The sequence below is a fragment of the Apodemus sylvaticus genome, assembly GCF_947179515.1.
Source record: "Apodemus sylvaticus chromosome 15 unlocalized genomic scaffold, mApoSyl1.1 SUPER_15_unloc_1, whole genome shotgun sequence".
Lineage (NCBI taxonomy): Eukaryota > Metazoa > Chordata > Mammalia > Rodentia > Muridae > Apodemus > Apodemus sylvaticus.
In genome coordinates, this window is record NW_026262994.1 from 1,377,448 (window position 1) to 1,449,536 (window position 72,089).

A 72,089-nucleotide genomic window follows, 5' to 3' on the forward strand; every position below is an offset into this window, starting at 1 on the left:
TTGTGTTTCCTCTTTCATGACTTCTGCCTGTTGACTCAAGTTCTCCTGCATTTCTTTAAGTTTTTTTTTTTCTTTTGCCTTTCTTCTTTATTGGCTTCTATCTCTTGGGCCTTATTCTCCTGCATTTCTTTAAGTGTTTTTTGTGTTTCCATTATACGGGTTTCTAGCTTATTCATGATCCTCTGCATTTCTTTAAGAGATTCATTCATGTCCTTTTTGTATTCTTCTAGCAACATCATGAACAGTGATTTTAAATCCAAATCTTGTTTCTCTGGTGTGTTGGCATAACCAGGACTTGTTGATGTTGGAGAGTTTGGTTCAGATGCTGCCATATTGCCTAGATTTCTGTTAGTAGCGTTCCTGCGTTTGCCCTTTGCCATCTTGTTCTCTGGAGCTAATTGGTCTTGTCTCTGGCTGGTGTTTCAGCCTCCTGAGAGGCTCTAGGGCTATTTCTGCACCACTGGAGGGCAGGGTTTCCCCTGTTGCAGATTGCTAATGTGCTTTCCTCCTCTTGGGTGCCCTTGCAGCCCTAGTGTTCTTTGCCCCAGATTGTGTCTGTGAGCCAGAAGGTGCCCGTTTGCTCCTTCAGGGAGTGCTGAGGCTGTATGCTGTAGGGACCTTTTCTGTGTGCTGATCTCTCTGCTGGGCAGCGGAACTCCCAACCGGGTTGGTGCACACAAGGCTAGCCTAGCTGCTCAGGCCCTGAGTCTAGGCAAAAGCCTGTCAGGCCAATATCTGAGCAAAGTTCCCCTCAGCTGTGAGTGTTAATTGGGTCTGTCAGGTGGCTAGGATGGTGGCGTGTGCGCGCTCCCTGAGAGTGCTGGGAGAGTCTGCTGGGCTAACAACCTCCTGGCCGGGTCAGCACACAGATGGCCCACCGAGCAGCCCAGGGCCTGGGGGCAGTCCAGGGCCTGACAGTTTGAGACCCCTGCTATGTCTGCCTCGGGCTATGCCTGTTAGCTGGTTTGGTTTTGCCTGCTAGGTCTCTCTGGCTTTCTGTAGGCCAAATGGCGGTGGTGCGCAAACCGGCCCGGATAAACAACCTCTTGGCCGGGTCAGCACACAGATGGCCCACCGAGTAGCCCAGGGCCTGGGGGCAGTCCAGGGCCTGACCGTCTGAGACCCCTGCTATGTCCGCCTCGGGCTATGCCTGTTAGATGGTTTGGTTTTGCCTGCTAGGTCTCTCTGGCTTCCAGCAGGCAAAATGGCGGTGGTGCGCAAACCGGCCCAGATAAACAACCTCCTGGCTGGGTCGGCACACAGATGGCCCACTGAGCAATCCAGGACCTGGGGGCAGTCCAGGGCCTGACCGTCTGAGACCCCTGCTATGTCCGCCTCGGGCTATGCCTGTTAGCTGGTTTGGTTTTGCCTGCTAGGTCTCTCTGACTTCCCTTAGGCAAAATGGCGGTGGTGCGCGTGCACCGTTGGGGGGAGGGGGGAACCTCCTGGCCAGGTTTGCACCCTGGTGGCCCCCCGATCAGTCCAGGGCCTGGGTGCAGGCCAACGCCCGTCGGGCTTAGACCCCCACGATGTTGGTCTCGGGTTATATTTGCGTACCTCAGTCTGATTTCTCTGGCGACCGAGAACCAATATGGAGGCCTCGTATCTGACTGGCAGGAGGCAGAGTTCTGGTGTGGCTTCTGTGTGGTGAAAGGCGCCGTAAATCCTCCGCTGCTCGCAGCCTGGCTGGCCAGCGATGGCCAGTGGTCGTGGGCGCAGGGTCTGCCTGGACCCTGTCCGCTTGGTTCTACTGCTGATGGCCCTTCCTCTGGACCAACCGCTACTGCTGCTGCTGCTGCTGCCACTGCGCCCTCTTTTTCACTCCATCTCTCTTGTTTTTCTTAAACAACATGTTGTAACTTGAAAAGTTTTGGTGTTCCGTCTATGTCTAAGTGTGTAGCCTCAAAGGAGAACGCACAGGAGAGATTTCTCTCGAAAGAATATGTAAGAATACCACGTTATAAGGAAATACAGTGTTGCAGAGTAAAGATAAATACATATGTATTAGAAATACTTAAACTCTACGAGAAGAAATAATGCATCGTAAAAATTATCTTGTATATCCTTAACAACACGTTATAACTAGAAAAGATTTGGTGTTGTGTGTATGTGTAAATGTGTAGCCTCAAAAGAGAACCCACAGGAGAATTTTCTCTCGAAAAAATATGTCAGAATACCACGTTTTAAAGAAATCCTGCATCATGCGAAATTATCTTGTTTTTCCTAAAAAACATGTTGTAACTCGAAAAGCTTTGGTATTGCGTGTATGTCTAAGCATGTAGCCTCAAAAGAGAACGCACAGGAGAGTTTTCTATCGAAAAAGTATGTCAGAATACCACGTTTTAAGAAAATCCCGTATCGTGAGAAATTATCTTGTTTTTCCTAAACAACTTGTTGTAACTCGAAAAGCTTTGGTGTTGCGTTTTTGTCTAAGCGTGCAGCCTCAAAAGAGAACGCACAGGAGAGTTTTCTCTCGAAAGAATATGTAAGTCTACGACATTATAAGGAAATACAGTGTTGCAGAGTAAAGACAAATACGTACATATTGGAAATACTTAAACTTTACAAGAAGAAAGAACGCATCCTGCAAAATTATCTAGTTTTTCCTAAATATCATGTTGTAACTCTAAAAGATTTGGTGTTGCGTGTATGTCTAAGCTTTTAGCCTCAAAAGAGAATGCACAGGAGTGTTTGATCTCGAAAAAAATATGTCAGAATACCACGTTTTAAGGAAATCCCGGATTGTGCGAAGTTATCTTGTTTTTCCTAAACAACACGTTGTAACTCGAAAAGCTTTGGTGTTGCGTGTATGTCTAAGCATGTAGCCTCAAAAGAGAAGGCACAGGGGAGTTTTCTCTCGAAAGAATATGTAAGAATGCCACGTTATAAGGAAATACAGTGTTGCAGAGTAAAGACAAATACGTACGTATTAGAAATACTTAAACTTTACAAGAAGAAATAACGCATCGTAAAAAATTATCTTGTATTTCCTAAACAACACGTTGTAACTCGAAAAGATTTGGTGTTGAGTGTATGTCTAAACGTGTAGCCTCAAAAGAGAACCCACAGGAGTATTTTCTCTCGAAAAAATATGTCAGAATGCCACGTTTTAAGGAAATCCTGCATCGTGCATAATTATCTTGTTTTTCCTAAACAACATGTTTTAACTAGAAAAGCTTTGGTGTTGCGTGTTTGTCTAAGGGTGTAGCCTCAAAAGAGAATGCACAGGAAAGTTTTCTCTCGCAAGAATATATAAGAATATCATGTTACAAGGAAATAGAGTTTTACAGAGTAAAGACACATACGTACAACTTAGAAATACTTAAACTTTACGAGAAGAAATAATGCATCGTACAAAATTATCTAGTATTTCTTAAACAACAGGTTGTAACTCGAAAAGATTCGGTATTGTGTGTATGTCTAAACGTGTAGCCTCAAAAGAGAACCCACAGGAGAAATTTCTCTCGAAAAAATATGTCAGAATACCACGTTTTAAGGAAGTCCTGCATCGTGAGAAATTATCTTGTTTTTCCTAAACAACATGTTGTAACTCGAAAAGATTTTGTGTTACGTGTATGTCTAAGCTTGTAGCCTCAAAAGAGAATGCAAAGAAGAGTTTTCTCTCGAAAAACTATGTCAGAATATCACGTTTTAAGGAAATCTTGCATCGTGCGAAATTATCTTGTTTTTCTTAAAGAACACGTTGTAACTCGAAAAGCTTTGGTGTTGTGTTTATGCCTAAGCGTGTAGCCTCAAAAGAGAATGCACAGGAGAGTTTTCTCTCGAAAGAATATGTAAGAATACCACATTATAAGGAAATACAGTGTTGCAGAGTAAAGACAAATATGTACTTATTAGAAAAACTTAAACTTTACTAGAAGAAATAACACATCGTCAAAATTATCTTGTTTTTCCTAAACAACACGTTTTAACTTGAAAAGATTTGGTGTTGCGTGTATGTCTAAGCGTGTAACCTCGATAGAGAATGCACAGGAGAGTTTTCCCTCGAAAGAATATGTAAGAATACCACGTTATAAGGAAATACAGTGTTGCAAAATAAAGACAAATACGTACGTATTAGATATACTTAAAGTTTACGAGAATAACGCATTATGCAAAATTATCTTGTTTTCCTAAACAACACGTTGTAACACGAAAAGATTTGGTGTTGCGTGTATGTCTAAACATGTAGCCTCAAAAGAGAACCCACAGGAGTAATTTCTCTTGAAAAAATATGTCACAATACCACGTTTTGAAGAAATCCTGCATCGTGCGTAATTATCTAGTTTTTCCAAACAACATGTTTTAACTCAAAAACCTTTGGTGTTTTGTGTATGTCGAAGTGTGTAGCCTCAAAAGAGAATGCACAGGAAAGTTTTCTCTCGCAAGAATATATAAGAATACCACTTTACAAGGAAATGCAGTTTTACAGAGTAAAGAAAAATATGTATATTTTAGAAATACTTAAACTTTACAAGAAGAAATAAATCATCGTAAAAAATTATCTAGTATTTCCTAAACAACCAGTTTTAACTCGAAAAGCTTTGGTGTTGCGTGCATGTCTAAGTGTGTAGCCCCAGAAGAGAACGCACAGGAGAGTTTTCTCTCAAAAGAATATGTAAGAATACCTCGTTGCAAGGAAATACAGTGTTGCAGAATAAAGACAAATAAGTACGTATTAGAAATACTTAAACTTTACGAGAAGAAATAAAGCATCATACAAAATTATCTTGTATTTCCTAAACAACATGTTGTAACTCGGAAAGATTTGGTGTTGCGTGTATGTCTAAGCATGTAGACGCAAATGAGAATACACAGGAGAGATTTCTCTCAAAAAAATATGTCAGAATACCATGTTTTAAGGAATTCCCGCATCTTGCGAAATTAACTTGTTTTCCTTAATAACACATTGTAACTCGAATAGCTTTGGTGTTGTTTGTATGTCTAAGCGTGCAGCCTCAAAAGAGAATGAACAGGAGAATATGTAAGAATACCATGTTATAAGGAAATACAGTGTTGCAGAGTAAAGACAAATACGTTCATGTTAGAAATACTTAAACTTTACGAGAAGAAATAATGAATCCTGCAAAATTATCTTGTTTTTCCTAAACAACACATTGTACTCGAAAAGCTTTGGTATTGCGTGTATGACTACGCATGTAGCCTCAAAAGAAAATGCACAGGAGAGTTTTCTCTCGAATGAATGCGTCAGAATACCACATTTTAAGGAAATCCCGCATCGTGAGAAATTAACTTGTTTTTACCTAAACAACAAGTTTTAAATCGAAAAGCTTTGGTGTTGCCTATATGTCTAAGTGTGTAGCTTCAGAAGAGAATGCACAGGAGAGTGTTCTCTCGAAAGAATATGTAAAAATACCCCGTTACAAGGAAACACAGTGTTGCAGAGTAAAGACAAATACGTACATATTAGAAATACTTACACTTTATGAGAAGAAATAACGCAGCACACAAAATTATCTTGTATTTCGTAAAGAACACGTTGTAACTCGAAAAGATATGGTGTTGCGTGTATGTCTAAATGTGTAGGCTCAAAAGAGAACACACAGAAGAATTTTCTCTCGAAAAAATATGTCAGAATACCACATTTTAAGGAAATACCGCATCATGCGAAATTATCTTGTTTTTCCTAAACAACACGTTGTAACTCGAAAAGCTTTGGTATTGCGTGTATGTCTAAGCATGTACCCTCAAAAGAGAACGCAGAGGAGAGTTTTCTCTCGAAAGAATATGTAAGAATACCATGTCATAAGGATACAGTGTTGCAGAGTAAAGACAAATACAGACATATTCGAAATACTTAAACTTTACGAGAAGAAATAACACATCGTAAAAAAATTATCTTGTATTTCCTAAACATCACGTTGTAACTCGAAAAGACTTGGTGTTGTGTGTATGAGTAAGCGTGCAGCCTCAAAAGAGAATGCACAGGAGAATTATCTCTCGAAAGAATATGTAAGAATACCACGTTATAATGAAATACAGTGTTGCAGAGTAAAGACAAATATGTACATATTGGAAATACTTAAACTTTACGAGAAAAAATAAAGCATCATTCAAAATTATCTTGTTTTTCCTAAACAACACCTTGTAACTCGAAAAGATTTGCTGCTGCATGTATGACTAAGCATGTAGCCTCAAAACAGAACGCACAGGAGTGTTTTCTCTCGAAAAAATATGTCAGAATACCACGTTTTAAGGAAATCCAGCATTGTGCGAAATTACCTTGTTTTTCCTAAACAACACGTTTTAACTCGAAAAGCTTTGTGTTGCATGTATGTCTAAGTGTGTAGCCTCAGAAGAGAATGCACAGGAGAGTTTTCTCTCGAAACAATATATCAGAAAACCATGTTACAAGAAAATACAGTGTTGCAGAGTAAAGACAAATACGTACGTATTAGAAATTGTTAAAGTTTACGAAAAGCAATAACGCTCCATACAAATTTATCTTGTATTTCCTAAACAACAAGTTGAAATACGAAAAGATTTGGAGTTGCGTGTATGTCTAAACTTGTAGCCACAAAAGAGTATGCACTGGAGAGTTTTCTTTCGAAAAATATGTAAGAAGACCACGTTATAAGGAAATCCCGCATCTTGCGAAATTATCTTGTTATTCCTTAACAACACGTTGTAACTCGAAAATCTTTGGTGTTGCGTGTATGTCTAAGCGTGCAGCCTCAAAAGAGAACACACAGGAGAATTTTCTCTCGAAAGAATATGTAAGAATACCACGTTATAAGGAAATACAGTGTTGCAGAGTAAAGACAAATACATACGTATTAGAAATACTTAAGCTTTACGAGAAGAAATAACGCATCGTGCAAAATTATCTTGTTTTTCCTAAACAACACGTTGTAACTCGAAAAAGATTTGGTGTTACATGTATGTCTAAGCTGGTAGCCTCAAAAGAGATCGCACAGGAATGTTTTCTGTCGAAAAAATATGTCAGAATACGACGTTATAAGGAAATCCTGCATAGTGCGAAATTATCTTGTTTTTCCTAAACCACATGTTGTAACTCGAAAAGCTTTGGTGTTGCGTGTATGGCTAAGTGTGTAGCCTCAAAAGAGAACGCACAGGAGAGTTTTCTCTCCAAAGAATATGTAAGAATACCACGTTACAAGGAAATACAGTGTTGCAGTTAAAGACAAATACTTACGTATTAGAAATACTTAAACTTTACCAGAAGAAATAACACATCATACAATATTATCTTGTATTTCCTAAGCAACACGTTGTAACTCGAAAAGATTTGGTGTTGCGAGTATGTCTAAGCCTGTCGCCTCAAAAGAGAATGCTCAGGAGAGTTTTCTCTCAAAAAAATATGTCAGAATACCACGTTTTTAGGAAATCCCACATCGTTCGGAATTATCTTGTTTTTCCTAAATGTTGTAACTCGAAATGATTTTGTGTTGCGAGTATGTCTAAGCTTCTAGACTCAAAAGAGAATGTACAGGAGAGTTTTTTCTCGAAAAAACATGTCAGAATACCCCGTTTTAAGGAAATCAGTCATCGGCGAAATTATCTTGTTTTTCCTAAACAACACGTTGTAACTTGAAAAGCTTTGGTGTTGCATGTATGTCTAAGCGTGTAGCCTCAAAAGAGAATGCACAGGAGTGTTTTCTCTCCAAAGAATATATAAGAATACCACGTTATAAGCAAATACAGTGTTGCAGAGTAAAGACAAATACGTACGTATTAGAAATACTTAAACTTTACAAGAAGAAATAACGCATCGTACAAAATTATCTTGTACATCCTAAACAACACATTGTAACCTGGAAAGATTTGGTGTTGCTTGTAAGTATAAATGTGTACCCTCAAAAGAGAACACACAGGAGAATTTTCTCTCGGAAAAATATGTCAGAATACCACGTTTTAAGGAAATCCCGCACCATGCGAAATTATCTTGTTTTTCCTAAACAACACGTTGTGACTCGAAAAGCTTTGGTGTTGCGTGTATATCTAAGCATGCAGCTTCAAAACAGATCGAAGAGGAGAGTTTTCTCTCAAATGAAAATATAATAATAACACGTTATAAGGAAATACAGTGTTGCAGAGTAAAGACAAATACGTACGTATTAGAAATACTTAAAATTTGCGAGAAGAAATAAAGCATCATGCAAAATTATCTTGTTTTTCCTAAACAACACTTTGTAACTCGAAAAGATTTGGTGTTGTGTGTATGTCTAAATTTGTAGCCTCTAAAGAGAACCCACAGGAGAATTTTCTCTCGAAAATATATGTCAGAGTTCTACGTTTTAAGGAAATACTGCATCATGCGAAATTATCTTGTTTTTCCTAAACAACAGGTTGTAACTCGAAAATCTTTGGTGTTGCGTTTATGTCTAAGCATGTAGCTTCAAAGGAGAACGCACAGGAGAGTTTTCTCTCGAAAGAATATGTAAGAATTCCAAGTTATAACGGAATACAGTGTTGCAGAGTAAAAACAAATAAGTACGTATTAGAAATACTTAAACTTTATGAGAAGAAATAACGCATCATTCAAAATTATCTTGTTTTTCCTAAACAACACGTTTTACCTCGAAAAGATTTGGTGTTGCGTGTATGATTAAGCGTGTAGCCTCAAAAGAGAACGCCCAGGAGAGTTTTCTCTCGAAAAAATATGTCAGAATACCACGTTTTAAGGAAATCCCGCATTGTGCGAAATTATCTTGTTTTTCCTAAACAACACGTTTTAACTCGAAAAACTTTGGTGTTGCTTCAGAAGAGAACGCACAGGAGAGTTTTCTCTCGAAAGAATATGTAAGAATACTACGTTAAGGGGAAATACAGTGTTGCAGAGTAAAGATAAAAAAGTATGTATTAGAAATACTTAAAATTTACGAGAAGAAATAATGCATCGTGCAAAATTATCTGGTTTTTTCTAAACAACACGTTTTAACTCGAAAAGATTTGGTGTTGCGAGTATGTCTAAGCGTGTAGCCTCAAAAGAGAAGGCACATGAGAGTTTTCTCTCGAAAAAATATGTCAGAATACCATGTTTTAAGGAAATTCCGCATCGTGCGAAATTATCTTGTTTCTCCTAAACAACACGTTGTAACTCGAAAAGCTTTGGGGATGCGTGTATGCCTAAGTATGCAGACTCAAAAGAGAACGCACAGGAGAGTTTTCTCTCGAAAGAATATGTAAGAATACCACGTTATAAGGAAATACAGTGTTGCAGAGTAAAGACAAATACGTACATATTAGAAATACTTTAACTTTGCAAGAGGAAATAACGCATCGTACAAAATTATCTTGTATTTCCTAAACAACACATTGTAACTCGAAAAGATTTGGTGTTGTGTGTATGTCTAAACGTGTAGCCCCAAAGAGCACCCACAGGAGAATTATCCCTCGAAAAAATATGTCAGAATACCAACTTTTAAGGAAATCCTGCAACATGCGAAATTATCTTGTTTTTCCTAAACAACACGTTGTAACTCGAAAACCTTTGGTGTTGCTTATATGTCTCCGCGTATAGCCTCAAAAGAGAACGTACGGGAGAGTTTTCTCTCCAAAAAATATGTCACAATACCATGTTTTAAGGAAATCCTGCATCATGAGAAATTATCTTTTTTTTCCTAAACAACATGTTTTAAAACGAAAAGCTTTGGTGTTGCGTGTAGGTCTAAGTGTGTAGCCTCAAAAGAAAATGCACAGAAGAGTTTTCTCTCGCAAGAATATGTAAGAATACCACGTTACAAGGAAATACAGTTTTGCAGAGTAAAGACAAATACGTACATATTAGAAATACTTAAACTTACGAGAAGAAATAACGCATCGTAAAAAATTATCTTGTATTTCCTATACAACACGTTGTAACTCGAAAAGATTGGTGTGGCGTATATGTCTATGCGTGTAGCCTCAAAAGAGAAGGCACAGGAGAGTTTTCTCTCGAAAAAATATGTCAGAATACCACGTTTTAAGGAAATCCCGCATCGTGCGAAATTATCTTGTGTTTCCTAAAAAACAGGCTGTAACTCGAAAAGATTTGGTGTTGCGTGTATATCTAAGCATGTAGCCTCAAAAGAGAACGCAGAGGAGAATTTTCTCTCGTAAAAATATGTCAGAATGCCACGTTTTAAGGAAATCCAGCATCGTGAGAAATTGTTTTCTTTTTACTAAACAACACGTTGTAACTCGAAAATCTTTGGTGTTGCGTGTATGTTTAAGCGTGCAGCTTCAAAAGAGAATGAAGAGGAGAGATTTCTCTTGAAAGAATATGTAAGAATACCACGTTATAAGGAAATACAGTGTTGCAGAGTAAAGACAAATAAGTACGTATTAGAAATACTTAAACTTTACGAGAAGAAATAACACATCATGCAAAATTATCTTGTTTTTCCTAAACAACACATTGTAACTCGAAAAGATTTGGTGTTGTGTGTATGTCTAAACGTGTAGCCTCAAAAGAGAAGGCACAGGAGTGTTTTCTCTCAAAAAATATGTCAGAATACCACGTTTTAAGGAAATCCTGCATCGTGCGAAATTATCTTGTTTTTTCTATACAACACGCTGTAACTCGAAAAGCTTTGGTGTTCCGTGTATGTATCAGTGTGTATCCTCAAAAGAGAACGCACAGATTTTTACTTCGAAAGAATACGTAAGAAAACCACGTTATAAGGAAATACAGTGTTGCAGAGTAAAGATAAATATGTGCTTATTAGAAATACTCAAACTCTACGAGAAGAAATAACGCATCATACAAAATTATCTTGTATTTCCTAAACAACACGTTGTAACTCAAAAAGATTTGTTGTTGCGTGTATGTCTAAGCTTGTAGCCTCAAAAGAGAACGCACAGGAGAGTTTTCTCTCGAAAAAATATGTCAGAATACCACGTTTTAGGAAAATACCACATCATGCAAAATTATCTTGTTTTTTCTAAACAACAAGTTGTAACTCGAAAAGCTTTGGTGTTGCGTGTGTGTCTAAGCATGTAGCCTCAAAAGAAAACAAATAAGAAAGTTTTCTCTCGAAAGAATATGTAAGAATTCCACGTTATAACGGAATACAGTGTTGCAGAGTAAAGACATATATGTACGTATTAGAAATACTTAAACTTTACGAGAAGAAATAACGCATCATGCAAAATTATCTGGTTTTTTTTTAAACAACACATTGTAACTCGAAAAGATTTGGTGTTGAGTGTATGACTCAGCGTGTAGCCTCAAAAGAGAACGCACAGGAGAGTTTTCTCTCCAAAAATATGTCAGAATACCACGTTTTAAGGAAATCCAGTATTGTGCGATATTATCTTTTTTTTCCTAAACAACACGTTTTAACTCGAAAAGCTTTGGTGCTGTGTGTATGCCTAAGTGTGTAGCCTCAGAAGAGAATGCACAGGAGAGTTTTCTCTCGAAAGAATATATCAGAATACCACGTTACAAGGAAATACAGTGTTGCAGAGTAAAGACAATTGCGTACGTATTAGAAATACTTAAACTTTATGAGAAGAAATAACACTCCATACAAAATTATCTTGTATTTCCAAACACCTAGTTGATATTCATAAAGATTTGGTGGTGAGTGTATGTCTAAGCATGTAGCCGGAAAGGAGAATGCACAGGAGAGTTTTCTCTCAAAAAATATGTCAGAATAGCACGTTTTAAGGAAATCCAGCATCATGCGAAAATATCTTGTTTTTCCTACACAACACGTTGTAACTCGAAAAGCTTTGGTGTTGCGTGTATGTCTAAGCCTGTAGCCTCAAAAGAGAATGCACAGGAGAGTTTTCACTCGAAAGAATATGTAAGAATACCACATTACCAGGAAATACAGTGTTGCAGAGTAAGACAAATACGTACCTATTAGAAATACTTAAACTTTACAAGAAGAAATAACACATCGTGAAAAATTATCTTGTATTTCCTAAACAACAAGTTGTAACTCGAAAAGATTTGGTGTTGCGTGTATGTCTAAGCTTGTAGCATCAAAAGAGAACGCACAGGAGAGTTTTCTCTCGAAAAAATATGTCAGAATACCATGTTTTAAGGAAATCCAGCATCATGCGAAAATACCTTGTTTTTCCTACACACAACACGTTGTAACTAGAAAAGCTTTGGTGTTGCGTGTATGTCTAAACGTGTAGCCTCAAAAGAGAATGCACAGGAGAGTTTTCTCTTGAAAGAATATGTAAGAATACCACGTTATAAGGAAATACAGTGTTGCAGAGTAAAGACAACTATGCATGTACTAGAAATACTTAAACTTTCCTCGAAGAAATAACGCATCATACAAAATTATCTTGTATTTCCTAAACAACACGTTGTAACTCGAAAAGATTTGGTGTTGCGTGTATGTCTAAGTGTGTAGCCTCAAAATAGAATGCACAGGAGAATTTTCTCTCGTAAAAATATGTCAGAATACCACGTTTTAAGAAGTTAGACTCCAGAAAACCAAACAACCCTATTAAAAAATGGGGGTACAGAGTTAAAAAGGGAATTCTCACCTGAAGAACTTCGGATGGCGGAGAAGCATCTTAAAAAATGCTCAACTTCATTAGTCATTAGGGAAATGCAAATCAAAACAACCCTGAGATTTCACGTTACACCGGTCAGAATGGCTAAGATTAAAAATTCAGGAGACAACAGGTGTTGGAGAGGATGTGGAGAAAGAGGAACACTCCTCCACTGCTGGTGGGGTTGCAAATTGGTACAACCACTCTGGAAATCAGTCTGGCGGTTCCTCCGAAAACTGGGCACCTCACTTCCAGAAGATCCTGCTATACCACTCCTGGGCATATACCCAGAGGATTCCCCACCGTGTAATAAGGATACATGCTCTACTATGTTCATAGCTGCTCTATTTATAATTGCCAGATGCTGGAAAGAACCCAGGTATCCCTCAACAGAAGAGTGGATGCAAAAAATGTGGTATATCTACACAATGGAGTACTATTCAGCCATTAGAAACAATGAATTCATGAAATTCTTAGGCAAATGGATGGAGCTAGAAAACACCATACTAAGTGAGGTAACCCAGACTCAAAAGGTGACTCATGGTATGCACTCACTAATAAGTGGATATTAACCTAGAAAACTGGAATACCCCAAACATAATCCATACATCAAATGAGGTACAAGAAGAAAGGAGCAGTGGCCCCTTGTTCTAGAAAGACTCAGTGAAGAAGTATAGGGCAAAACCAGAACGGGGAAGTGGGAAGGGGTGGGTGGGAGGACAGGGGGAGAAAAGGGGGCTTATGGGACTTTCGGGGAGTGGGGGGCTAGAAAAGGGGAAATCATTTGAAATGTAAATAAAAAATATATCGAATAAAAAAAATCTGCTTACATTGATAAAAAAAAAGAAGAATACCTCATTACATGGAAATACAGTGTTGCAGAGTAAAGACAAATACGTAAATATTAGAAATACTTAAACTTTACGAGAAGAAATAACGCACGGTTCAAAATTATCTTGTATTTCCTAAACAACACGTTGTAACTCAAAAAGATTTGTTGTTGTGTGTATGTCTAAGCGTGTATCCTCAAAAGAGAACCCACAGGAGAATTTTCTCTCGAAAAAAAATATGTCAGAATACCACGTTTTAAGAAAATCCCGCATCGTGAGAAATTGTGTTGTTTTACCTAAACAACAAGTTTTAACACAAAAAGCTTTGGTGTTACGTGTATATCTAAGTGTGTAGCCTCAAAAGAGAATGCACAGGAGAGTTTTCTCTTGAAAAAATATGTCAGAATACCACGTTTTAAAGAAATCACGCATCGTGCGAAATTATCTTGTTTTTCCTAAACAACATGTTTTAACTCAAAAAGCTTTGGTGTTACCTGTATGTCTAAGTGTGTAGCCTCAAAAGAGAACGCACAGGAGAGTTTTCTCTCGAAAGATTATGTAAGAATACCACGTTATAAGGAAATACAGGGTTGCAGAGTAAAGACAACTATGTATGTATTAGAAATACTTAAACTTTACGAGAAGAAATAACGCATCGTACAAAATTATCTTGGGTTTCCTATACAACACGTTGTAACTCGAAAGGATTTGGTGTTGCGTGTATATCTAAGCGTGTAGCTTCAATGGAGAACGCACAGGAGAGTTTTCTCTCGAAAAAAATATGTCAGAATACCACATTTTAAGGAAATCATGCATCGTGGGAAATTATCTTGTTTTTTCTTAACAACATATTTTAACTCGAAAAGCTTTGGTGTTGCGTGTATGTCTATGCGTGTAGTCTCAATAGAGAATGCACAGGAGAGTTTTCACTCTAAAGAATATGTAAGAATACCACGCAATAAGGAAATACAGAGTAGCATATTAAAGAGAAATACGTACATATAGGAAATACTTAAACTTTATGAGAAGAAATAACGCATCGTGAAAAATTATCTTGTTTTTCCTAAATAATACGTTGTAACTCGAAAAGATTTGGTGTTGCGTGTATGTCTGAGCTTCTAGCATCAAAAGAGAATGCACAGGAGAGTTTTCTCTCGAAAAAACATGTCAGAATACAGCGTTATAAGGAAATAGCACATCGTGCGAAATTATCTTGTTTTTCCTAAACAACACGTTGTAACTCAAAACACTTTGGTGTTGCGTGTATGTCTAAGCGTGCAGCCTCAAAAGAGAACGCGCAGGAGAGTTTTCTCTCGAAAGAATATGTAAGAATACGATGTTATAAGGAAATATAGTGTTGCAGAGTAAAGACAAATGCGTCCGTATTGGAAATACTTAAACTTAACGAGAAGAAATATCACATTGTGCAAAATTATCTTGTTTTTCCTACACAACACTTTGTAACTCGAAAAGATTTGGTGTTGCGTGTATGTTTAAGCTTTTAGCCCCAAAAGAGAAGGCACAGGAGAGTTTTCTCTCGAAAAAAAATATGTCTGAATACTACGTTTTTAGGAAATCCAGCATTGTGCGATGTTATCTTTTTTTTCCTAAACAACACGTTTTAACTCGAAAAGCTTTGGTGTGGTGTGTATGCCTAACTGTGAGCCTCAAAAGAGAATGCACAGGAGAGTTTTTTCACGAAGGAATATTTAAGAATACTACGGTATAAGGAAATACAGTGTTGCAGATTAAAGACAAATACATACGTATTCGAAATACTTAAACTTTACGAGAAGAAATAAAGCATCGTGCAAAATTATCTTGTTTCTCGTAAACAACACATTTTAACTCAAAAAGATTTGTTGTTGCATGTATGTCTAAACGTGTATCCTCAAAGGGAACCCACAGGAGAATTTTCTCTCGAAAAAATATGTCAGAATACCAGGTTTTAAGGAAATCCCGCACAGCGCGAAATTATGTTGTTTTTCCTAAATAACATTTTGTAACTCGAAAAGATATGGTGTTACGTGTATGTCTAAGTGTGTAGCCTCAAAAGAGAACGCACAGGAGACTTTTCTCTCGAAAAAATATGTCGGAATACCACGTTTTAAGGAAATCCCGCATTGTGCGAAATTATCTTGTTTTTCCTAAACAACATGTTTTAACTCGAAAAGCTTTCGTGTTACGTGTATGTCTAAGTGTGTAGCATCAAAAGAGAACGTACAAGAGAGTTTTCTCTTGAAAGATTATGTAAGAATACCACGTTATAAGGAAATACAGTGTTGCAGAGTAAAGACAACTAACTATGTACGTATTAGAAATACTTAAACTTAACGAGAAGAAATAACGCATCTTACAAAATTATCTTGTATTTCCTAAACAACACGTTGTAACTCGAAAGGATTTGGTGTTGCATGTATGTCTAAGCGTGTAGCCTCAAAGGAGAACGCACAGGAGAGTTTTCTCTTGGAAAAATATGTCAGAATACCACGTTTTAAGGAAATCACGCATCGTGGGAAATTATCTTGTTTTTCTTTAACAACATATTTTAACTCGAAAAGCTTTGGTGTTGCGTGTATATCTAAGCGTGTAGCCTCAATAGAGAACGCACAGGAGAGTTTTCACTCGAAAGAATATGTAAGAATAAAACGTTATAAGGAACTACAGAGTTGCATATTAAAGGCAAATACGTACATATTGGAAAAACTTAAACTTTATGAGAAGAAACAACGCATCGTGAAAAATTATCTTTTTTTTCCCTAAATATCACGATGTAACTCGAAAAGTTTTGGTGTTGCGTGTATGTCTAAGCTTCGAGCCTCAAAAGGGAATGCACAGGAGAGTTTTCTCTCAAAAAAACCATGTCAGAATACCCTGTTATAAGGAAATCGCACATCGTGCGAAATTATCTTGTTTTTCCTAAACAACACGTTGTAACTCGAAAAGCTTTGGTGTTCGTTTTTCTCTAAGCTTGCAGCCTCAAAAGAGAATGCACAGGAGAGTTTTCTCTCGACAGAATATGTAAGAATACCACGTTATAAAGAAATACAGTGTTGCAGAGTAAAGACAAATACGTACGTATTAGAAATACTTAAAATTTACGGGAAGAAATACTGCATCATGCAAAATTAACTTGGTTTTCCTAAACAACACATTGTAACTCGAAAAGAACTGGTGTTGTGTGTTTGTCTAAACGTGTAGCCTCAAAAGAGAACCCACAGGAGAATTTTCTCTCGAAAAAATACGTCAAAATACCACGATTTAAGGGAATCCTGCATCGTGCGAAATTATCTTGTTTTTCCTAAACAACACGTTGGAACTCGAAAAACTTTGGTGTTGCATGTATGTCTAAGCGTGTAGCCGCAAAAGAGAACGCACAGGAGAGTTTTCTCTCGAAAAAATATGTAAGTATACCACGTTATAAGGAAATACAGTGTTGCAGAGTAAAGACAAATACGTACATATTAGAAATACTTAAAATTTACGAGAAGAAATAACGCATCGTGCAAAATTATCTTGTATTTCCTAAACAAAATATTGTAACTCGAAAAGATTTTGTGTTGCGTGTATGGTAAAGCATGTAGTCTCAAAAGAGAACACACAGGAGAATTTTCTCTCGAAAAAATATTTCAGAATACCACTTTTTAAGGTAATCCAGCATCGTGCGAAATTATCTTGTTTTTCCTAAACAACACGTTGTAACTCGAAAAGCTTTGGTGTTGCGTGTATGTCTAAGCAGGTAGCCTCAAAAGAGAAAGCACAGGAGAGTTTTCACACAAAAGAATATGTAAGAATACCACATTATAAGTAAATACAGTGTTGCAGAGTAAAGACAAATACGTACATATTAGAAATACTTAAACTTTACTAGAAGAAATATTGCATCATAAAAATTATCTTGTATTTCCTAAACAACATGTTGTAACTCGAAAACATTTGTTGTTGCGTGTATGTCTAAACGTGGATCCTCAAAAGAGAACCCACAGAATTCTCTCTAGAAAAAAATGTCAGAATACCATGTTTTAAGGAAATCCCGCATCATGCGAAATTATGTTATTTTTCCTAAAAAACATGTTGTTACTCGAAAAACTTTGGTGTTGCGTGTATGTCTAAGCTTGTAGCCTCAAAAGAGAACGCAAAGAAGAGATTTCTCTCGAAAGAATATGTAAGAATACCACGTTATAGGGAAATACAGTGTTGCAGAGTAAAGACAACAATGTACGTATTAGAATTACTTAAACTTTACGAGAAGAAGTAACACATCGTACAAAATTATCTTGTATTTCCTAAACAACACGTTGTAATTCAAAAGCTTTTTGTGTTGGGTGTTTGTCTAAGCTTCTAGCCTCAAAAGAGAACGCACAGGAGAGTTTTCTCTCAGAAAAAACATGTCAGAATACCCTGTTATAAGGAAATCGCACATCGTGCGAAATTATCTTGTTTTTCCTAAACAACACCTTGTAACTTGAAAAGCTTTGGTGTTGCGGGTATGTCTAAGCGTGTAGCCTCAAAAGAGAATGCACAGGAGAGTTTTCTCACGAAAAAAATATGTCAGAATACAACGTTTTAAGAAAATCCTGCATCGTGCGAAATTATCTTTTTTTTCCCATACAACTTGTTGTAACTCGAATAGCTTTGGTGTTGCGTTTTTCTCTAAGCGTGCAGCCTCAAAAGAGAATACACAGGAGAGTTTTCTCTCGAAAGAATATATACGAATACCACGTTATAAAGAAATACAGTGTTGCAGAATAAAGACAAATACGTTCATATTAGAAATACTTAAAATTTACGAGAAGAAATAACGCATCATGCAAAATTATCTTGTTTTTCCTAAACAACACGTTGTAACTCGAAAAGAATGGGTGTTGCGTGTATGTCGAAACGTGTAGCCTCAAAAGACAACCCACAGGAGAATTTTCTCTCGAAAAAATACGTCATAATACCACGTTTTAAGGAAATCCTGCATCATGCGAAATTATCTTGTTTTTCCTAAACAACATGTTGGAACTCGAAAAACTTTGGTGTTGCGTGTATGTCTAAGCGTGTAGCTGCAAAAGAGAACGCACAGGAGAGTTTTCTCTCGAAAAAATATGTAAGAATACCACGTTATAAGGAAATATAGTGTTGCAGAGTAAAGACAAATACGTACGTATTAGAAATATTTAAAATTTACGAGAAGAAATAACGCATCGTGCAAAATTATCTTGTATTTCCTAAACAACACGTTGTAACTCGAAAAGATTTTGTGTTGCACGTATGGTAAAGCTTGTAGTCTCAAAAGAGAACACAGAAGAATTTTCTCTCGAAAAAATATTTCAGAATACCACTTTTTAAGGAAATCCAGCATCGTGCGCAATTATCTTGTTTTTCCTAAATAACACGTTGTAACTCGACAAGCTTTGGTGTTGCGTGTATGTCTAAGTGGGTAGCCTCAAAAGAGAATGCACAGGAGAGTTTTCTCTCGAACGAATATGTAAGACTACCACGTTATAAGGAAATACAGTGTTGCAGAGTAAGGACAAATACGTACATATTAGAAATACTTAAACTTTATGAGAAGAAATAACGCATCGTACATAATTATCTTGTATTTCCTAAACAACACGTTGTAACTCGAAAAGATTTTGTGTTGCATGTATGGTAAAGCTTGTAGTCTCAAAAGAGAACACAGAAGAATTTTCTCTCGAAAAAATATTTCAGAATACCACTTTTTAAGGAAATCCAGCATCGTGCGAATTTATCTTGTTTTTCCTAAATAACACGTTGTAACTCGACAAGCTTTGGTGTTGCGTGTATGTCTAAGCGGGTAGCCTCAAAAGAGAACGCACAGGAGAGTTTTCTCTCGAACGAATATGTAAGACTACCACGTTATAAGGAAATACAGTGTTGCAGAGTAAGGACAAATACGTACATATTAGAAATACTTAAACTTTATGAGAAGAAATAAAGCATCGTACATAATTATCTTGTATTACCTAAACAACACGTTGTAACTCGAAAATATTTGGTGTTACGTGTATGTCTAAGCGTGTAGCCTCAAAGGACAACGCACAGGAGAGTTTTCTCTCAAAAAAATATGTCAGAATACCACGTTTTAAGGAAATCACGCATCGTGCGGTATTATCTTGTTTTTCCTAAACAACATGTTTTAACTCGAAAAGCTTTGGTGTTACGTGAATGTCTAAGTGTGTAGCCTCAAAAGAGAACGCACAGGAGAGTTTTCTCTCGAAAGATTATGTAAGAATACCATGTTATAAGGAAATACAGTGTTGCAGAGTAAGGACAACTATGTACGTATTAGAAATACTTAAACGTTACGAGAAGAAATAAGGCATCGTACAAAATTATCTTATATTTCCGAAACAACACGTTGTAACTCAAAAGGATTTGGTGTTGCGTGTTTGTCTAAGTGTGTAGCCTCAAAGGACAACACACAAGAGAGTTTTCTCTTGAAAAAATATGTCAGAATACCACGTTTTAAGGAAATCACACATCGTGGGAAATTATCTTGTTTTTCCTTAACAACATATTTTAACTCGAAAAGCTTTGGTGTTGCGTGTATGGCTAAGCGTGTAGCCTCAATAGAGAATGCACAGGAGAGTTTTCACTCGAAAGAATATGTAAGAATAAAACGTTATAAGGAAATACAGAATAGCATATTAAAGACAAGTACGTACATATTGGAAATACTTAAACTTTATGAGAAGAAATAACGCATCGTGCAAAATTATCTTGTTTTTCCTAAATAACACGTTGTAACTCGAAATGATTTGGTGTTGCGTGTATGTCTAAGCTTCTAGCCTCAAAAGAGAACACACAGGTGTGTTTTCTCTCGGAAAAACATGTCAGAATTCCCCGTTATAAGGAAATCGCACATCGTGTGAAATTATCTTGTTTTTCCTAAACAAAACGTTGTAACTTGAAAAGCTTTGGTGTTGCGTGTATGTCTAAGCATGTAGCCTCAAAAGAGAATGCACAGGAGAGTTTTCTCACGAAAAAATATGTCAGAATACAACGTTTTAAGGAAATCCTGCATCATGCGAAATTATTTTTTTTTTTCCTAAACAACTTGTTGTAACTCGAAAAGCTTTGGTGTTGCGTTTATCTCTAAGCATGCAGCCTTAAAAGAGAACGCACAGGAGAGTTTTCTCTCGAAAGAATATGTAAGAATACCACGTTATAAAGAAATACAGTGTTGCAGAATAAAGACAAATACATACCTATTAGAAATACTTAAACTTTACGAGAAGAAATAACGCAGCGTACAAAATTATCTTGTATTTCCTAAACAAGACGTTGTAACTCGAAAAGATTTGGTGTTGCATGTATGAGTAAGCTTGCAGCCTCAAAAGAGAAAGCAAAGGAGAGTTTTCTCTCGAAAAAATGTGTCAGAATACCAGGTTTTAGGGAAATACCGTATCATGCGATATTATCTTTTTTTCCCTAAACAACACGTTGTAACTCGAAAAGCTTTGGTGTTTTGTTTATGTCTAAGCATGTAGCCTCAAAAGAGAACGCACAGGAGAGTTTTCTCTCGAAAGAATATGTAAGAATTCCACGTTATAACGGAATACAGTGTTGCATAGTAAAGACAAGTATGTACGTATTAGAAATACTTAACCTTTACGAGAAGAAATAACACATCATGCAAAATTATCTAGTTTTTCCTAAACAACACGTTGTAACTCGAAAAGATTTGGTGTTGTGTTTATGACTAATCATGTAGCCTCCAAAGAGAACACACAGGAGTGTTTACTCTCGAAAAAATATGTCAGAATACCACGTTTTAACGAAATCCAGCATTGTGCGAAATTATTTTGTTTTTTCTAAACAACACGTGGTAGCTCGAAAAGCTTTGGTGTTGCGTGTATGTCTAACCGTGTAGCCTCAAAAGAGAACGCACAGGACAGTTTTCTCTCGAAAGAATATGTAAGAATGCCAGGTTATAAGGAAATACAGTGTTGCATGGTAAAGACAATACATACGTATTAGAAATAAATAAACTTTAGGAGAAGAAATAACGCATCATGCAAAATTATCTTGTTTTTCCCAAACAACACGTTGTAACTCGAAAGGATTTGATGTTGTGTGTATGACTAAGCGTGTATCCTCAAAAGAGAACGCACAGGAGACTTTTCTCTCTAAATAATACGTCATAATTCCACGTTTTAAGGAAGTCCTGCATCGTGCAAAATTATCTTGTTTTTCCTAAACAACACGTTGTAACTCGAAAACATATGGTGTTGCATGTATGACTAGGGGTGCAGCCTCAAAGGAGAACGCACAGGAGAGTTTTCTCTCAAAAAAAATATGTCACAATACCATGTTTTATGGAAATCCTGCATCGCATGAAATTATCTTGTTTTTCGTAAACAACGTGTTTTAACTCGAAAACCTTTGGTGTTGCGTGTATGTCTAAGCGTGTAGCCGCAAAAGAGAACGCATAGGAGAGATTTCTCTCGAAAGAATATGTAAGAATACCACGTTATAAGGAAATACAGTGTTGCAGAGTAAAGACAAATACGTACGTATTAGAAATACTTAAACTTTACGAGAAGAAATAACGCATCGTAAAAAATTATCTTGAATTTCCTAAACAACACGTTGTAACTCGAAAGGATTTGGTGTTGCGTGTATGCCTAAGCATGTAGCCTCAAAGGAGAACACACAGGAGAGTTTTCTCTCGAAAAAATATGTCAGAATACCACGTTTTAAGGAAATCACGCATCGTGGAAAATTATCTTGTTTTTCCTTAACATTATATTTTAACTCGAAAAGCTTTAGTGTTGCGTGTATGTCGAAGCGTGTAGCCTCAATAGAGAAAGCACAGGAGAGTTTTCACTCGAAAGAATATGTAAGAATAAAATGTTATAAGGAAATACAGAGTAGCATATTAAAGACAAATACGTGCATATTGGAAATACTTAAACTTTATGAGAAGAAATAACGCATCGTGCAAAATTATGTTTTTTTTTTCCTAAATAACATGTTGTAACTCGAAATGATTTGGTGTTGCGTGTGTGTCTAAGCTTCTAGCCTCAAAAGAGAACGTACAGGAGTGTTTTCGCTCGAAAAAACATGTCGGAATACCCCGTTATAAGGAAATCGCACATCGTGCGAAATTATCTTGTTTTTCCTAAACAACACGTTTTAACTCGAAAACCTTTGGTGTTCCGTGTATGTCTAAGCGTGTAGCCGCAAAAGAGAATGCACAGGAGAGTTTGCTCTCGAAAAATATGTAAGAATACCACGTTAAAAGGAAATACAGTGTTGCAGAGTAAAGACAAATACGTACATATTAGAAATACTTAAACTTTACTAGAAGAAATAACGCATCGTGCAATATTATCTTGTATTTCCTAAACAACAGGTTGTAACTCGAAAAGATTTGGTGTTGAGTGTATGACTAAGCATGTAGCCTCAAAGGAAAATGCACAGGAGAGTTTTCTCTCGAAAAAATATGTCAGAATACCACATTTTAAGGATATCCAGCATTGTGCGAAATTATCTTGTTTTTTCTAAACAACACATTGTAGCTCGAAAAACTTAGTTGTTGCGTGTATGTCTAAGCGTGTAGACTCAAAGGAGAACGCACAGGACAGTTTTCTCTCGAAAGAATATGTAAGAATACCATGTTATAAGGAAATACAATGTTGCAGGGTAAAGCCAATATGTACGTATTAGAAATACTTAAACTTTACGAGAAGAAATAACGCATCATGGAAAATTATCTTGTTTTTCCTAAACAACACGTTGTAACTCGAAAATATATGGTGTTGAGTGTATGACAAAGGGTGGAGCCTCAAATGAGAACGCACAGGAGTGTTTTCTCTCGAAAAAATATGTCAGAATACCACGTTTTAAGGAAATCCTGCATCGTGCGTAATTATCTTGTTTTTCCTAAACAACATGTTGTAACTCGAAAAGCTTTGGTGTTGCGTGTATGTCTAAGTGTGTATCCTCAAAAGAGAACGCACAGGAGCGTTTTCTCTCGAAAGAATATGTAAGAATACCACATTACAAGCAAATACAGTGTTGCAGATTAAAGACAAATACGTACGTATTAGAAATACTTAAACTTTATGAGAAGAAATAACGCATCGTACAAACTTATCTTGTATATCCTAAACAACACATTGTAACCTGAAAAGATTTGGTGTTGCTTGTAAGTATAAATGTGTAGCCTCAAAAGAGAACTAACAGGAGAATGTTCTCTCGAAAAAATATGTCAGAATATCACGTTTTTTGGAAATCCAGCATTGTGTGAAATTATCTTGTTTTTCCTAAACAACACGTTGTTACTCGAAAAGCTTTGGTGTTGTGTGTATGTCTAAGCGTGTAGCTTCAAAAGAGAACGAAGAGGAGAGTTTTCTCTCGAAAGAATATGTAAGAATACCACGTTATAAGGAAATACAGTGTTGCAGAGTAAAGACAAATACGTACGTATTAGAAATACTTAAAATTTAAGAGAAGAAATAATGCATCGTGCAAAATTATCTTGTTTTTCCTAAACAACACCTTGTAACTAGAAAGGATTTTGTGTTGCGTGTATGTCTAAATATGTAGCCTCAAAAGAGAACCCACAGGAGAATTTTCTCTCAAAAAATATGTCAGAATACCACATTTTAAGGAAATACCGCATCATGCGAAATTATCTTGTTTTTCCTAAACAACACGTTGTAACTGGAAAATCTTTGGTGTTGCGTTTATGTCTAAGCATGTAGCCTCAAAAGAGAATGCACAGGAGAGTTTTATCTCGAAAGAATATGCAAGAATTCCACGTTATAACAGAATAGAGTGTTGCAGAGTAAAAACAAATAAGTACGTATTAGAAATACTTAAACTTTACGAGAAGAAATAACGCATCATGCAAAATTATCTTGTTTTTCTTAAATAACACGTTGTAACTCGAAAAGACTTGGTGTTGCATGTATGTCTAAGCTTCTAGCCTCAAAAGAGAACGCACAGGAGAGTTTTCTCTCGATAAAAATATGTCAGAATACTACGTTTTAAGGAAATCCTGCATCGTGCGAAATTATATAGTTTTTCTTAAACAACACGTTGTAACTCGAAAAGCTTTGGTGTTGTGTGTATGTCTAAGCGTGTAGCCTCAAAAGACAACGCACAGGAGCGTTTTCTCTCGAAAGAATATGTAAGAATACCATATTACAAGCAAATACAGTGTTGCAGAGTAAAGACAAATATGTACGTATTAGAAATACTTAAACTTTACGAGAAGAAATAACGCATCGTACAAACTTATCTTTTATATCCTAAACAACACATTGTAACCTGAAAAGATTTGGTGTTACGTGAATGTCTAATCTGGTAGCCTCAAATAGAACACACAGGAGTGTGTTCTCTCGAAAAAATATGTCAGAATACCACGTTATAAGGAAATCCCGCATCGTGCGAAATTATCTTGTTTTTCCTAAACAACATGTTGTAACTCGAAAAGCTTTGGTGTTGCCTGTATGTCTAAGTGAGTAGCCTCAAAAGAGAATGCACAGGAGAGTTTTCTCTCCAAAGAATATGTAAGAATACCACGTTACAAGGAAATACAGCGTTGCAGGTAAAGACAAATACGTACATATTAGAAATACTTAAATTTTACCAGAAGAAATAACGCATCATACAATATTATCTTGTTCTTCCCAAACAACACATTGTAACTCGAAAAGATTTGGTGTTGCGTGTATGTCTAAGCCTGTAGCCTCAAAAGGGAATGCACAGGAGAGTTTTCTCTCGGAAAAAATATGTCAGAATACCCGTTTTTAGGAAATCCCGCATCGTGCGGAATTATCTTGTTTTTCCTAAACGTTGTAACTCGAAAAGATTTGGTGTTGCTTGTATGTCTAAACTTTTAGCCTCAAAAGAGAACGCACAGGAGAGTTTTCTCTTCAAAGAATATGTAAGAATACCATGTTACAAGGAAATACAGTGATGCAGGTAAAGACAAATACGTACGTATTAGAAATACTTAAACTTTACCCGAAGAAATAATGCTTCATACAATATTACCTTGTATTTCCTAAACAACACTTTGTAAGTCGAAAAGATTTGATGATGTGTGTATGCCTAAGCCTGTAGCCTCAAAAGAGAACGCACAGGAGAATTTTCTCTCGAAAAAATATGTCAGAATACCACGTATTTAGGAAATCCCGCATCGTGCGGAATTATGTTGTTTTTCCTAAACGTTGTACTCGAAAAGATTTGGTGTTGTGTGTATATCTAACCTTCTAGCCTCAAAAGAGAACACACAGGAGAGTTTTCTCTCAAAACAATATGTCAGAATACCATGTTACAAGGAAATACAGTGTTGCAGAGTAAAGACAAATACGTACGTATTAGAAATAGTTAAACTTTACAAGAAGAAATATTGCTCCTTACAAAATTATCTTGTATTTCCTAAACAACAAGTTGAAATTGGAAAAGATTTGGAGTTGCGTGTATGTCTAAACTTGTAGCCGCAAAAGAGAACGCACAGGAGAGTTTTCTCTCAAAAAATATGTCAGAATACCACGTTATAAGGAAATACAGTGTTGCAGAGTAAAGACAAATATATACGTATTGGAAATTCTTAAACTTTACAAGAAGAAATAACGCATCGTGCAAAGTTATCTTGTTTTTCCTAAACAACACGTTGTAACTCGAAAGGATTTGGTGTTACGTGTATGTCTAAGCTGGAAGCCTCAAAAGAGAATGCACAGGAGTGTTTTCTCTCGAAAGAATATGTAAGAATACCACGTTATAAGGAAATCCTGCATCGTGCGAAATTATCTTGTTTTTCCTAAACGTTGTAACTCGAAAAGATTTGGTGTTGTGTGTATGTCTAAGCTTTTAGCCTCAAAAGAGAACGCACAGGAGAGTTTTCTCTCGAAAAAACATGTCAGAATATCCCGTTTTAAGGAAATCGCTCATCGTGCGAAATTATCTTGTTTTTCCTAAACAACACGGTATAACTTGAAAAGCTTTGGTGTTGCGTGTATGTCTAAGTGTGTATCCTCAGACGAGAACGCACAGGAGAGTTTTCTCTCGAAAGAATATGTTAAGAATACACCGTTACAAGGAAATACAGTGTTGCATATTAAAGACATATACATACATATTGGAAATACTTAAACTTTATGAGAAGAAATAACGCATCGTGCAAAATTATCTTTTTTTTTCCTAAATAAAATGTTGTAACTCAAAATGATTTTGTGTTGCTTGTATGTCTAAGCTTCTAGCCTCAAAAGAGAACGCACAGGAGAGCTTTCTCTCGAAAAAACATGTCAGAATACCCCGTTTTAAGGAAATCGCTCATTGTGCGAAATTATCTTGTTTTTCCTAAACAACAAGTTTTAACTCGAAAAGCTTTGGTATTGCGTGTATGTCTAAGCGTGTAGCCTCAAAAGAGAACGCACAGGAGCGTTTTCTCTCGAAAGAATATGTAAGAATACCACGTTATAAGCAAATACACTGTTGCAGAGTAAAGACAAACACGTACGTATTAGAAATACTTAAACTTTACGAGAAGAAATAATGCATCGTAAAAATTATCTTGTATATCATAAACAACACATTGTAACCTGAAAAGATTTGGTGTTGCTTGTAAGTCTAAATGTGTAGCCTCAAAAGAGAGCCCACAGGAGAATTTTCTCTCGAAAAAAATATGTCAGAATACCACCTTTTAAGGAAATCCCGCATCGTGTGAAATTATCTTGTTTTTCCTAAACAACACATTGTAACTCGAAAAGCTTTGGTATTGCGTGTATGTCTAAGCATGTAGCTGCAAAGGAATACGAAGAGGAGAGTTTTCTCTCGAAAGAATATGTAAGAATACCATGTTATAAGGAAATACAGTGTTGCAGAGTAAAGACAAATACGTACGTATTAGAAATACTTAAAATTTACGAAAAGAAATAATGCATCGTGCAAAATTATCTTGTTTTTTTCTAAACAACACGTTGTAACTAGAAAAGATTTGGTTTTGCGTGTATGCCTAAATGTGTATCTTCAAAAGAGAACCCACAGGAGAATTTTCTCTGAAAAAAATATGTCAGAATACCACGTTTTAAGGAAATACCGCATCATGCGAAATTATGTTGTTTTTCGTAAACAACATGATGTAATTCGCAAATCTTTGGTGTTGCGTTTATGTCTAAGCATGTAGCCTCAAAGAGAATGCACAGGAGAGTTTTCTCTTGAAAGAATATGTAAGAATTCCTCGTTATAACTGAATACAGTGTTGCAGAGTAAAAACAAATAAGTACGTATTAGAAATACTTAAACTTTACGAGAAGAAATAACGCATCATGCAAAATTATCTTGTTTTTCCTAAATAACATGTTGTAACTCAAAAAGCTTTGGTGTTGCATGTATGTCTAACCGTGTAGCCTCAAAAGAGAACGCCCAGGAGAGTTTTCTCTCAAAAAAAATATGTCAGAATACCACGTTTTAAGGAAATCCAGTATTGTGCGAAATTATCTTGTTTTTCCTAAAAAACACATTTTAACTCGAAAAGCTTTGTGTTGCGTGTATGTCTAAGTGTGTAGCCTCAGAAGAGAACGCACAGGAGAGTTTTCTCTCCAAACAATATGTCAGAATACCATGTTACAAGGAAATACAGTGTTGCAGAGTAAAGACAAATACGTACGTATTAGAAATAGTTAAACTTTACGAGAAGAAATAATGTTCCTTACAAAATTATCTTGTATTTCCTAAACAACAAGTTGAAATTCGAAAAGATTTGGAGTTGTGTGTATGTCTAAGCTTGTAGCCGCAAAAGAGATCGCACAGGAGACTTTTCTTTCGAAAAAATATGTCAGAATACCACGTTATAAGGAAATACAGTGTTGCAGAGTAAAGACAAATATATACGTATTGGAAATACTTAAACTTTACAAGAAGAAATAACGCATCGTGCAAAATTATCTTGTTTTCCTTAACAACACATTGTAACTTGAAAGGATTTGGTGTTACATGTATGTCTAAGCTAGTAGCCTCAAAAGAGAACGTACAGGAGTGTTTTCTCTCGAAAAAATATGTCAGAATACCACGCTATAAGGAAATCCCGCATCGTGTGAAATTATCTTGTTTTTCCTAAAAAACATGTTGTAACTCGAAAAGCTTTGGTGTTGCGTGTATGTCTAAGTATGTAGCCTCAAAAGAGAACACACAGGAGAGTTTTCTTTCCAAAGAATATGTAAGAATACCACGTTACAAGGAAATACAGTGTTGCAGGTAAAGACAAATACGTACGTATTAGAAATACTTAAACTTTACCAGAAGAAATAACGCATCATAGAATATTATCTTGTTTTTCCTAAACAACACGTTTTACCTCGAAAGGATGTGGTGTTACGTGTATGTCTAAGCTGGTAGCCTCAAAAGAGAATGCACAGGAGTGTTTTCGCTCGAAAAAACATGTCGGAATACCCTGTTATAAGGAAATCCCGCATCGTGCGGAGTTATCTTTTTTTTTCCTAAACGTTGTAACTCAAAAAGACTTGGTGTTGCGTGTATGTCTAAGCGTCTATATATATAAGGGTGCAGCCGCAAAAGAGAACGCACAGGAGAATTTTCTCTCAAAAGAATATGTAAGAATAACAAGTTTTAAGGATATCCCGCATCTTGCGAAATTATCTTGTTTTTCCTTAACAACATGTTGTAACTCGAAAAGCTTTCTTGTTGTGTTTATGTCTAAGTGTGCAGCCTCAAAAGAGAACGCACAGGAGAATTTTCTCTTGAAAGAATATGTAAGAATACCACGTTATAAGGAAATACAGTGTTGCAGAGTAAAGACAAATACGTAAGTATTGGAAATACTTAAACTTTACGAGAAGAAATAATGCATCGTGCAAAATTATCTTGTTTTTCCTAAACAACACGTTGTAACTCGAAAAGATTTGGTGTTGTGAGTATGTCTAAGCGTGTGGACTCTAAAGAGTACGCACAGGAGAGTTTTCTCTCGAAAAAATATGTCAGAATACCACATTATTAGGAAATCCAACATCGTGATAAATTATCTTGTTTTTCCTAAACAACACGTTGTAACTGGAAAAGCTTTGGTGTTGTGTGTATGTCTAAGTGTGTAGCCTCAGAAGAGAACGCACAGGAGAGTTTTCTCTTGAAAGAATATGTAAGAATACCCCGTTACAAGGAAATACAGTGTTGCATATTAAAGACAAATACGTACATATTGGAAATACTTAAACTTTATGAGAAGAAATAACGCATCGTGCAAAATTATCTTGTTTTTCCTAAATAACACGATGTAACTCGAAAAGATTTAGTGTTGCGTGTATGTCTAAGCTTCTAGCCTCAAAAGAGTATGAACAGGAGAGTTTTCTCTCGATAAAACATGTCAGAATACCCCGTTTAAAGGAAATCACAGATCGTGTGAAATTATCTTCTTTTTCCTAACCAACACCTTGTAACTTGTAAAGTTTTGGAGTTGCGTGTATGTCTAAGCGTGTAGCCTCAAAAGAGAACGCACAGGAGAGTTTTCCCTCGAAAGAATATGAAAGAATACCACGTTATAAGCAAATACAGTGTTGCAGAGTAAAGACAAATACGTACGTATTAGAAATACTTAAACTTTACGAGAAGAAATAACGCATCATACTATATTACCTTTTATATCCTAAACAACACATTGTACCTGAAAAGATTTGGTGTTGCTTGTAAGTCTAAAAGTGTAGCCTCAAATGAGAACCCACAGGAGAATTTTCTCTCGAAAAAATATGTCAGAATACCACGTTTTAAGGAAATACCGCATCGTGCGAAATTATCTTGTTTTTCCTAAACAACACGTTGTAACTCGAAAAGATTTGGTGTTGTGTGTATGTCTAAGCATGTAGCCTCAAAAGAGAACGCACAGGAGAGTTTTCTCTCGAAAGAATATGGAAGAATTCCACGTTATAACGGAATACAGTGTTGCAGAGTAAAAACAAATACGTACGTATCAGTAATACTTAAACTTTAGGAGAAGAAATAACGCTCCGTACAAAATTATCTTGTATTTCCTAAACAACAAGTTGAAATTCGAAAAAATTTGGTGTTGCGTGTATGTCTAAGCGTGCAGCCTCAAAAGGGAACGCACAGGAGAATTTTCTCTTGAAAGAATATGTAAGAATACCACGTTATAAGGAAATACAATGTTGCAGAGCAAAGACAAATACATACGTTTTGGAAATACTTAAACTTTAAGAGAAGAAATAAGGCATCGTGCAAAATTATCTTGTTTTTCCTAAACAACACGTTGTAACTCGAAAAGATTTGGTGTTACGTGTATGTCTAAGCTGGTAGCCTCAAAAAAGAATGCACAGAAGTGTTTTCTCTCGAAAAAATATGTCAATATACCACGTTTTAAAGAAATCCCGCATCGTGCGAAATTATCATTTTTTTCCTAATCAACACGTTGTAACTTGAAAAGCTTTGGTGTTGCGTGTATGTCTAAGCGTCTAGCGTCAAAAGAGAACGCACAGGCGAGTTTATTCTCAAAAGAATATGTAAGAATACCACGTGATAAGCAAATACAGTGTTGCAGAATAAAGACAAAAACGTACGTAGTAGAAATTCTTAAAATGTACGAGAAGAAATAATGCATCCTTCAAAATTATCTTGTATATCCTAAACAACACGTTGTAACTCGAAAAGATTTGGTGTTGCTTGTAAGTCTAAATGTGTAGCCTCAAAAGAGAACCCACAGGAGAATTTCCCTCGAAAAATATGTCAGAATACCACGTTTTAAGGAAATCCCGCATCGTGCGAAATTATCTTGTTTTTCCTAAACAACACATTTTAACTTGAAATGCTTTGGTGTTGTGTGTATGTCTAAGCGTGTACCCTCAAAAGAGAATGAAGAGGAGAGATTTCTCTCGAAAGAATATGTAAGAATACCACGTTATGTTGAAATACAGTGTTGCAGAGTAAAGAAAAATACGTAAGCATTAGAAATACTGAAAATTTATGAGAAGAAATAATGCATCGTGAAAATTATCTTTTTTTTTCCCCGAAACAACACGTTGTAACTCGAAAAGATTTGGTGTTGCGTGTATGTCTAAATGTTTAGCCTCAAAAGAGAACTCACTGGAGAATTTCCTCTCGAAAAAAATGTCAGAATACCAAGTTTTAAGGAAATACTGCATTATGCGAAATTATCTTGTTTTTCCTAAACAACACGTTGTAATTCGAAAAGCTTTGATGTTGCGTGTATGTCTAAGCATGTAGCCTCAAAATAGAACGCACAGAAGAGTTCTTACTTATTAAAAATACTTAAAATTTACAAGAAGAAATAACGCATCATACAAAATTAACTTGTATTTCCAAAACAACACGTTGTAACTCAAAAAGATTTGGTGTTGCATGTATGTCTAAACGTTTAGCCTCAAAAGAGAACCCACAGGATTATTTACTCTCGAAAAAATATGTCAGAATACCACGTTTTAAGGAAATACCGCATCAGGCAAAATTATCTTGTTTTTCCTAAACATGTAACTCGAAAATCTTTGGTGTTGCGTTTATGTCTAAGCATGTAGCCTCAAAAGAGAACGCACAGAAGAGTTCTCTCTCAAAAGAATATGTAAGAATTCCTCGTTATAACAGAATACAGTGTTGCAAAGTAAAAACAAATAAGTACGTATTAGAAATACTTAAACTTTACGAGAAGAAATAACATATCATGTGAAATTATCTTGTTTTTCCTAAACAACACATTGTAACTCAAAAAGCTTTGGTGTTGCGTGTATGTCTAAGCGTGTAGCCTCAAAAGAGAATGCCCAGGAGAGTTTTCTCTCAAAAAAATATGTCAGAATACCACGTTTTAAGGAAATCCAGCATTGGGCGAAATTATCTTGTTTTTCCTAAACAACACGTTTTAACTCGAAAAGCTTTGTGTTGCGTGTATGTCTAAGTGTGTAGCCTCAGAACAGAACGAGCAGGAGAGTTTTCTCTTGAAACAATATGTCAGAATACCATGTTACAAGGAAATACAGTGTTGCAGATTAAAGACAAATACGTACGTATTAGAAAGAGTTAAATGTTACGTGAAGAAATAATGCTCCGTAAAAAATTATCTTGTATTTCCTGAACAACAAGTTGAAATTCGAAAAGATTTGGAGTTGTGTGTATGTCTAAGCTTGTAGCCGCAAAAGAGAACGCACAGGAGAGTTTTCTCTCGAAAAAAATATGTCAGAATACCACGTTATAAGGAAATAGAGTGTTGCAGAGTAAAGACAAATATGTACGTATTGGAAATACTTAAACATTACAAGAAGAAATAACGCATCATGCAAAATTATCTTGTTTTTCCTAAACAACACGTTGCAACTTGAAAGGATTTGATGTTACGTGTATGTCTAAGCTGGTAGCCTCAAAAGAGAACGCACAGGAGTGTTTTCTCTCGAAAAAATATGTCAGAATACCACGTTATAAGGAAATCCCGCATCGTGCGAAATTATCTTGTTTTTCCTAAACAACATGTTGTAACTCGAAAGCTTTGGTGTTGCGTGTTTGTCTAAGTATGTAGCCTCAAAAGAGAATGCACAGGAGAGTTTTCTCTACAAAGAATATGTAAGAATACCACGTTACAAGGAAATACAGTGTTGCAGGTAAAGACAAATACGTACGTATTAGAAATACTTAAACTTTACCAGAAGAAATAACGCATCATACAATATTATCTTGTTTTTCCAAACAACACATTGTAACTCGAAAAGATTTGGTGTTGTGTGTATGTCTAAGCCTGTAGCCTCAAAAGAAAATGCACAGGAGAGTTTTCTCTCGAAAAAAATATGTCAGAATACCCGTTTTTAGGAAATCCCGCATCGTGTGGAATTATCTTGTTTTTCTAAACGTTGTAACACGAAAAGATTTGGTGTTGCATGTATGTCTAAGCGTCTAGCCCCAAAAGAGAACGTACAGGAGCGTTTTCTCTCGAAAAAACATGTCAGAATATCCCGTTTTAAGGAAATCGCTCATCGTGCGAAATTATTTTGTTTTTCCTAAACAACACGGTGTAACTTGAAAAGTTTTGGTGTTGCTTGTATGTCTAAGTGTGTAGCCTCAGACAAGAATGCACAGGAGAGTTTTCTCTCGAAAGAATATGTAAGAATACCCCGTTACAAGGAAATACAGTGTTGCATATTAAAGACATATACGTAGATATTGGAAATACTTAAACTTTATGAGAAGAAATAAAGTATCGTGCAAAAATATTTAGTTTTTCCTAAATAACACGTTGTAACTCAAAAAGATTTGGTGCTGCATGTATGTGTAAGCTTCTAGCCTCAAAAGAGAACGCACAGGAGAGTTTTCTCTCGAAAAAAACATGTCAGAATACCCGTTTCAAGGAAATCGCTCATCGTGCGAAATTATCTTGTTTTTCCTAAACAACAAGTTTTAACTCGAAAAGCTTTGGTGTTGCATGTATGTCTAAGCGTGTAGCCTCAAAAGAGAACGCACAGGAGCATTTTCTCTCGAAAGAATATGAAAGAATACCACATTACAAGCAAATACAGTGTTGAAGAGTAAAGACAAATACGTACATATTAGAAATACTTAAACTTTTCAAGAAGAAATATCACATCGTACAAAATTATCTTGTATATCCTAAACAACACATTGTAACATGAAAAGATTTGGTGTTGCGTGTATGTATTAGGGTGCAGCCTCAAAAGAGAACGCACAGGAGAGGTTTCTCTCGAAAGAATATGTAAGAATACAACGTAATAAAGAAATACAGTGTTGCAGAGTAAAGACACATACATACATTTTGGAAATACTTAAACTTTAAGAGAAGAAATAAGGCATCGTGCAAAATTATCTTGTTTTTCCTAAACAACACATTGTAACTCGAAAAGATTTGGTGTTACGTGTATGTCTAAGCTGGTAGCCTCAAAAGAGAATGCACAGGAGTGTTTTCTCTCTAAAAAATATGTCAATATACCACGTTTTAAGGAAATCCCGCATCATGCGAAATTATCTTGTTTTTCCTAAACAACACGTTGTAACTTGAAAAGCTTTGGTGTTGCATGTATGTCTAAGCGTGTAGCCACAAAAGAGAACGCACAGGAGAGTTTTCTCTCGAAAGAATATGAAAGAATACCACGTTATAAGCAAAAAAAGTGTTGCAGAGTAAAGACAAATACGTACGTATTAGAAATACTTAAACTTTACGAGAAGAAATAACGCATCGTACTTTATTATCTATTATATCCTAAACAACACGTTGTACCCTGAAAAGATTTGGTGTTGCTTGTAAGTCTAAATGTGTAACCTCAAAAGAGAACCCACAGGAGAATTTTCTCTCGAAAAAATATGTCAGAATACCACGTTTTAAGGAAATCTAGCATTGTGCGAAATTATCTTGTTTTTCCTAAACAACACGTTTTAACTCGAAAAGCTTTGTGTTGCGTGTATGTCTAAGTGTGTAACCTCAGAAGAGAATGCATAGGAGAGTTTTCTCTCAAAACAATATGTCAGAATACCATGTTACAAGGAAATACAGTGTTGCAGATTAAAGACAAATACGTACGTATTAGAAAGAGTTAAACTTTACGAGAAGAAATAATGCTCCGTACAAAATTATCTTGTATTTCCTAAACAACAAGTTGAAATTCGAAAAGATTTGGAGTTGCGTGTATGTCTAAGCTTGTAGCCACAAAAGAGAACGCACAGGAGAGTTTTCTCTCGAAAGAATATGTCAGAATACCACGTTATAAGGAAATACAGTGTTGCAGAGTAAAGACAAATATGTACGTATTGGAAATACTTAAACTTTACAAGAAGAAATAACGCATCGTGCAAAATTATCTTGTTTTTCCTAAACAACACGTTGTAACTTGAAAGGATTTGGTGTTACGTGTATGTCAAAGTTGGTAGCCTCAAAAGAGAATGCACAGGAGTGTTTTCTCTCAAAAAAATATGTCAGAATACCACGTTTTAAGGAGATCCTGCATCGTGCGAAATTATCTTGTTTTTCCTAAACAACACGTTGTAACTCGAAAAGCTTTGGTGTTGCGTGTATGTCTAAGAGTGTAGCTTCAAAAGAGAATGAAAAGGAGAGTTTTCTCTCAAAAGAATATGTAAGAATACCACGTTAAAAGGAAATACAGTGTTGCAGATTAAAGACAAATACGTACGTATTAGAAATACTTAAACGTTACAAGAAGAAATAACTCATCATACGAAATTATCTTGTATTTCCTAAACAACACGTTGTAACTCGAAAAGATGTGGTGTTGCTTGTATGTCTAAGTGTGTAGCCGCAAAAGAGAATGCACAGGAGAGTTTTCTCTCGAAAAAATATGTCAGAATACCACGTTTTAAGGAAATCCCGCATGGTGCGAAATTATCTTGTTTTTCCTAAACAACACGTTGTAACTCGAAAAGTTTTGGTGTTGCGTGTATGTCTAAGGGTGCAGCCTCAAAAGAGAACGACAGGAGAGTTTTCTATCGAAAGAATATATAAGAATACCACGTTAAAAGGAAATATAGTTTTGCAGAGTAAAGACAAATACGAACGTATTACAAATACTTAAACTTTACGAGTAGAAATAACTCATCGTACAAAATTATCGTGTATTTCCTAAACAACACGTTGTACCTCGAAGAGATTTGGAGTTGCGTGTATGTCTAAGCGTGTAGCCTCAAAAGAGAATGCACAAGAGAGTTGTCACTCGAAAGAATATGTAAGAATACCACGTTATAAGGAAATATAGTGTTGCAGATTAAAGACAAATACGTACGTATTAGAAATACTTAAAATTACGAGAAGAAATAACGCATTGTAAAATATTATCTTGTATTTCCTAAACAACACGTTGTAACCTGAAAAGATTTGGTGTTGCTTGTAAGTCTATATGTGTAGCCTGAAAAGAGAACCCACAGGAGAATTTTCTATCGAAAAAAATATGTCAAAATACCAAGTTTTAAGGAAATCCTGCATCGTACGAAATTATCTTTTTTTCCTAACAACACATTGTAACTCACAAACCTTTGGTGATGCCTGTATGTCTAAGCGTGTAGCTCAAAAGAGAACGCACAGGAGAGTTTTCTCTCCAAAGAATATGTAAGAATACCACGTTACAAGGAAATACAGTGTTGCAGAGTAAAGACAAATACGTATGTATTAGAAATACTTAAATATTACGAGAAGAAATAAAGCATCGTAAAAAATTATCTTGTATTTCCTAAACAACACGTTGTAACTCGAAAAGATTCGGTGTTGCGTGGATGTCTAAAAAATATGTCAGAATACCACGTTTTAAGGAAATCCTGCATTGTGTGAAATTATCTTGTTTTTCCTAACAACACATTGTAACTCGAAAAGGTTTGGTGTTGCGTGTATATCTAAACGTGTAGCCTCCAAAGAGAACCCACAGGAGAATATTCTCTCGACAAAATATATCAGAATACCCAGTTTTAAGGAAATCCCGCATCATGCGAAATTATCTTGTTTTTCATAAAGAACACGTTGTAACTCGAAAAGATTTTGGGTTGCGTGTATGTCTAAGCTTGTAGCCCCAAAAGGGAACGCACAGGAGAGTTTTCTCTCCAAAAAATATGTCAGAATACCACGTTTTTAGGAAATCCCGCATCGAGCGAAATTATCTTGTTTTTCTTAAACAATACGTTGTAACTCGAAAGGCTTTGGTGTTGCGTGAATATCTAATTGTGTTGCCTCAAAAGAGAACGCACAGGAGAGTTTTCTCTCGAAAGAATATGTAAGAATACCAAGTTATAAGGAAATACAGTGTTGCAGATTAAAGACAAATACGTACATATTGGAAATACTTAAACTTTACAAGAAGAAATAACACGTTGTGCAAAATTATCTTGTTATTCCTAAACAACACGTTGTAACTCGAAAAGATTTTGTGTTACATGTATGTCTAAGCTTGTAGCCTCAAAAGAGAACGCACAGGAGAGTTTTCTCTCGAAAAAATATGTCAGAATACTACATTTTAAGGAAATCCTGCATCGTGCGAAATTATATAGTTTTTCTTAAACAACACGTTGTAACTCGAAAAGCTTTGGTGTTACGTGTATGTCTAAGCGTGTAGCCTCAAAAGAGAACGCACAGGAGAGTTTTCTCTCGAAAGAATATGTAAGAATACCACGTTATAAGGAAATACAGTGTTGCAGAGTAAAGACAAATACGCGCGTATTAGAAATACTTAACCTTTACGAGAAGAAATAACTCATCGTAAAAAAATTATCTTGTATTTCCTAAACAACACGTAGTAACTCGAAAATATTTGGTGTTGTGTGCATGTCTAAATGTGTGGCCTCAAAAGAGAACACACACAAGAGTTTTTACTCGAAAAAATATGTCAGAATACCACGTTTTAAGGAAATCCTGCATCGTGTGAAATTATCTTGTATTTCTTAAACAATACGTTGTAACTTGAAAAGATTTGGTGTTGTGTCTATGTCTAAATGTGCAGCCTCAAAAGAGAAACCACAGGAGAATTTTCTCTCGAAAAAATATGTCAAAATACCACGTTTTAAGGAAATCCTGCATCGTGTGAAATTATCTTGTATTTCTTAAACAATACGTTGTAACTTGAAAAGATTTGGTGTTGTGTCTATGTCTAAATGTGCAGCCTCAAAAGAGAAACCACAGGAGAATTTTCTCTCAAAAAAATATGTCAGAATACCACGTTTTAAGAACATCCCGCATACTGCGAAACTATCTTGTTTTTCATAAACAACTTGTTGTAACTCGAAAAGCTTTGGTGTTGCGTTTTTGTCTAAACGTACAGCCTCAAAATAGAACACACAGGAGAGTTTTCTCTCGAAATAATATGTAAGAATACCACGTTATGAGGAAATATAGTTTTGCAGAGTAACGACAAATACGTACGTATTGGAAATATTTATAATTTTCGAGAAGAAATAACGCATTATGCAAAATTATCTTGTTTTTCCTAAACAACACGAAGTAACTCGAAAAGCTTTGGTATTACGTATATGTCTAAGCATGTATTCTCAAAAGAGAATGCACAGGAGAGTTTTCTCTCGATAGAATATGTAAGAATACCATGTTATAAGGAAATACAGTGTTGCAGAGTAAAGACAAATACGTACGTATTAGAAATACTTAAACTTTACGAGAAGAAATAATGCATCGTACAAAATTAACTTGTATTTCCTAAACAACACATTGTAACTCGAAAAGATTTGGTGTTGTGTGTATGTCTAAATCTGTACCCTCAAAAGAGAATGCACAGGAGTGTTTTCCCTCGAAAAAATATGTCAGAATACCATGTTTAAGGAAATCCTGCATCATGCGAAATTATCTTGTTTTTCCTAAACAACACTTTGTAACTCGAAACGCTTTGGTGTAGCTTGTATGTCTCAGCGTGTAGCCTCAAAAGAGAATGCACAGGAGAGTTTTCTCTCCAAAGAATATGTAAGAATACCACGTTATAAGGAAATACAATGTTGCAGAGTAAAGACAAATACTTACTTATTAAAAATACTTAAAATTTACAAGAAGAAATAACGCATCATACAAAATTAACTTGTATTTCCTAAACAACACGTTGTAACTCGAAAAGATTTGGTGTTGCATGTATGTCTAAACGTTTAGCCTCAAAAGAGAACCCACAGGATTATTTACTCTCGAAAAAATATGTCAGAATACCACGTTTTAAGGAAATACCGCATCATGCGAAATTATCTTGTTTTTCCTAAACATGTTTTAAATCGAAAATCTTTGGTGTTGCGTTTATGTCTAAGCATGTAGCCTCAAAAGAGAACGCACAGAAGAGTTTTCTCTCAAAAGAATATGTAAGAATTCCTCGTTATAACAGAATACAGTGTTGCAGAGTAAAAACAAATAAGTACGTATTAGAAATACTTAAACTTTACGAGAAGAAATAACGCATCATGTGAAATTATCTTGTTTTTCCTAGACAACACGTTGTAACTCAAAAAGCTTTGGTGTTGCATGTATGTCTAAGCGTGTGGCCTCAAATGAGAACGCCTAGGAGAGTTTTCTCTCGAAAAAATATATCAGAATACCACGTTTTAAGGAAATCCAGCATTGTGCGAAATTATCTTGTTTTTCCTAAACAACACGTTTTAACTCGAAAAGCTTTGTGTTGAGTGTATGTCTAAGTGTGTAGCCTCAGAAGAGAACGCACAGGAGAGTTTTCTCTCGAAACAATATGTGAGAATACCATATTACAAGGAAATATAGTGTTGCAGATTAAAGACAAATACGTACGTATTAGAAATAGTTAAATGTTACGAGAAGAAATAATGCTCCGTACAAAATTATCTTGTATTTCCTAAACAACAAGTTGAAATTCGAAAAGATTTGGAGTTGCGTGTATGTCTAAGCTTGTAGCCGCAAAAGAGAACGCACAGGAGAGTTTTCTCTCGAAAGAATATGTCAGAATACCACGTTATAAGGAAATAGAGTGTTGCAGAGTAAAAACAAATATGTACGTATTGGAAATACTTAAACTTTACAAGAAGAAATAGCGCATCGTGCAAAATTATCTTGTTTTTCCTAAACAACACATTGTAACTTGAAAGGATTTGATGTTACGTGTATGTCTAAGCTGGTAGCCTCAAAAGAGAACGCTCAGGAGTATTTTCTCTCGAAAAAATATGTCAGAATACCACGTTATATGGAAATCCCGCATCGTGCGAAATTATCTTGTTTTTCCTAAACAACATGTTGTAACTCGAAAGCTTTGGTGTTGCGTGTTTGTCTAAGTATGTAGCCTCAAAAGAGAATGCACAAGAGAGTTTTCTCTACAAAGAACATGTAAGAATACCACGTTACAAGGAAATACAGTGTTGCAGGTAAAGACAAATACGTACGTATTAGAAATACTTAAACTTTACTAGAAGAAATAACGCATCATACAATATTATCTTGTTTTTCCAAACAACACGTTGTAACTCGAAAAGATTTGGTGTTGCGTGTATGTCTAAGCCTGTAGCCTCAAAAGAGAACGCACAGGAGAGTTTTCTCTCGAAAAAATATGTCAGAATACCCGTTTTTAGGAAATCCCGCATCGTGCGGAATTATCTTGTTTTTCTAAAGGTTGTAACATGAAAAGATTTGGTGTTGCATGTATGTCTAAGCTTCTAGCCTCAAAAGAGAACGTACAGGAGAGTTTTCTCTTAAAAATAGATGTCAGAATACCCCGTTTTAAGGAAATCGCTCATCGTGCGAAATTATCTTGTTTTTCCTAAACAACACGGTGTAACTTGAAAAGTTTTGGTGTTGCGTGAATGTCTAAGTGTGTAGCCTCAGACAAGAACGCACAGGAGAGTTTTCTCTCTAAAGAATATGTAAGAGTACCCTGTTACATGGAAATACAGTGTTGCATGTTAAAGACATATACGTACATATTGGAAATACTTAAACTTTATGAGAAGAAATAACGCATCGTGCAAAATTATCTAATTTTTCCTAAATAACACGTTGTAACTCGAAAAGATTTGTTGTTGCATGTATGTATAAGCTTCTAGCCTCAAAAGAGAACGCACAGGAGAGTTTTCTCTCGAAAAAAACATGTCAGAATACCCGTTTTAAGGAAATCGCTCATCGTGAGAAATTATCTTGTTTTTCCTAAACAACAAGTTTTAACTCGAAAAGCTTTGGTGTTGCGTGTATGTCTAATAGAGTAGCCTCAAAAGAGAATGCAAAGGAGCGTTTTCTCTCGAAAGAATATGTAAGAATACCACTTTACAAGCAAATACAGTGTTGCAGATTAAAGACAAATACGTACGTATTAGAAATACTTAAACTTTAAGAGAAGAAATATCACATCTTACAAAAATATCTTGCATATCCTAAACAACACATTGTAACCTGAAAAGTTTGGTGTTGCTTGTAAGTCTAAATGTTTAGCCTCAAAAGAGAAGCCACAGGAGAATTTTCTCTTGAAAAAATATGTCAGAATACCACGTTTTAAGGAGATCCCGCATCGTGTGAAATTATCTTGTTTTTCTTAAACAACACGTTGTAACTCGAAAAGCTTTGGTGTTGCGTGTATGTCTAAGCGTGTAGCTTCAAAAGAGAACGAAGAGGAGAGTTTTCTCTCGAAAGAATATGTAAGAATACCACGTTATAAGGAAATACAGTGTTGCAGATTAAAGACAAATATGTACGTATTAGAAATACTTAAACTTTACGAGAAGAAATAATGCATCGTGCAAAATTATCTTGTTTTTCCTAAACAAGATGTTGTAACGCGAAAGGATTTGGTGTTGCGTGTATGTCTAAATGTGTAGCCTCAAAAGGGAACCCACAGGAGAATTTTCTCTCGAAAAAATATGTCAGAATACCACGTTTTAAGGAAATACCGCTTCATGCAAAACTATCTTGTTTTTCCTAAACAACACATTGTAACTCGAAAATCTTTGGTATTGCATTTATGTCTAAGCATGTAGCCTCAAATGAGAATGCACAGGAGAGTTTTCTCTCGAAAGAATATGTAAGAATTCCACGTTATATCGGAATACAGTGTGGCAGAGTAAAAACAAATAAGTGCATATTGGAAATACTTAAACTTCACGAGAAGAAATAACGCATCATGCAAAATTATCTTGTTTTTCCTAAACAACACGTTTTAACTCGAAAAGATTTGGTGTTGCGTGTATGACTAAGCGTGTAGCCTCAAAAGAGAACGCCCAGGAGAGTTTTCTCTCGAAAAAATATGTCAGAATACCACGTTATTAGGAAATCCCACATCATGCGAATTTATCTTGTTTTTCCTAAACAACACGTTGTAACTGGAAAAGCTTTGGTTGCGTGTATGTCTAAGTGTGTAGCCTCAGAAGAGAATGCACAGGAGAGTTTTCTCTCGAAAGAATATGTAAGAATACACCGTTACTAGTAAATACAGTGTTGCATATTAAAGAAAAATACGAACATATTGGAAATACTTAAACTTTATGAGAAGAAATAACGCATTGTGCAAAATTATCTTGTTTTTCCTAAATAACATGATGTAACTAGAAAAGATTTGGTGTTGCATGTATGTCTAAGCTTCTAGCCTCAAAAGAGTACGCACAGGAGAGTTTTCTCTCGAAAAAACATGTCAGAATACCCCGTTTTAAGGAAATCGCAGATCATGTGAAATTATCTTGTATTTCCTAAACAACACCTTGTAACTTGAAAAGTTTTGGTGTTGCGTGTACATCTAAGCGTGTAGCCTCAAAAGAGAACGCACAGGAGAGTTTTCTCTCGAAAGAATATGAAAGAATACCACGTTATAGGCAAATTCAGTGTTGCAGAGTAAAGACAAATACGTATGTATTAGAAATACTTAAACTTTACGAGAAGAAATAACGCATCGTACTATATTATCTTTTATATCCTAAACAACACGTTGTACCCTGAAAAGATTTGGTGTTGCTTGTAAGTCTAAATGTGTAGCCTCAAAAGAGAACCCACAGGAGAATTTTCTCTCGAAAAAAATATGTCAGAATACCACGTTTTATGGAAATCCTGAATCATGCGAAATTATCTTGTTTTTCCTAAAGAACACATTGTAACTCGAAAAACTTTGATGTTGCGTGTATGTGTAAGCGTGTTGCCTCAAAAGAGAACAAAGAGGAGAGTTTTCTCTCAAAAGAATATGTAAAAATACCACGTTATTAGGAAATACAGTGTTGCAGAGTAAAGACAAATATGTACCTATTAGAAATACTTAAAATTTACGAGAAGAAATAATGCATCGTAAAAAATTATCTTGTTTTTCCTAAACAACACGTTGTAACTCGAAAAGATTTGGTGTTGCGTGTATGTCTAAATGTGTAGCCTCAAAAGAGAACCCACAGGAGAGTTTTCTCTCGAAAAAATGTCAGAATACCACGTTTTAAGGAAATCCAGCATTGTGCGAAATTATCTTGTTTTTCCTAAACAACATGTTTTAACTCGAAAAGCTTTGTGTTGCGTGTATGTCTAAGTGTGTAGCCTCAGAAGAGAACGCACAGGAGAGTTTTCTCTCGAAACAATATGTCAGAATACCATGTTACAAGGAAATACGTTGTTGCAGATTAAAGACAAAAACGTACGTATTAGAAAGAGTTAAACTTTACGAGAAGAAATAATGCTCCGTACAAAATTATCTTGTATTTCCTAAACAACAAGTTGAAATTCGAAAAGATATGGAGTTGCGTGTATGTCTAAGCTTGTAGCCGCAAAAGAGAACGCACAGGAGAGTTTTCTCTTGAAAAAATATGTCAGAATACCACGTTATAAGGAAATACAGTGTTGCACAGTAATAACAAATATGTACATATTGGAAATACTTAAACTTTACAAGAAGAAATAACGCATCGTGCAAAATTATCTTGTTTTTCCTTAACAACATGTTGTAACTCGAAAAGCGTTGTTGTTGCGTGTATGTCTAAGATGGCAGCCTCAAAAGAGAACGCATAGGAGAATTTTCTCTCAAAAGAATATTTAAGAATACAACGTAATAAGGAAATACAGTGTTGCAGAGTAAAGACAAATACATACGTTTTGGAAATACTTTAACTTTAAGAAAAGAAATAAGGCATCGTGCAAAATTATCTTGTTTTTCCTAAACAACACGTTTAACTCGAAAAGATTTGGTGTTACGTGTATGTCTAAGCTGGTAGCCTCAAAAGAGAACGCAGAGGAGTGTTTGCTCTCGAAAAAATATGTCAATATACCACGTTTTAAGCAAATCCTGCATCGTGCGAAATTATCTTGTTTTTCCTAAATAACACGTTGTAACTTGAAAAGCTTTGGTGTTGCGTTTATGTATAAGCATGTAGCCTCAAAAGAGAACGCACAGGAGAATTTTCTCTGGAAAGAATATGAAAGAATACCACGTTATAAGCAAATGCAGTGTTGCAGAGTAAAGACAAATACGTACGTATTAGAAATACTTAAACTTTACGAGAAGAAATAACGCATCGTATTATATTATATTTTATATCCTAAACAACACGTTGTACCCTAAAAAGATTTGGTGTTGCTTGTAAGTCTAAATGTGTAGCCTCAAAAGAGAACCCACAGGAGAATTTTCTCTCGAAAACATATGTCAGAATACCACGTTTTATGGAAATCCAGAATCATGTGAAATTATCTTGTTTTTCCTAAACAACACGTTGTAACTCAAAAAGCTTTGATGTTGCGTGTATGTGTAACCGTGTTGCCTCAAAAGAGAACGAAGAGGAGAGTTTTCTCTCGAAAGAATATGTAAGAATACCACGTTATTAGGAAATACAGTGTTGCAGAGTGAAGACAAATACGTACGTATTAGAAATACTTAAAATTTAGGAGAAGAAATAATGCATCATAAAATATTATCTTGTTTTTCCTAAACAACACGTTGTAACTCGAAAATATTTGGTGTTGCGTGTATGTCTAAATGTGTAGCCTCAAAAGGGAACCCACAGGAGAATTTTCTCTCAAAGAAATATGTCAGAATACCACGTTTTAAGGAAATATTGCATCGTGCGAAATTATCTTGTTTTTCCTAAACAACACGTTGTAACTCAAAAAGCTTTGGTGCTTTGTGTATGTGTAAGCGTGTAGCATCAAAAGAGAACACCCAGGAGAGTTTTCTATCAAAAAAATATGTCAGAATGCAAAGTTTTAAGGAAATCCAGCATTGTGCGAAATTATCTTGTTTTACCTAAGCAACATGTTTTAACTCGAAAAGCTTTGTGTTGCGTGTATGTCTATGTGTGTAGCCTCAGAAGAGAACGCACAGGAGAGATTTCTCTCGAAACAATATGTCAGAATACCATGTTACATGGAAATACAGTGTTGCAGATTAAAGACAAATACGTACGTATTAGAAAGAGTTAAACTTTACGAGAAGAAATAATGCTCCGTACAAAATTAGCTTGTATTTCCTAAACAACAAGTTGAGATTCGAAAAGATTTGGAGTTGTATGTATGTCTAAGCTTGTAGCAGCAAAAGAGAACGCACAGGAGAGTTTTCTCTCGAAAGAATATGTCAGAATACCACGTTATAAGGAAATAGAGTGTTGCAGAGTAAAGACAAATATGTACATATTGGAAATACTTAAACTTTACAAGAAGAAATAAGGCATCGTGCAAAATTATCTTGTTTTTCCTAAACAACACGTTGTAACTTGAAAGGATTTGGTGTTACGTGTATGTCAAAGCTGGTAGCCTCAAAAGAGAATGCACAGGAGTGTTTTCTCTCGAAAAAATATGTCAGAATACCACGTATTAAGGAGATCCCGCATCGTGCGAAATTATCTTGTTTTTCCTAAATGTTGTAACACGAACAGATTTGGGGTTGCGTGTATGTCTAAGCTTCTAGCCTCAAAAGAGAACGCACAGGAGAGTTTTCTCTCGAAAAAACATGTCAGAATACCCCGTTTTAAGGAAATCGCTCATCGTGCGAAATTATCTTGTTTTTCCTAAACAACACGGTGTAACTTGAAAAGCTTTGGTGGTGCGTGTATGTCTAAGCGTGTAGCTTCAAAAGAGAATGCACAGGAGAGTTTTCTCTCGAAAGAATATGTAAGAATACCCCGTTACAAGGAAATACAGTGTTGCATATTAAAGACATATACGTACATATTGGAAATCCTTAAACTTTATGAGAAGAAATAACGCATCGTGCAAAATTATCTAGTTTTTCCTAAATAACACGTTGTAACTCGAAAAGATTTGGTGTTGCATGTATGTATAAGCTTCTAGCCTCAAAAGAGAACGCACAGGAGAGTTTTCTCTCGAAAAAAACATGTCAGAATACCCATTTTAAAGAAATCCCTCATCGTGCGAAATTATCTTGTTTTTCCTAAACAACAAGTTTTAACTCGAAAAGCTTTGGTGTTGCGTGTATGTCTAAGCATGTAGCCTCAAAAGAGAACGCACAGGAGCGTTTTCTCTCGAAAGAATATGCAAGAATACCACATTACAAGCAAATACAGTGTTGCAGAGTAAAGACAAATACGTACGTGTTAGAAATACTTAAACTTTACGAGAAGAAATAATGCATCGTACAAAATTATCTTGTATATCCTAAACAACACATTGTAACCTGAAAAGATTTGGTGTTGCGTGTATGTATTAGGGTGCAGCCTCAAAAGAGAACACACAGGAGAGGTTTCTCTTGAAAGAATATGTAAGAATACAACGTAATAAGGAAATACAGTGTTGCAGAGTAAAGACAAATACATACGTTTTGGAAATACTTAAACTTTAAGAGAAGAAATAAGGCATCGTGCAAAATTATCTTGTTTTTCCTAAACAACACGTTGTAACTCGAAAAGATTTGGTGTTACGTGTATGTCTAAGCTGGTAGCCTCAAAAGAGAACGCACAGGAGTGTTTTCTCTCTAAAAAATATGTCAATATACTACGTTTTAAGGAAATCCCGCATCATGCGAAATTATCTTGTTTTTCCTAAACAACACGTTGTAACTTGAAAAGCTTTGGTGTTGCGTGTATATCTAAGCATGTAGCCTCAAAAGAGAACGCACAGGAGAGTTTTCTCTCGAAAGAATATGAAAGAATACCACGTTATAAGCAAATACAGTGTTGCAGAGTAAAGACAAATATGTACGTATTAGAAATACTTAAACTTTACGAGAAGAAATAACGCATCGTACTATATTATCTAGTATATCCTAAACAACACGTTGTACCCTGAAAAGATTTGGTGTTGCTTGTAAGTCTAAATGTGTAGCCTCAAAAGAGAACCCACAGGAGAATTTTCTCTCGAAAAAATATGTCAGAATACCACGTTTTAAGGAAATCCAGCATTGTGCGAAATTATCTTGTTTTTTCCTAAACAACACGTTTTAACTCGAAAAGCTTTGTGTTGCGTGTATGTCTAAGTGTGTAGCCTCAGAAAAGAAGGGACAGGAGAGTTTTCTCTCGAAACAATATGTCAGAATACCATGTTACAAGGAAATACAGTGTTGCAGATAAAAGACAAATACGTACGTATTAGAAAGAGTTAAAATTTATGAGAAGAAATAATGCTCCTTACAAAATTATCTTGTATTTCCTAAACAACAAGTTGAAATTCGAAAAGATTTGGAGTTGCGTGTATGTCTAAGCTTGTAGCCGCAAAAGAGAATGCACAGGAGTGTTTTCTCTCGAAAGAATATGTAAGAATTCCACGTTATAAGGCAATACAGTGTTGCAGAGTAAAGACAAATATGTACGTATTGGAAATACTTAAACTTTACAAGAAGAAATAACGCATTGTGAAAAATTATCTAGTTTTTCCTAAACAACACATTGTAACTTGAAAGGATTTGGTGTTACGTGTATGTCTAAGCTGGTAGCCTCAAAAGAGAACACACAGGAGTGTTTTCTCTCGAAAAATATGTCAATATACCACGTTATAAGGAAATCCCGCAACGTGCGAAATTATCTTGTTTTTCTTAAACAACACATTGTGACTTGAAAAGCTTTGGTGTTGAGTGTATGTCTAAGCGTGTAGCCTCAAAAGAGAACGGACAGGCGAGTTTAGTCTCGAAATAATATGTAAGAATACCACGTGATAAGCAAATACAGTGTTGCAGAGAAAAGACTAATACGTACGTATTAGAAATAATTAAAGTGTACGAGAAGAAATAATGCATCGTTCAAAATTATCTTGTATATCCTATACAACACGTTGTAACTCGAAAAGATTTGGTGTTGCTTGTAAGTCTAAATGAGTAGCCTCAAAAGAGAACGGACAGGAGAATTTTCCCTCGAAAAAATATGTCAGAATACCATGTTTTAAGGAAATCCCGCATCGTGTGAAATTATCTTGTTTTTCCTAAACAACACATTGTAATTCGAAATGCTTTGGTATTGCGTGTATGTCTAAGCGTGTAGCCTCAAAAGAGAATGAAGAGGAGAGTTTTCTCTCGAAAGAATATGTAGGAATACCACGTTAGGTTGAAATACAGTGTTGCAGAGTAAAGACAAATACGTAAGTATTAGAAATACTTAAAATTACGAGAAGAAATAATGCATCGTGAAAATTATCTTTTTTTTCCCTAAACAACACGTTGTAACTCGAAAAGACTTGGTGTTGCATGTATGTCTAAATGTTTAGCCTCAAAAGAGAACCTACAGGAGAATTTCCTCTAGAAAAAAATGTCAGAATACCAAGTTTTAAGGAAATACCGCATTATGCGAAATTATCTTGTTTTTCTTAAACAACACGTTGTAATTTGAAAAGCTTTGATGTTGCGTGTATGTCTAAGCGTGTAGCCTCAAAATAGAATGCACAGGAGAGATTTCTCTCAAAAGAATATGTAAGAATTCCACGTTATAACGGAATACAGTGTTGCAAAGTAATGAAAAATTCGTACGTATTAGAAATACTTAAACTTTACGAAAAGAAATATCACATCATGCGAAATTATCTTGTTTTTCCTAAACAACACGTTGTAACTCGAAAAGATTTGGTGTTGCGTGTATGACTAAGCGTGTAGCCTCAAAAGAGAATGCACAGGAGAGATTTCTCTCGAAAAAATATGTCAGAATACCACGTTTTAAGTAAATCCAGCATTGTGCGATATTATCTTGTTTTTCCTAAACAACACGTTTTAAATCGAAAAGCTTTGGTGTTGCGTGTATGTCTAAGTGTGTAGCCTCAGAAGAGAATGCACAGGAGAGTTTTCACTTGAAAGAATATGTCAGAACACCATGTTACAAGGAAATACAGTGTTGCAGAGTAAAGACAAATACGTACGTATTAGAAATACTTAAACGTTATGAGAAGAAATAACTCATCATACAAAATTATCTTGTATTTCCTAAACAACATGTTGTAACTCGAAAAGATGTGGAGTTGCGTGTATGTCTAAGCGTGTAGCCTCAAAAGAGAACGCACGGGAGAGTTTTCACTCGAAAGAATATGTAAGAACACCACGTTATATGGAAATACAGTATTGCAGATTAAAGACAAATACGTACATATTGGAAATCCTTAAACTTTATGAGAAGAAATAACGCATCGTGCAAAATTATCTTGTTTTTCCTAAATAACACGACGTAACTCGAAAAGATTTGGTGTTGCGTGTATGTCTAAGCTTCTAGGCTCAAAAGAGTACGCACAGGAGAGTTTTCTCTTGAAAAAACATGTCAGAATACCCCGTTTTAAGGAAATCACAGATCGTGTGAAATTATCTTCTTTTTCCTAAACAACACCTTGTAACTTGAAAAGTTTTGGTGTTGCGTGTATGTCTAAACGTGTAGCCTCAAAAGAGAACGCACAGGAGAGTTTTCTCTCGAAAGAATATGAAAGAATACCACGTTATAAGCAAATACAGTGTTGCAGAGTAAAGATAAATACGTAGGTATTAGAAACACTTAAACTTTACGAGAAGAAATAACGCGTCGTACTATATTATCTTGTATATCCTAAACAACACGTTGTAACCTGAAAAGATTTGTTGTTGCTTGTAGGTCTAAATGTGTAGCCTGAAAAGAGAACCCACAGGAGAATTTTCTCTCGAAAAAATATATCAGAATACCACGTTTTATGGAAATCCTGCATCGTGCGAAATTATCTTGTTGTTCCTAAACAACACTTTGTAACTCGAAAAGCTTTGATGTTGCGTGTATGTGTAAGAGTGTACCCTCAAAAGAGAATGAAGAGAGATTTTTCTCTCTAAAGAATATGTAAGAATACCATGTTATAAGGAAATACAGTGTTGCAGAGTAAAGACAAATACGTACGAATTAGAAATACTTAAAATTTACAAGAAGAAATAATTAATCGTGCAAAATTATCCTGTTTTTCCTAAACAACACGTTTTAACTCGAAAAGATTTGGTGTTGCGTGTATGTCTAAATGTGAAGCCTCAAAAGAAAACCCACAGGAGAATTTTCTCTCAAAAAAATATGTCAGAATACCACGTTTTAAGGAAATATCGCATCGTGCGAAATTATCTTGTTTTTCCTAAAGAACACGTTGTAACTCGAGATGCTTTGGTGTTGCGTGTATGTCTAAGCGTGCAGCCTCAAAAGAGAATGAAGAGGAGAGTTTTCTCTCGAAAGAATATGTAAGAATTCCATGTTATAACGGAATACAGTGTTGCAGAGTAAAAACAAGTACGTACATATTAGAAAAACTTAAACTTTACGAGAAGAAATAATGCTCCATACAAAATTATCTTGTATTTCCTAAACAACAAGTTGAAATTCGAAAAAATGTGGTGTTGCGTGTATGTCTAAGCTTGTAGCCGCAAAAGAGAACGCAAAGGATAGTTTTCTATCGAAAAAATATGTCAGAATACCACGTTTTAAGGATATCCTGCATCATGCGAAATTATCTTGTTTTTCCTAAACAATACATTGTTACTCGAAAAGATTTGGTTGCGTGTATGTATAAGGGTGCAGCCTCAAAAGAGAACACACAGGAGAGGTTTCTCTGGAAAGAATATGTAAGAATACCCATTTTAAGGAAATCCCGCATCTTGCGAAATTATCTTGTTTTTCCTTAACAACACGTTGTAACTCGAAAAGGTTTAGTGTTGCGTGTATGTCTAAGCGTGCAGCCTCAAAAGAGAACGCATAGGAGAATTTTCTCTCGAAAGAATATGTAAGAATACAACGTTATAAGGAAATACAGTGTTGCAGAGTAAAGACAAATACGTACGTTTTGGAAATATTTAAACTTTAAGAGAAGAAATAAGGCATCGTGCAAAATTATCTTGTTTTTCCTAAACAACACGTTGTAACTCGAAAAGATTTGGTGTTACGGGTATGTCTAAGCTGGTAGCCTCAAAAGAGAACGCACAGGAGTGTTTTCTCTCGAAAAAATATGTCAATATACCACGTTTTAAGGAAATCCCGCAACGTGCGAAATTATCTTGTGTTTCCTAAACAACATGTTGTAACTTGAAAAGCTTTGGTGTTGCGTGTATGTCTAAGCGTGTACCCTCAAAAGAGAACACACAGGCGAGTTTACTCTCAAAAGAATATGTAAGAATACCACGTGTTAAGCAAATACAGTGTTGCAGAGTAAAGCCAAATACGTACGTATTAGAATTACTTAAAATGTACAAGAAGAAATAACGCATCGTACAAAATTATCTTGTATATCCTAAACAACAGGTTGTAATTCGAAAAGATTTGGTGTTCCTTACAAGTCTAAATGTGTAGCCTCAAAAGAGAACCCACAGGTAATTTTCCCTCAAAAAATATGTCAGAATACCTCGTTTTAAGGAAATCCTGCATCGTGCGAAATTATCTTGTTTTTCCTAAACAACACCTTGTAACTCGAAATGCTTTGGTGTTGCGTGTATGTCTAAATGTGAAGCCTCAAAAGAAAACCCACAGGAGAATTTTCTCTCAAAAAAATATGTCAGAATACCACGTTTTAAGGAAATATCGCATCGTGCGAAATTATCTTGTTTTTCCTAAAGAACACGTTGTAACTCGAGATGCTTTGGTGTTGCGTGTATGTCTAAGCGTGCAGCCTCAAAAGAGAATGAAGAGGAGAGTTTTCTCTCGAAAGAATATGTAAGAAATCCATGTTATAACGGAATACAGTGTTGCAGAGTAAAAACAAGTACGTACATATTAGAAAAACTTAAACTTTACGAGAAGAAATAATGCTCCATACAAAATTATCTTGTATTTCCTAAACAACAAGTTGAAATTCGAAAAAATGTGGTGTTGCGTGTATGTCTAAGCTTGTAGCCGCAAAAGAGAACGCAAAGGATAGTTTTCTATCGAAAAAATATGTCAGAATACCACGTTTTAAGGATATCCTGCATCATGCGAAATTATCTTGTTTTTCCTAAACAATACATTGTTACTCGAAAAGATTTGGTTGCGTGTATGTATAAGGGTGCAGCCTCAAAAGAGAACACACAGGAGAGGTTTCTCTGGAAAGAATATGTAAGAATACCCATTTTAAGGAAATCCTGCATCTTGCGAAATTATCTTGTTTTTCCTTAACAACACGTTGTAACTCGAAAAGGTTTAGTGTTGCGTGTATGTCTAAGCGTGCAGCCTCAAAAGAGAACGCATAGGAGAATTTTCTCTCGAAAGAATATGTAAGAATACAACGTTATAAGGAAATACAGTGTTGCAGAGTAAAGACAAATACGTACGTTTTGGAAATATTTAAACTTTAAGAGAAGAAATAAGGCATCGTGCAAAATTATCTTGTTTTTCCTAAACAACACGTTGTAACTCGAAAAGATTTGGTGTTACGGGTATGTCTAAGCTGGTAGCCTCAAAAGAGAACGCACAGGAGTGTTTTCTCTCGAAAAAATATGTCAATATACCACGTTTTAAGGAAATCCCGCAACGTGCGAAATTATCTTGTGTTTCCTAAACAACATGTTGTAACTTGAAAAGCTTTGGTGTTGCGTGTATGTCTAAGCGTGTACCCTCAAAAGAGAACACACAGGCGAGTTTACTCTCAAAAGAATATGTAAGAATACCACGTGTTAAGCAAATACAGTGTTGCAGAGTAAAGCCAAATACGTACGTATTAGAATTACTTAAAATGTACAAGAAGAAATAACGCATCGTACAAAATTATCTTGTATATCCTAAACAACAGGTTGTAATTCGAAAAGATTTGGTGTTCCTTACAAGTCTAAATGTGTAGCCTCAAAAGAGAACCCACAGGTAATTTTCCCTCAAAAAATATGTCAGAATACCTCGTTTTAAGGAAATCCTGCATCGTGCGAAATTATCTTGTTTTTCCTAAACAACACCTTGTAACTCGAAATGCTTTGGTGTTGCGGGTATGTCTAAGCATGCAACCTCAAAAGAGAATGAAGAGGAGAGTTTTCTCTCGAAAGAATATGTAAGAATACCACGTTATGTTGAAATACAGTGTTGCAGAGTAAAGACAAATACGTAAGAATTAGAAATACTTAAAATTTACTAGAGGAAATAATGCATCGTGCAAAATTATCTTTTTTTTCCTAAACAACACGTTGTAACTCGAAAAGACTTGGTGTTGCGTGTATGTCTAAGCGTAGCCTCAAAAGAGAACGCACAGGAGAGTTTTCTCTCGAAAGAATATATAAGAATACCATGTTATAAGGAAATACAATGTTGCAGAGTAAAGACAAATACGTACGTATTCGAAATAATTAAACTTTACGAGAAGAAATAGCGCATCGTGCAAAATTATCTTGTTGTTCCTAAACAACACGTTGTAACTCGAAAAGATTTGGTGTTGCATGTATGTCTAAGCTTGTAGCCTCAAAAGAGAATGCACAGGAGAGTTTTCTCTCGAAAAAATATGTCAGAATACCACGTTTTAAGGAAAACCTGGCTCGTACGAAATTATCTTGTATTTCCTAAACAACACGTTGTAACTCGAAAAGCTTTGGTGTAGTTTGTATGTCTCAGCATGTAGCCTCAAAGGAGAACACACAGGACAGTTTTATCTCAAAAGAATATGTAAGAATACCACGTTATATGGAAAGACATTGCTGCAGATTAAATACAAATACGTACATATTGGAAATACTTAAACTTTACGAGAAGAAATAACGCATCGTGAAATATTATCTTGTTTTTCCTAAACAACACGTTGTAACTCGAAAAGATTTTGTGTTACGTGTATGTCTAAGCTGGTAGTCTCAACAGAGAATGCACAGGAGAGTTTTCTCTCGAAAAAATATGTCAGAATACCAGGTTTTAAGGAAATCCCGCGTCGTGCGAAATTATCTTGTTTTTCCTAAACAACAGGATGTAACTCTAAAAGCTTTGGTGTTGTGTGTATGTCTAAGTGTGTAGCCTCAAAAGAGAACGCACAGGAGAGTTTTCTCTCCAAAGAATATGTAAGAATACCATGGTATAAGTAAATACAGTGTTACAGAGTAAAGACAAATACGTATGTATTAGAAATACTTAAACTTTACGAGAAGAAATAACACATCGTACAAAATTAACTTATATTTCCTAAACAACACGTTGTAACTCGAAAAGATTTGGTGTTGCATGTATGTCTAAACATGTAGCCTCAAAAGAGAACACACAGGAGAATTTTCTCTCGAAAAAATATGTCAGAATACCACGATTTAAGGAAATCCTGCATCGTGCGAAATTATCTTGTTTTTCATAAACAACATGTTTTAACTCGAAAAGCTTTGGTGTTGCGTGTATGTCTAAGTGGGTAGCCTCAAAAGAGAAAGCACATGAGAGTTTTCTCTTGCAAGAATATGTAAGAATACCACGTTACAAGGAAATACAGTTTTGCAGAGTATAGACAAAAACGTACATATTACAAATACTTAAACTTTACGAGAATAAATAACGCATCGTACAAAATTATCTTGTATTTCCTAAACAACAAGTTGTAACTCGAAATGATTTGGTGCGGAGTGTATGTCTAAGCGTGTAGCCTCAAAAGAGAACGCACAGCAGAGTTTTCTCGCTAAAAAAAAATATGTCAGAATACCACGTTTTAAGGAAATCCCGCATCGTGGGAAATTATCTCGTTTTTCTTAAACAACACGTTGTTACTCGAAAGGTTTTGGTGTTCTGCTTATGTCTAAGCTAGTAGCCTCAAAGGAGAACGCACAGGAGAATTTTCTATCGAAAGAATATGTAAGAAAACCACGTTATAAGGACATAGAGTGTTGCAGAGTAAAGACAAATACGTACGTATTAGAAATACTTAAACTTTACGAGAAGAAATAATGCATCGTAAAAATTTTCTTGTATTTCCTAAACAACACGTTGTAATTAGGAAAGATTTGGTGTTGTGTGTATGTGTAAATGTGTAGCCTCAAAAGAGAACCCACAGGAGAATTTTCTCTCGAAAAAAATATGTCAGAATACGCGTTTTAAAGAAATCCTGCATCGTGTGAAAATATCTTGTTTTTCCTAAAAAACACGTTGTAACTCGAAAAGCTTTGGTGTTGCGTGTATGTCTAAGCATGTAGCCTCAAAAGAGCACGCACAGGGGAGTTTTCTATCGAAAAAATATGTCAGAATACCACGTTTTAAGAAAATCCTGTATCGTGTGAAATGATCTTGTTTTTCCTAAACAACTTGTTGTAACTCGAAAAGCTTTGGTGTTGCGTTTTGGTCTAAGCGTGCAGCCTCAAAAGAGAACGCACAGAAGAGTTTTCTCTTGAAAAAATATGCCAGAATACCACGTTTTAAGGAAATCCCGCATCCTGCGAAATTCCCTTGTTTTTCCTAAACATCACGTTGTAGCTTGAAAAATTTTGGTGTTGCGTGTATGTCTCAGCGTGTAGCCTCAAAAGAGAACGCACCAGAGAGTATTCTCTCGAAAGAAAATGTAAGAAAACCACGTTATAAGGAAATACAGTGTTGCAGAGTAAAGACAAATATGCACTTATTAGAAATACTTAAAGTTTATGAGAAGAAATAACGCATCATAGAAAATTATCTGGTATTTCCTAAACAACACGTTGTAACTCAAAAAGATTTGGTGTTGCGTGTATGTCTAAACGTGTAGCCTCAAAAGAGAACTCACAGGAGAATTTTCTCTCGAAAAAATATATCCGAATACCACGTTTTAAGGAAAACCTGCGTCGTGCGTAATTATTTTCTATTTCCTAAACAACACGTTGTAACTCGAAAATCTTTGGTGTTGCTTGTGTGTCTCAGCATGTAGCCTCAAAAGAGAACACACAGGACAGTTTTATCTCAAAAGAATATGTAAGAATACCACGTTATAAGGAAACACAGTCTTGCAGATTAAAGACAAATACGTACATATTGGAAATATTTAAACTTTACGAGAAGAAATAACGCATCGTGCAATAGTATCTTGTTTTTCCTAAGCAACACGTTGTAACTCGAAAACCTTTGGTTTTGCTTTTATGTCTCAGCGTGTAGCCTCAAAAGGGAACGCACAAGAGAGTTTTCTCTGGATAATATATGTCACAATACCACGTTTTAAAGAAATCCTGCATCGTGCGAAATTATCTTGTTTTTCCTAAACAACATCTTTTAACTCAAAAAGCTTTGGTGTTGCGTGTATGACTGGTTTTTCCTAAACAACAGGATGTAACTCGAAAAACTTTGGTGTTGCGTGTATGTCTAAGCCTATAACCTCAAAAGAGAATGCACAGAAGAGTTTTCTCTCGAAAGAATATGTAAGAATACCACGTTATAAGGAAATACAGAGTGGCAGAGAAATGACAAATACGTACGTATTAGAAATACTAAAACTTTATGAGAAGAAATAACGCATCGTACAAAATTTTCGTGTATTTCCTAAACAACACATTGTAACTCGAAAACATTTGGTGTTGCGTGTGTGTCTTAACATGTAGCCTCAAAAGAGAACCCACAGGAGAATGGTCTCTCGAAAAAATATATCAGAATACCACGTTTTAAGAAAATGCCGCATCGTGCAAAATTATCTTGTTTTTATTAAAAAAACATGTTGTAACTCGAGAAACTTTGGTGTTGCGTTTTTGTCTAAGCATGCAGCCTCAAAGGAGAATGCACAGGAGAGTTTCCTCTCGAAAGAATATGTAAGAATACCACGTTATAAAGAAATAAAGTGTTGCAGAGTAAAGACAAATACGTATGTATTGGAAATACTTAAACTTTACGAGAAGAAATAATGCATCATACAAAATTATATTGTATTTCCTAAACATCAGGTTGTAACTTGAAAAGATTTGATGTGGCGTGTATGTCTAAGTGTCTAGCCTCAAAAGACAACGCACAAGAGAGTTCTCTCTCGAAAAAATATGTCAGAATACCATGTTATAAGGAAATCCCGCATCGTGCGAAATTATCTTGTTTTTCCTAAAAAACACGTTGTAACTCGAAAAGCTTTGGTGTTGCGTGTATGTCTAAGCATGTAGGCTCAAAAGAGAACGCACAGGAGAGTTTTCTATCGAAAAAATATGTCAGAATACCACGTTTTAAGAAAATCCCATATCGTGCGAAATTATCATGTTTTTCCTAAACAACTTGTTGTAACTCGAAAAGCTTTGGTGTTGCGTATTTGTCTAAGCATGCAGCCTCAAAAGGGAACGCACAGAAGTGTTTTCTCTTGAAAAAATATGCCAGAATACCACGTTTTCAGGAAATCCCGCATCCTGCGAAATTCTCTTGTTTTTCCTAAACATCACGTTGTAACTCGAAAAACTTTGCTGTTGCGTGTATGTCTAAGCGTGAAGCCTCAAAAGAGAACGCACCTGAGAGTATTCTCTCGAAAGAAATGTAAGAATACCACGTTACAAGGAAATACTGTGTTGCAGAGTAAAGACAAAAACATACGTATTAGAAATACTTAAACAAAACAAGAAGAAATAAAGCATCGTAAAAAATTATCTTGTATTTCCTAAACAACACGTTGTAGTTCGAAAAGATTTGGTGTGGCGTGTATGTCTAAGCATGTAGCCTTAAAAGAGAAAGCAAAGGAGAGTTTTCTCTCGAAAAAAATATGTCAGAATACCATGTTTTAAGGAAATCCCACATCGTGCGAAATTATCTTGTTTTTCTTGAACAACACGTTGTAACTCGAAAAGCTTTGGTGTTGCGTGTATGTCTAAGCGTGTAGCCTCAAAAGACAACGAACAGGAGAGTTTTCTCTCGAAAGAATATGTAAGAATACCATGTTATAAGGAAATAGAGTGTTGCAGAGTAAAGACAAATACGTACATATTGGTAATACTTAAACTTTATGAGAAGTAACGCATTGTGTAAAATTATCTTGTTGTTCCTAAACAACGCGTTGTAACTCAAAAAGATTTGGGGTTGCGTGTATGTCTAAGCTTGTAGCCTCAAAAGAGAATGCACAGGAGAGTTTTCTCTCGAAAAAATATGCCCGAATAACACGTTTTAAGGAAAACCTGCGTCGTGCGAAATTATTTTGTATTTCCTAAACAACACGTTGTAACTCGAAAAGCTTTGGTATTGCTTGTATGTCTCAGCATGTAGCCTCAAAAGAGAACACACAGGACAGTTTTATCTCAAAAGAATATGTAAGAATACCACGTTATAAGGAAACACAGTGTTGCAGATTAAAGACAAATATGTACATATTGGACATACTTAAACTTTACGAGAAGAAACAACACGTTGTAACTCGAAAACCTTTGGTGTTGCTTCTATGTCTCAGCGTGTAGCCTCTAAAGGGAACGCACAGGAGAGTTTTCTCTCGATAAAATATGTCACAATACCACGTTTTAAGGAAATCCTGCATCGTGCGAAATTATCTTGTTTTTCCTAAACAACATGTTTTAACTCAAAAAGCTTTGGTGTTGCATGTATGACTGGTTTTTCCTAAACAACAGGATGTAACTCAAAAAGCTTTGGTGTTGCGTGTATGTCTGAGCGTGTAGCCTCAAAAGAGAACACACAGAAGAGTTATCTCTCAAAAGAATATGTAAGAATACCACATTATAAGGAAATACAGTGTTGCAGAGTAAAGACAAATACGTACGTATTAGAAATACTAAAACTTTATGAGAAGAAATAACGCATCGTACAAAATTTTCTTGTATTTCCTAAACAACACATTGTAACTCGAAAACATTTGGTGTTGCGTGTATGTCTAAACATGTAGCCTCAAAAGAGAACCCACAGGAGAATGGTCTCTCGAAAAAATATATCAGAATACCACGTTTTAAGGAAATGCCGCATCGTGCAAAATTATCTTGATTTTATTAAACAACATGTTGTAACTCGAAAAACTTTGGTGTTGCGTTTTTGTCTAACCATGCAGCCTCAAAAGAGAATGTTCAAGAGAGTTTTCTCTCGAAAGAATATGTAAGAATACCACGTTATAAAGAAATAAAGTGTTGCAGAGTAAAGACAAATATGTACTTATTGGAAATACTTAAACTTTACGAGAAGAAATAATGCATCGTACAAAATTATATTGTATTTCCTAAACATCAGGTTGTAACTTGAAAAGATTTGATGTGGCGTGTATGTCTAAGTGTGTATCCTCAAATGACAACGCACAAGTGAGTTCTCTCTCGAAATAATATGTCAGAATACCATGTTATAAGGAAATCCCGCATCGTGCGAAATTATCTTGTTTTTCCTATACAACACGTTGTAACTCGAAAAGATTTGGTGTTGCGTGTATGTCTAAGCGTGTAGCCTCAAAAGAGAACGCACAGGAGAGTTTTCCTTCGAAAGATTATGTAAGAATACCACGTTATAAGGAAATACAGTGTTGCAGAATAAAGACAAATACGTACGTATTAGAAATACTTAAACTTTACGAGAAGAAATAACGCATCGTATAAAATTATCTAGTATTTCCTAAACAACACGTTGTAACTCAAAAAGACTTGGTGTTGTGTGTATGTGCAAATGGGTAGCCACAAAAGAGAACCCACAGTAGAATTTTCTCTCGAAAAAATATGCCAGAATACCACGCTTTAAGGAAATCCCACATCGTGCGAAATTATCTTGTTTTTCTTAACACGTTGTTACTCGAAAGGTTTTGGTGTTCTGCGTATGTCTAAGCTAGTATCCTCAAAGGAGAAAGCACAGGAGAGTTTTCTATCGAAAGAATATGTAAGAAAACCACGTTATAAGGAAAGAGAGTGTTGCAGAGTAAAGACAAATACGTACGTATTAGAAATACTTAAACTTAACGGGAAGAAATAATGCATCGTAAAATTTTTCTTGTATTTCCTAAACAACACGTTGTAACTAGAAAAGATTTGGTGTTGTGTGTATGTGTAAATGTGTAGCCTCAAAAGAGAACCCACAGGAGAATTTTCTCTCGAAAAAATATGTCAGAATACCACGTTTTAAAGAAATCCTGCATCATGCGAAATTATCTAGTTTTTCCTAAAAAACACATTGTAACTCGAAAAGCTTTGGTGTTGCGTGTATGTCTAAGCGTGTAGCCTCAAAAGAGAACGCACAGGGGAGTTTTCTATCAAAAAATATGTCAGAATACCACGTTTTAAGAAAATCCCGTATCATGCAAAATTATCTTGTTTTTCCTAAACAACTTGTTGTAACTCGAAAAGATTTGGTGATGCATTTTTGTCTAAGCGTGCAGCCTCAAAAGAGAACGCACAGAAGAGTTTTCTCTCGAAAAAATATGACAGAATACCACGTTTTAAGGAAATCCCGCATCCTGCGAAATTCTCTTGTTTTTCCTAAACATCACGTTGTAACTCGAAAAAATTTGGTGTTGCGTGTACGTCTAAGCATGTAGACTCAAAAGAGAACACACCAGAGAGTATTCTCTCGAAAGAAAATGTAAGAATACCACGTTATAAGGAAATACAGTGTTGCAGAGTAAAGACAAATATGTACTTATTAGAAATACTTAAACTTTATGAGAAGAAATAACGCATCATACAAAATTATCTGGTATTTCCTAAACAACACGTTGTAACTCAAAAAGATTTGGTGTTGCGTGTATGTCTAAACGTGTAGCCTTAAAAGAGAATACACAGGAGAATTTTCTCTCGAAAAAATATGTCAGAATACCACGTTTTAAGGAAATCCTGCATCGTGCGAAATTATCTTGTTATTCCTAAACAACACGTTGTAACTCGAAAAGCTTTGGTGTTGCTTGTATGTCTCAGCGTGTAGCCTCAAAAGAGAACACCCAGGAGAGTTTTCTCTCGACAAAATATGTCAGAATGCCACGTTTTAAGGAAATCCAGCATTGTGCGAAATTATCTTGTTTTACCTAAACAACACGTTTTAACTCGAAAAGCTTTGTGTTGCGTGTATGTCTAAGTGTGTAGCCTCAGAAGAGAACGCACAGGAGAGTTTTCTCTCGAAACAATATGTCAGAACATCATGTTACAAGGAAATACAGTGTGGCAGATTAAAGACAAATACGTACGTATTAGAAAGAGTTAAACTTTACGAGAAGAAATAATGTTCCTTACAAAATTATCTTGTATTTCCTAAACAACAAGTTGAAATTCGAAAAGATTTGGAGTTGTGTGTATGTGTAAGCTTGTAGCTGCAAGAAAGAACACACAGGAGAGTTTTCTCTCAAAAGAATATGTAAGAATACCACATTATAAGGAAATACAGTGTTGCAGAGTAAAGACAAATATGTACGTATTGGAAATATTTAAACTTTACAAGAAGAAATAACGCATCGTGCAAAATTATCTTGTTTTTCCTAAACAACACTTTGTAACTTGAAAGGATTTGGTGTTACGTGCATGTCTAAGCTGGTAGCCTCAAAAGAGAACACACATGAGTGTTTTCTCTCGAAAAAATATGTCAGAATACCACGTTATAAGGAAATCCCGCATCATGCGAAATTATCTTGTTTTTCCTAAACAACATGTTGTAACTCGAAAAGCTTTGGTGTTAGGTGTATGTCTAAGTATGTAGCCTCAAAAGAGAATGCACAGGAGAGTTTTCTCTCCAAAGAATATGTAAGAATACCACGTTACAAGGAAATACAGTGTTGCAGGTAAAGACAAATACGTACGTATTAGAAATACTTAAACTTTACCAGAAGAAATAACGCATCATACAATATTATCTTGTTTTTCCAAACAACACGTTGTAACTCGAAAGGATTTGGTGTTGCGTGTATGTCTTAGCCTGTAGTCTCAGAAGAGAACGCACAGGAGAGTTTTCTCTCAAAAAAAATATGTCAGAATACCCCGTTTTAAGGAAATCCCGCATCGTGCGAAATTATCTTGTTTTTCTTAAACAACACGTTGTAACTCGAAAAGCTTTGGTGTTGCGTGTATGTCTAAGCGTGTAGCCTCAAAAGAGAAAGAACAGGAGAGTTTTCTCTCGAAAGAATATGTAAGAATACCATGTTATAAGGAAATAGAGTGTTGCAGAGTAAAGACAAATACGTACGTATTGGTAATACTTAAACTTTATGAGAAGTAACGCATTGTGCAAAATTATCTTGTTGTTCCTAAACAACGCGTTGTAACTCGAAAAGATGTGGGGTTGCGTGTATGTCTAAGCTTGTAGCCTCAAAAGAGAATGCACAGGAGAGTTTTCTCTCAAAAAAATATGTCCAAATACCACGTTTTATGGAAAACCTGGGTCGTGCGAAATTATTTTGTATTTCCTAAACAACACGTTGTAACTCGAAAAGCTTTGGTATTGCTTGTATGTCTCAGCATGTAGCCTCAAAAGAGAACACACAGGACAGTTTTATCTCAAAAGAATATGTAAGAATACCATGTTATAAGGAAACACAGAGTTGCAGATTAAAGACAAATACGTACTTATTGGAAATACTTAAAATTTTCGAGAAGAAATAACGCATCGTGCAATAGTATCTTCTTTTTCATAAACAACACGTTTTAACTCGAAAACCTTTGGTGTTGCTTCTTTGTCTCATTGTGTAGCCCCTAAAGGGAACGCACAGGAGAGTTTTCTCTCGATAAAATATGTCACAATACCACATTTTAAGGAAATCCTGCACCGTGCGAAATTATCTTGTTTTTCCTAAACAACATGTTTTAACTCAAAAAGCTTTGGTGTTGCGTGTATGACTGGTTTTTCCTAAACAACAGGATGTAACTCGAAAAGTTTTGGTATTGCCTGTATGTCTAAGCGTGTAGCCTCAAAAGAGAACACACAGAAGAGTTATCTCTCGAAAGAATATGTAAGAATACCACGTTATAAGGAAATACAGTGTTGCAGAGTAAAGACAAATACGTACATATTAGAAATACTAAAACTTTATGAGAAGAAATAACGCATCGTACAAAATTTTCTTGTATTTCCTAAACAACACATTGTAACTCGAAAACATTTGGTGTTGCGTGTATGTCTAAACATGTAGCCTCAAAAGAGAACCCACAGGAGAATGGTCTCTCGAAAAAATATATCAGAATACCACGTTTTAAGGAAATGCCGCATCGTGCAAAATTATCTTGTTTTTATTAAACAACATGTTGTAACTCGAAAAGCTTTGGTGTTGCGTTTTTGTCTAAGCATGCAGCCTCAAAAGAGAATGTACAGGAGAGTTTTCTCTCGAAAGAATATGCAAGAATACCACGTTATAAAGAAATAAAGTGTTGCAGAGTAAAGACAAATACGTACGTATTGGAAATATTTAAACTTTACGAGAAGAAATAATGCATCGTAAAAAATTGTATTGTATTTCCTAAACATCATGTTGTAACTTGAAAAGATTTGATGTGGCATGTATGTCTAAGTGTGTAGCCTCAAATGACAACGCACAAGAGAGTTCTCTCTCGAAATATTATGTCAGAATACCATGTTATAAGGAAATCCCGCATCGTGCGAAATTATCTTTTTTTTCCTATACAACACGTTGTAACTCGAAAAGATTTGGTGTTGCGTGTATGTCTAAGTGTGTAGCCTCAAAAGAGAACGCACAGGAGAGTTTTCCTTCGAAAGATTATGTAAGAATACCACGTTATAAGGAAATAAAGTGTTGCAGAGTAAAGACAAATACATACGTATTAGAAATACGTAAACTTTACGAGAAGAAATAACGCATCGTATAAAATTATCTAGTATTTCCTAAACAACACGTTGTAACTCAAAAAGACTTGGTGTTGTGTGTATGTGTAAATGGGTAGCCACAAAAGAGAACCCACAGTAGAATTTTCTCTCGAAAAAATATGTCAGAATACCACGCTTTAAGGAAATCCCACATCGTGCGAAATTATCTTGTTTTTCTTAAACAACATGTTGTTACTCGAAAGGTTTTGGTGTTCTGCGTATGTCTAAGCTAGTAGCCTCAAAGAAGAACTCACAGGAGAGTTTTCTATTGAAAGAATATGTAAGAAAACCACGTTATAAGGAAAGAGAGTGTTTCAGAGTAAAGACAAATACGGACGTATTGGAAATACTTAAACTTTACGAGAAGAAATAATGCATCGTACAAAATTATATTGTATTTCCTGAACATCAGGTTGTAACTTGAAAAGATTTGATGTGGCATGTATGTCTAAGTGTGTAGCCTCAAAAGACAACGCACAAGAGAGTTCTCTCTCGAAAAAATATGTCAGAATACCACGTTTTAAAGAAATCCTGCCTCATGCGAAATTATCTTGTTTTTCCTAAAAAACACGTTGTAACTCGAAAAGCTTTGGTGTTGCGTGTATGTCTAAGCGTGTAGCCTCAAAAGAGAACGGAAAGGGGAGTTTTCTATTGAAAAAATATGTCAGAATAGCACATTTTAAGAAAATCCCGTATCGTGCGAAATTATCTTGTTTTTCCTAAACAACTTGTTGTAACTCGAAAAGCTTTGGTGATGCATTTTTGTCTAAGCGTGCAGCCTCAAAAGAGAACGCACAGAAGAGTTTTCTCTCGAAAAAATATGACAGAATACCACGTTTTAAGGAAATCCCACATCCTGCGAAATTCTCTTGTTTTTCCTAAGCATCACGTTGTAACTTTGGTGTTGCGTGTATGTCTAAGCGTGTAGCCTCAAAAGAGAACGCACCGGAGAGTATTCTCTCGAAAATAAATGTAAGAATACCACGTTATAAGGAAATACAGTGTTGCAGAGTAAAGACAAATATGTACTTATTAGAAATACTTAAACTTTATGAGAAGAAATAACGCATCATACAAAATTATCTGATATTTCCTAAAAAACACGTTGTAACTCAAAAAGATTTGGTGTTGCGTGTATGTCTAAACGTGTAGCCTCAAAAGAGAACACACAGGAGAATTTTCTCCCAAAAAAATATGTCTGAATACCACGTTTTAAGGAAATCCTGCATCGTGCGAAATTATCTTGTTATTCCTAAACAACACATTGTAACTCGAAAAGCTTTGGTGTTGCTTGTATATCTCAGCGTGTAGCCTCAATAGAGAACGCACAGGAGAGTTTTCTCACGAAAAAATATGTCAGAATACAATGTTTCAAGGAAATACAGTGTTGCAGAGTAAAGACAAATACGTACATATTGGAAATACTTAAACTTTACGAGAAGAATTAACGCATCGTACAAATTTATCTTGTTTTTCCTAAACAACACGTTGTAACTCGAAAAGATTTTGTGTTACGTGTATGCCTAAGCTTGTAGCCTCAATAGAGAATGAACAGGAGAGTTTTCTCTTAAAAAATATGTCAGAATACCACGTTTTAAGGAAATCCCACATCGTGCGAAATTATCTTGTTTTTCCTAAACAACACGTTGTAACTCGAAAAGCTTTGGTGCTGCGTGGATGTCTAAGCATGTAGCCTCAAAAGAGAACGCACAGGAGAGTTTTCTCTCGAGAAAATATGTCAGAATACCACGTTTTAAGGAAATCCCGCATAGTGCGATATTATCTTTTTTTTTCCTAAACAACACTTTGTAATTCGAAAATATTTGGTGTTGGTTGTATGTCTAAGCATGTAGCCTCAAAAAGAACGCACAGGAGAGTTTTCTCTTGAAAGAATATGTAAGAATATCACGTTATAAGGAAATACAGTGTTGCAGATTAAAGACAAATATGTACATATTAGAAATACTTAAACTTTATGAGAAGAAATAACGCATCATACAAAATTATCTTGTATTTCCTAAACAACACGTTGTAACTCGAAAAGCTTTGGTGTTGCGTGTATGACTAAGCATGTAGCCTGAAAAGAGAACGCCCAGGAGAGTTTTATCTTGAATGAATATGTCAGAATACCACGTTTTACGGAAATCCCATATAGTGCGAAATTATCTTGTTTTTACCTAAAGAACCAGTTTTTACTCGAAAAGCTCTGGTGTTGCCTGTATGTCTAAGTGTGTAGCCTCAGAAGAGAACGCACAGGAGAGTTTTCTCTCAAAAGAATATGTAAGAATACCTCGTTACAAGGAAATACAGTGTTGCAGAGTAAAGACAAATATGTACGTATTAGAAATACTTAAACTTTACGAGAAGAAATAAGGCATCGTAAAAAATTATCTTGCATTTCCTAAACAACACGTTGTAACTCGAAAACATTTGGTGTTGCATGTTTGACTAAGTGTGTAGCCTCAAAAGAGAAGGCACAGGACAGTTTTCTCTCGAAAGAATATGAAAGAATACCACGTTACAAGGAAATTGAGTGTTGCAGCATAAAGACAAATACATACGTATTAGAAATACTTAAACTTTATGAGAAGAAATAACGCTCCGTAAAAAATTATCTTGTATTTCCTAAACAACAAGTTGAAATTGGAAAAGATTTGCTGTTGTGTGTGTGTCTAAGCGTGTAGCCTCAATAGAGAACGTACAGGTAAGTTTTCACTCGAAAGAATATGTAAGAATAAAACGTTATAACGGAATACAGTGTTGCAGAGTAAAGACTAATACGTACATATTGGAAATACTTAAACTTTATGAGAAGAAATAACTTATCGCGCAAAATTATCTTGTTTTTCCTAAATAACACGTTGTAACTCAAAAAGATTTGGTGTTGCGTGTATGTCTAAGCGTGTAGCCTCAAAAGAGAACGCACAGGAGAGTTTTCTCACGAAAAAATATGTCAGAATACAAAGTTTTAAGGAAATCCTGAATCGTGCGAAATTATCTTTTTTTTCCTAAACAACTAGTTGTAACTCAAAAAGCTTTGGTGTTGCATTTTTCTCTAAGCTTGCAGCCTCAAAAGAGAACATACAGGATAGTTTTCTCTTGAAAGAATATGTAAGAATACCACGTTATAAAGAAATACAGTGTTGCAGAGTAAAGCCTAATATGTACTTATTAGAAATACTTAAAATTTACGAGAAGAAATAACACATCATGCAAAATTATCTTGTTTTTCCTAAACAACACGTTGTAACTCAAAAAGAATTGGTGTTGCCTGTTTGTCTAAACGTTTAGCCTCAAAAGAGAACCCGCAGGTGAATTTTCTCTCGAAAAAATATGTCATAATACCACGTTTTAAGGAAATACTGCATCGTGCGAAATTATCTTGTTTTTCCTAAACAACACGTTGGAACTCGAAAAACTTTGGTGTTGTATGTATGTTTAAGCGTGTAGCCGCGAAAAGGAATGCACAGGAGACTTTTCTCTCAAAAAAATATGTAAGAATACCACGTTATAAGAAAATACAGCGTTGCAGAGTAAAGACAAATATGTACGTATTAGAAATACTTAAAATTTATGAGAAGAAATAATGCATCGTGCAAAATTATCTTGTATTTCCTAAACAACACGTTGTAACTCAAAAAGATTTTGTGTTGCGTGTATGGTAAAGCATGTAGTCTCAAAAGAGAACACACAGGAGAATTTTCTCTCAAAAAATATTTCAGAATACCACTTTTTAAGGAAATCCAGCATCGTGCGAAATTATCTTGTTTTTCCTAAACAACACGTTGTAACTCGAAAAGCTTTGGTGTTGCGTGTATGTCTAAACGGGTAGCCTCAAAAGAGAATGCACAGGAGAGTTTTCATTCGAAAGAATATGTAAGAATACCACATTATAAGTAAATAAAGTGTTGCAGAGTAAAGACAAATACGTACATATTAGAAATACTTAAACTTTACGAGAAGAAATATTGCATCATACAAAATTATCTTGTATTTCCTAAACAAGACGTTGTAACTCGAAAAGATTTGTTGTTGCGTGTATGTCTAAACGTGGATCCTCAAAAGAGATTGACAGGAGAATTCTCTCTAGAAAAAATATGTCAGAATACCACGTTTTAAGGAAATCCCGCATCGTGCAAAATTATGTTATTTTTCCTAAACAACACGTTGTAACTCGAAAAGCTTTGGGGTTGCGTGTATGTCTAAGCTTATAGCCTCAAAAGAGAACGCACAGGAGAGATTTCTCTCGAAAGAATATGTAAGAATACCACGTTATAAAGAAATACAGTGTTGCAGAGTAAAGACAAATAAGTACGTATTGGAAATACTTAAACTTTACAAGAAGAAATAACGAATCGTACAAAATTATCTTGTATTTCCTAAACAACACGTTGTAACTCGAAAAGATTTGGTGTGGCGTGTATGTCTAAGCATGTAGCCTCAAAAGAGAACGCACAGCAGAGTTTTCTCTCGAAAAAATATGTCAGAATACTATGTTTTAAGAAAATCCCGCATCGTGCGAAATTATCTTGTTTTTCTTAAACAACATGTTTGAACTCGAAAAGCTTTGGTGTTACGTGTATGTCTAAGTGTGTAGCCTCAAAAGAGAACGCACAGGAGAGTTTTCTCTGGAAAGATTATGTAAGAATACCACGTTATAAGGAAATACAGTGTTGCAAAGTAAAGACAACTATGTACGTATTAGAAATACATAAACTTTACGAGAAGAAATAACACATCGTACAAAATTATCTTGTATTTCCTAAAAAAACACATTGTAACTCGAAAGGATTTGCTGTTGCGTGTATGTCTAAGCGTGTAGCCTCAAAAGAGAATGCACAGGAGAGTTTTCTTTCGAAAAAATATGTCAGAATACCACGTTTTAAGGAAATCACGCATCTTGGGAAATTATCTTGTTTTTCCTTAACAACATATTTTAACTTGAAAAGCTTTGGTGTTGCGTGTATGTCTAAGCGTGTAGCCTCAATAGAGAACGCACAGGAGAGTTTTCACTCGAAAGAATATGAAAGAAAAAATGTTATAAGGAAATACAGAGTTGCATATTAAAGACAAATACATACATATTGGAAATACTTAAACTTGATGAGAAGAAATAACGCATCGCGCAAAATTATCTATTTTTTCCTAAATAACACGTTGTAACTCGAAAAGAATTGGTGTTGCGTTTATGTCTAAGCGTGTAGCCTCAAAAGAGAACGCACAGGAGAGTTTTCTCACGAAAAAATATGTCAGAATACAACCTTTTAAGGAAATCCTGCATCGTGCGAAATTGTCTTTTTTTTCCTAAACAACTTGTTGTAACTCGAAAAGCTTTGGTGTTGCGTTTTTCTCTAAGCGTGCAGCCTCAAAAGAGAACGCACATGACAGTTTTCTCTCGAAAGAATATGTAAGAATACCACGTTATAAAGAAATACAGTGTTGCAGAGTAAAGACAAATATGTACGTATTAGAAATACTTAAAATTTACGAGAAGAAATAACGCACCATGCAAAATTATCTTGTTTTTCCTAAACAACACGTTGTAACTCGAAAAGAATTGGTGTTGCGTGTATGTCTAAACGTTTAGCCTCAAAAGAGAACCCACAGGAGAATTTTATCTCGAAAAAATATGTCATAATACCACGTTTTAAGGAAATCCTGCATCATGTGAAATTATGTTGTTTTTCCTAAACAACACGTTGGAACTCGAAAAACTTTGGTGTTGCGTGTATGTCTAAGCGTGTAGCCACAAAAGAGAATGCACAGGAGAGTTTTCTGTCGAAAAAGTATGTAAGAATACCACGTTATAAAGAAATACAGTGTTTCAGAGTACAGACAAATACGTACGTATTAGAAATGCTTAAAATTTACGAGAAGAAATAACGCATCGTGCAAAATTATCTTGTACTTCCTAAACAACACGTTGTAACTCGAAAAGATTTTGTGTTGCATGTATGGTAAAGCATGTAGTCTCAAAAGAGAACACACAGGAGAATTTTCTCTCGAAAAAATATTTCAAATACCACTTTTTAAGGAAATCCAGCATCGTGCGAAATTATCTTGTTTTTCCTAAACAACACGTTGTAACTCGAAAAGCTTTGGTGTTGCCTGTATGTCTAAGCGGGTAGCCTCAAAAGAGAACGCACAGGAGAGTTTTCACTCGAAAGAATATGTAAGAATACCACATTATAAGTAAATAAAGTGTTGCAGAGTAAAGACAAATACGTAAATATTAGAAATACTTAAACTTTACAAGAAGAAATACTGCATCATACAAAATTATCTTGTATTTCCTAAACAACATGTAACTCGAAAAGATTTGTTGTTGCATGTATGTCTAAACGTGGATCCTCAAAAGAGAATGACAGGAGAATTCTCTCTAGAAAAAATATGTCAGAATACCACGTTTTAAGGAAATCCCGCATAGTGCGAAATTATGTTATTTTTCCTAAACAACATGTTGTAACTCGAAAAGCTTTGGGCTTGTGTCTATGTCTAAGCTTGTAGCCTCAAAAGAGAACGCACAGGAGAGATTTCTCTCGAAAGAATATGTAAGAATACCACGTTATAAGGAAATACAGTGTTGCAGAGTAAAGACAAATAAGTACGTATTGGAAGTACTTAAACTTTACAAGAAGAAATAACGCATCTAACAAAATTATCTTGTATTTCCTAAACAACACGTTGTAACTCGAAAAGATTTTGTGTTGCGTATGTTGTTTGTCTAAGCGCGTAGCCTCAAAAGAGAACGCACAGCAGAGTTTTCTCTCGAAAAAATATGTCAGAATACCACGTTTTAAAGAAATCCCGCATCGTGAGAAATTATCTTGTTTTTCCTAAACAACATGTTTTAACTCTAAAATCTTTGGTGTTACGTGTATGTCTAAGTGTGTAACCTCAAAAGAGAACGCACAGGAGAATTTTATCTCGAAAGATTATGTAAGAATACCACGTTATAAGGAAATACAGTGTTGCAGAGTAAAGATAACTATGTACGTATTAGAAAAACTTGAACTTTACGAGAAGAAATAACGCATCTTAAAAAATTATCTTGTATTTCCTAAAAAGCACGTTATAACTCGAAAGGATTTGGTGTTGCGTGTATGTCTAAGCGTGTAGCCTCAAAGGAGAACGTACAGGAGAGTTTTCTTTCGAAAAAATATGTCAGAATACCAGGTTTTAAGGAAATCACGCATCTTGGGAAATTATCTTGTTTTTCCTTAACAACATATTTTAACTCGAAAAGCTTTGGTGTTGCGTGTATGTCTAAGCATGTAGCCTCATTAGAGAACTCACAGGAGAGTTTTCCCTCGAAAGAATATGTAAGAATAAAACGTTATAGGAAATACAGAGTTGCATATTAAAGACAAATGCTTACATATTGGAAATACTTAAACTTTATGAGAAGAAATAACGCATCGCGCAAAATTACCTATTTTTTCCTAAATAACACATTGTAACTCGAAAGGATTTGGTGTTGCGTGTATGTCTAAGCGTGTAGCCTCAAAAGAGAACACACAGGAGAGGTTTCTCACGAAAAAATATGTCAGAATACAACGTTTTAAGGAAATCCTGAATCGTGCGAAATTATCTTTTTCTTTTCCTAAACAATTTGTTGTAACTCGAAAAGCTTTGGTGTTGCGTTTTTTTCTAAGCATGCAGCCTCAAAACAGAACGCACAGGAGAGTTTTCTCTTGAAAGAATATGTAAAAATACCACGTTATAAAGGAATACAATGTTGCAGAGTAAAGACAAACACGTACGTATTAGAAATACTTAAAATTTACGAGAAGAAATAACGCATCATGCAAAATTATCTTGTTTTTCCTAAACAACACGTTGTAACTCGAAAAGATTTGGTGTTGCGTGTATGTCTAAATGTCTAGCCTCAAAAGAGAACCCACAGGAGAATTTTCTCTCGAAAAAATATGTCATAATACCACGTTTTAAGGAAATCCTGCATCGTGCGAAATTATCTTGTTTTTCCTAAACAACACGTTGGAACTCGAAAAACTTTGGTGTTGCGCGTATGTCTAAGTGTGTAGCGCAAAAGAAAACGCACAGGAGAGTTTTCTCTCGAAAAAATATGTAGGAATACCACGTTATAAGGAAATACAGTGTTGCAGAGGAAAGACAAATACATGCGTATTAGAAATACTTAAAATTTACGAGAAGAAATAACGCATCGTGCAAAATTATCTTGTATTTCCTAAACAACACGTTGTAACTCGAAAAGATTTTGTGTTGCGTGTATGGTAAAGCATGTAGTCTCAAAAGAGAACACACAGGAGAATTTTCTCTCGAAAAAATATTTCAGAATACCACTTTTTAAGTAAATCCAGCAACGTGCGAAATTATCTTGTTTTTTCCGAAAACAACACGTTGTAACTCGAAAAGCTTTGGTGTTGCGTGTATGTCTAAGCG